This window comes from Mirounga angustirostris, unplaced genomic scaffold (genome assembly GCF_029215605.1).
Source record: "Mirounga angustirostris isolate CCGP_5_RB_7025 unplaced genomic scaffold, mMirAng1.0.hap1 SCAF_6, whole genome shotgun sequence".
Taxonomy (NCBI): domain Eukaryota; kingdom Metazoa; phylum Chordata; class Mammalia; order Carnivora; family Phocidae; genus Mirounga; species Mirounga angustirostris.
This window is the reverse complement of record NW_026991714.1, coordinates 35471925-35543767: the sequence shown is the minus strand read 5'-3', so window position 1 is coordinate 35543767 and position 71843 is coordinate 35471925. Positions and strand designations below refer to the sequence as shown.

The following is a 71843-nucleotide window of genomic DNA, read 5'->3' as shown; positions in this document are numbered from 1 at the left end:
CAGTCGCTTAACCAACTGAGCCACCCAGGTGCCCCAAGTATATCGGGTTAAAGCATAGAATTTATCATTATATCTGGGATTTAGTTGAGACTTTGTCCCAATAAGTCCTTCATTTTAAGTGATATTTTAAATATTCCTCATCCTAAATTTGGTCAGATAACCAAACTTCTTTTAGCCAGATATTTAGTTGCTATAAGCTTTTATCTCTCTGAAACAAAATGTAGTTATAATTTATAATGATATTTAAAATAAACTAGGGGCACCTGAGTGGCTCAGTCGGTTGAGTGTCTAATTCTTGGTTTTATCTTGGGTCACGGTCTCATGGGTCATGAGATCGAGCCCAGCATCAGGCTCTGTGTTCAGCGGGGAATCTGTTTGAAGATTCTCTCCCTCTGCCCATCCCCCTACACCTGTGCATGTGTTCTCTCTCTCTCTCTCTCTCTCGAATAAGGAAATAAATCTTTAAAAATAAATAAATAAAATAAAATAAAAATAGTCCATTCTCTTGGATGAAAAGTGTCCCAAGGAGGTTTTATTCATTGTTGAGCTATCGGCCATACTATTAATTGGAGAATTTTTTATCCTCTTTGCATAAATTTCCTTTCATTAAAAACTAATTGGATATCATTTCAAAACTGTAGGATACAATTTTAATGGCATTTATGAATGCTTACATTTATTTGCAGACTAAGAAAATCAGTCCATGAATAAGGCTTTGAAAAACTCAAGTAGCAACTTTCTAAAATACATAATGTAATGGGAGATGACTTTTTGTTCATTAGCATTTTCAGGGTTTTAATAATTTAAAATGATTCCTTCTCACCAGAAGTTAATGTTTTTCTATATAATGTGAACTGAAAATAAATTGCGATCTCATACATTGTTTTCCCTTTTATTTATAGAACTATCAGCAGTGGAAAAGAAAAATAAGATGCACTGCTTTGCTGTGCCAATTTGGCATGTGCATTCTGGACTGGCCTCAGGGAAGCGAGGCAATTTGACTTCTTAAAGCTGAAAAGTAGGTGAAAATGCAGGACAAAAGAAATACCCCCAGTGCTGGAGCGTGAGACCACCCACACCCTCCATGCACTGGGTATTTCTTAGGATTTGTAATCCTATACCCTCTTTTTGTCTCACTTTGGGTTTATGGCAATGCAGTTATGAACTGACCCTACAGCTTATAGTTTTTTTCTCAGTATTTGCCCTCCACCACTCCAAGCTCAACTGTGGTGCCCGCCTGAGTTCCTGCAGACCCTAGAGCCAGGCATCATTAATTTAGGTTGGCATATGGGGAATACCTGGAAGAAAAACCGAGATGGACAGTTGCCCCCAGGAGGTTTATTGGAAGTACTGTTGGGAGACATACCTTGAAGAAACTGAGGAAAGCAGGATGGAGTGGAGGGAGAAAGCATCCCACGATGAGGTAGCTCCAGAGGATTCAGCTGATCCTACAGGGAGGCAAGGAGGGCTGGCCTTTACATCCCCTCATTCAGCCAGTCATTGGTCATGAGCCACCTCTAGGAAGTGATGGAGCCTTGGGCATGCTAGTTCCCCGCAGCTGAAGGCACTTTCCCTGGGGCACACAGCTCTGAGACATCAGCAGCGGATATTCTTGGCCTCTGGAAGATGCTTGCTTTGGCCCTGAGGAGGGAATCTGGGAGGACCAACGCTCAGGTTTCAGCCTTGCACCACTCGGGTTCACTTGCTTCCTAGAGTAAGTTCTCCCCGGCCAGAGCTTCTCCAGAATTAAGAGGTGTAAAGTTGTTTACTAGGTACCTAAAAGAGTAAAGGAGAACTCTAAGGTATTATGGAGTTAGCCATAACAGGAATCGCTACCATCCTAGAGCTAATGAAGCAAATGCAAGGGGTTGGGGTCGTTAAATCTTAGAAACTGAAGAGGAGCCACTCTGAGAATCTAAAGCTCAGACTTTGAGGAGGGGACACTGCTTTGGGCCTCTGAGCTAGGAAGAGGGCCTCTGTGGGGCTGGGACCCAAACCTCACAAAAGGGGTGCTTGCTGGCTTATGTTGGAGTCTCTGAGGGGGATGTGACAAACTTTTTCTGTAAGTGTTGGGAAAACTGCCAAATGAATTTAGCTGCTGTTATGGGAAGGATCTGCTGCTGCTGGGCTGGAGAAGCACCAGGAGGCTGGTGTTCACAGGGACTTCCGGTGGGGAGGGAGAAAGTCCCTCCTCCCTCATCCAGCCTTGGGTTCTCCCTCTACTGCCCTATTGACAGAGCCCAACACAGGGCTAGCCGGCCAAGCTAGAATTCCTGGTTTGCAGAATTCCCAGCCCCAGCACCACACAGCAGAACATAAAAGGGTCGGTCTGGAACTCAGAAACGGTGACTTAGTAACAAGTACAGAAATGCATACAATGGGTTAAAGACTTCTGAGATAAGTGTCCCAATGTGGACACGGGGTTTGGAATCAAACTCAGGTTAAAACTTCTGCTCTTCTGGGGCGCCTGGGTGGCTCAGTCGGTTAAGCGTCTGCCTTCGGCTCAGGTCATATCCCAGGGTCCTGGGATCGAGCCCTGTGTTGGGCTCCTTGCTCAGCGGGGAGTCTCCTTCTCCCTCTCCCTCTGCGCTCTCACTCTTCCTCTGTGCTCTCACTCTCTCGATCTTGCTCTATCTCAAGTAAATAAATAAAATCTTAAGAATAAAAAAACTTCTGCTCTCCTGCTTAGTGGTTGTGAAGTGTGGTGATTATCTTAATTTTCTGTGTCTCAGTTTTCTTGTCTGTAAAGTGGAGTTAATCGCGTCTGCCTTATGGGGTTGCCTTGGGAGATAAAGTCTATAAAACTCCTAGCAGTCTAACTCATAGTAGCTGCTCAGTAATGAGTTATAATTTTTACCATGGGAAAGACTGGAGACCTGTGGGAGACACTTGTGGTAGCCCAGATTTTAAGTTTTAAAGACCTGAATTGTACTGATGGTAGCAGTAGGAATAAAAGAAAATGGGCTAGACAGGTGTAAAAGCCCTTTGAAATAAAGAATAAAAAGAACCCAACTTTTCCACTCTGGAAAACAGTATGGAAACTCCTCAAGAAGTTAAAAATAGAACTACCTGATGATCCAGAAATTGCACTACTAGGTATTTACCCAAAGAATATGAAAACATTAATTCGAAGGGTTACATGCACCTCAATGTTTACAGCAGCATTATCTACAATAGCCAAATTATGGAAACAGCCCAAATGTCCATCGACTGATGAATGGATAAAGATGTGAGATATATATATCCATATATAGATATATATATCACAATGGAATATTACTTAGCCATGAAAACAATGAAATCTTGCCATTTGCAACGACATGGACAGAGCTAGAGAGAATTTTGCTAAGTGAAATGAGTCAGTCAGAGAAAGACAAATACCATATGATTTCACTCATATGTGGAATTTAAGCAACAAAACAAACTATCATAGGGAAAAAAAAGAGAGAGGAGAACCAAGAAACAGACTCTTAACTACAGAGAACACACTGATGGTTACCAAAGGAAAGGGGGTCAGGGGGGTGGGTTAAACAGGTGATGGGGACTAAGGAGGGCACTGGCTGTGATGAGCACCAGCTGTTGTATGGAAGCGTTGAATCACTGAATTGTATACCTGACATGAATATTACACTATATGTTAACTAATTGGAATTAAAAAAAAAAGAACTCAGTGACTGGTTGTGTTGATTCCTTTGGAGGATGAAGGAGAGGGAGAAATCATGAAACAGGCACCCTATTCAAATGGAAATGCCTTTGTCTCCTCTTGAAAACCTGTTAGTGGCTTTGTGCCAGCCTAAAGAGATAACTCCATAATTAAAGAACTGTGTGTTGGGTTTTTTTTAAAGATTTTATTTATTTTTTGACAGAGAGACAGTGAGAGAGGGAACACAAGCAGGGGGTAGAGGCAGAGGGAGAAGCAGGCCTCCCACAGAGCAGGGAGCCCGATGCAGGGCTCGATCCCAGGACCCCGGGATCATGACCTGAGCTGAAGGCAGACGCCTAACGACAGAGCCACCCAGGCGCCCCTAAAGAATTGTGTTTTAAGGGGTGCCTGGGCAGCTCAGTTTGGTTTGAAGCTGACGTGGTGGGGAATTTGAGTGAGGGGCTCTTTATCCAGCAAGACTGTTACCTCAGCAGTGCGACTGAGAGACAGCTGCTTTGGAGAGAAAGGGAAAGAAGACAAAGAGCAAGTCTTTGGGACCAGATATGATGGTTGTAGGTATCTCTGTTGTACCTTGTGAGTGGCCTCTTTGTTCTTCTTGATCTCTTTTCTGCTTTCAGTGACTCAGCAAGGACATACCGAGTCCTAAAATCAACATTTATTCATTCAGTTTATGTTTACAGAGAGAGTGTCCAATATACACTCTTCACTGTTCAAGGTGTTGGAGACGAAGAAGAGGTGAACGAATCCCGTGAGTGAATGAATCCTGCTCTCATGGGACTTAGGTGCACGGTCCTACTGAGGGGGAAAAAATAGGAATAATTCCACACACTGGTATGTGCTGTAGAGAAAGTAAATCAGGGTAATAGGACAGGTTTGGAGGAGGCACTGTTTGAGCTGGTGGTCAGGGAAGGCCTCTCTGCAAAGACTATAGCTGAGCCAGTGTCTGAGACAAGAGGCTCCAGCATATGAAGACCTAAGGCAAGGCCCTTCTGGGCAAGGGGGACGAGTGCAGTGGCTCTGAGGTGGGAATGAAGCTGGAGAGCCAAGAGCCTACCCTTTAGTTGAGCTGTTCTCTTCCTTACAAACACAACATAACACTCTCTGCCCACCTCCCCAGGTCTGCTTATGTGCAACACCCTCCTTTCTCTTTTCTACCTGTTCCCATCTATTCTTTAAGCTACAGATTACACCCCACTTTGCTCATAAAGTTCTCCTTTGATCACCCATCTTCATTTAATCCAAGACAGTTTATTCCTCTTCATTTATGAGTAATCACCTGCTATTCATTGTTTTCCTTTGTACACATTTTAATCTTCCCAATGTGATTCTAACCTCTTAAAGGTGGTGTTATTAGCGTTCTCCGGAAAAATAGAACCAAGAGGATATATGTGTGTGTAAATACAGATATAGATATAGATATAGATATGGATATAGATATAGATACACAGAAAGAGATTTATTTTAAAGAATTGGCTCATGGAATTTGTGGGGCTAGCAAGTCTAAACTCTGCCAGGCAAACTCTGCAGAGTTGATATTGCAGTCTCTTTCTCTCTTTATGTTGTAGTCTTGAGTCTGAAGGCAGCCTGGCAACAGAACTTTGTCTTCCTTCTGGGACTTCAGTCTTTTCTCTTAAGGTCTTCAACTGATTAGATGAGACCCACCCACATCATGGAGAGTAATGGGCTTTCTCAATGTTTCCTGATTCAAATGTCAATCACATCTAAAAAAAATACTTTCACTTTCAGCAACCTTTTAGACCAGTGTTTGACCGAACAACTAGGCACTGAAGCTTGGGTAAGTTGACACATAAAATTAATCATCATAGGAGAAGATGGAGCTTTATGAGTCTTCATATTCTTCACTGAACTTAGCACAAATGTATTGTGTGCAGTAAGCATCTGATAAAGACTTAACTAAAGGGCTCTGATGAATGCTTTATATGCATTCATTCAGCAAACATTATATTTAATGAGGACCTACTTTGTACCAGATGCTATTGTAAGGGCTGGGGAAATAGCAGTGAGCTAAACTAATAATAATGAAATCTGATTCTTTTTCATTCGTATGTTTGGATATCTTGTAGACCCAATCTGAGAGAGTTTTTTGTTTGTTTGCAGTTTTTTGTTGTTGTTGTTTTCTTTTGTTTTTAATTGGCTGGTGCTATAAAGTTATAGTAAGTATAATTTCTTGGCAGGTCTAGTCATCAAAGCTATCAGAGTAGGATTCTAAAAAACCTCAGGTCAGTGGAGGTTAGGTAACTTGCTTAATTGTGTTAGAATATGTGGTAGACAAAATTCTAAAAAGGGCTCCTCAAGATTCTCGCCTCCTGGTTGTTCATTCAAACACTAGGTAGTGCTAAGAAAGAATTTTGCATATGTAATTAAAATCCCAAGTCAGCTGACCTTGACATATGAAGGTTATACAGGTGGGTCTGACCCAATAGATGAACCCTTTAAAAACAGAGAGTTTTCTCTAGCTAGCTGCAAAAGAAGAAATCAGAGATTCAGAACATAAAGAGGATTTGACACACCATTGCTGGCTTGAAGAAGGAAAGGTCCATGTGTCAAGGATGTGGACAACATTAAGGAACTAAGAGCTTCCCCTCACCAATAGCCAGCAAGGAAATTGGACCTCAGTCTTGCAATCATGAGAATCAAATTCTGCCAACAACCTAAACAAGCTTAGAAGCAGATTGTTCCCCAGGTCCCCCAGACAAAAGCCAACTGGTCAACCCTTGATTTTGGCCTTGTTGTATGGAAAACCCTGTAGAGCTCACACAGACTTCTGACCTACAGAATTAGGAGCTTATAACTGGATTGTTGCTTTGAGTGGCTGCTTGTGGTAGTGTGTTATGCAGCAAGGTTAGAAGACTAATACAGAGTATACAGCTAAATAGTGATATGGCCTGCTTTCAGATCTTGTTTTTTAAGGGGCTGAGAAAGTAAAACTCTTTCTCATTTCAATAATCTTTGACACACATTTGCATGAAAGAATTTTTTGGTTATGTGATCAGTGGTATTTATCTATGAAAATACTGCAAATCTGAGACATATCTGTTCTGTTTGGGGTGAAAAAAGGTCTATGGTAAAGTATTAAGCTAGTATGCTAAAAGCAAAAGAAATTAATGAGGATCCATAAGCCATATCCACTCTCATTTGTGTAAAATATTTAGTATTGTCTTTATCACATGTTATGAGGATAAGTGATAATATGGTCAAACCCCTGGTGTTAAATACCCCCAAGGACTAACAAACTTATGAAGGAAATGAATAATTTGTTAATGCTTTGGAAATGAGGGCTTTAGGCAAGCAGAGATGAGTTTCCTGTTCTTAATAAATGTAGATGGATGTGTTTCATGATAATTTAATATGCCTGGAATAAACTCCCACTTTGCATCTGGCAAGTTTCTCCCTTTTTATTTATTAGATTTTTCCTCTAGACTCACTCCTTCCCCAAAACCTCTCAGAACCCACAATACACCCTGAAGGCAACCCAGGCCCAAATACTAACTTCTGACTATAAGTAGAATGTGGGAGAAGGAAGGGTGTCAGAAATGGTCTGGATCGGAATACCCACTATTCAGATGAGGAAATTGAGGCCCAGAAGAAGACTTTGTCCGAGTTGCAGGACTTTGGTGGTGAGGCTGAGGCTAAAACATTATTTTTAAGATGGTTAAGTAGAAATATAAGGAAAGCTGCCTAGACGGACTTTTGTCAGAATTAACTTGGTTAATGTGTATGAGCTATTTCTGAAAAATTAGAATAAGCAGTTTTTAGTTTTGAATTCTGAGCCCTTAAGCAAATATTACCATCTCTTAATCTTTGTCAACTGTAAAGTGAATAAGTTTCCAGTGACAGGGCTTCTTTTGCAGGTTGTTTGACAGTATTTGTGTATATGGCTTAAAATCACTGAAGAGTCCTGCAGGTTAGCTGAGCTATGAAAATAAGGTTAGCTTTGATGTAGAACAAAGAAGCAGAAAGCGATGCAGAAAGCCCCTGACCTAGTAATGGAGCCAGTGGTTCCACCCCTAAAATGACCCTCTTTCTCCTTATGGATTCTGACCGTTAGATTATATATATATATATGAACCACTAGGCAAAAGGAAACAAAAACAGTGACTTTATTAGCAGCTTGGCAAGGGTACAGATCTATGGTACAACTTAGAAAAGGGAAATCTGCTGAGAACTGATGTCAAAGTGGGGGCCTCTCACTTCCACGCTGGAATCTGGGCCTTGGGACAAGCCGTCCCTGGGGGTGGGGTGGGGGCTTGGGTCTGAAGGGCACCCCTCAACAAACTGCTACAGGGTTGAACACTGGAGATCACACACACCATGATGAGCCGGGTAAACCCAGTTCTCTGTATCGCGTGGACAAGGGAAATGCAATGGGCTCTCCTTCACCCAGGAGGAAGAAAGATGTGGAAGCCTACGCCAGATGACCTGCTGGGTCTATTCCTGTTTTTGAGGCCAATAACCCTGCCCTATGAAAAGTCAGGAATTAATCATTTTTTCCTCACTGGGGAGGAACTAGCAGATAGTAAAGACTTGAACAGGTGGCAGACGTCACCTCCTCCAAGAGCAGATGAGAACGTAGGGAGAGTAATATGAACTCTCCCTCCGAAAAAAAGGTTCTTTTCTCTTTAGACAGGATTTGAGACCAACGTTGTTTCAAAATTTCTGAGAACCCAGAAGGAGTAATGATAGAACTTCTGGAAAATTGATAGTGCCAATCATGGTTCCTCACCCTGGCCTAGTATTTAGGACACCTCACCAGCAGAACCCTGAGCAGTAGGAAAGTGTGGTATTTGGAGGAGGACCCCCCCTATTCACAGGCTGTGTGCCCCTTCAAAGCTACTACCCTCTCTGTTTCTTCACTCATAAAATGCAAATCAGCTGTCTTCCTTAGAGAGTTGTTGGGAGACTGATAGCAAATAGGGGCACCTGAGTGACTCAGTTGGCTAAGCTCCTGACTCTTAATGGTGAGCTCAGGTCTTGATCTCAGGGTTGTGAGTTCAAGCCCTGTGTTGCGTTCCAAGTTGGGTGTGGAGCCTACTTAAAAAAAAAAATGATATCAAATAGTAGGCACTCGACAAATGGCATTACTAATGGCTCTTGATTTTTCTATAGGTATGGATACTAAGAGAATAAAGTGGAAAAAACATATTCAAACTAACGGGGGAAGAAAAAATTCTCGCTAAAGAATGAAACTGTACATCCCTCTGCCCAGATTTTAAAACAAAGATTCTTAGTTGGGACCTATAGCTTTCTCTATCCCTATGCACACGTATATGCAAGAGTGTAGCTCTAATACTTCTCTAATTGCTCTAATGTGAAATACTAAACATACTAAAACATTTAATGTGCCAGGCCCGCTGGCAAATATGTGGATATTATTTTGTTTCTCCCAGGATCTGGCAAGTAGTACAGACTCAGTAAAATGCTTGTTGATGAAATGAATAAATGATCCTCTTAATAACATTATAAAGTATGTTCAATCTCTATTTTGCAATGAAGTTAGATATGCAAGATCTAACTTCAAGATCTAACATCAAGAAATGAAGTTAGATATGCAAAATAAGTTGTCCAAGGCCAGATAGCTATCAAGTGTTAGCGCTAGGGTTGGAAAGCAGTCCTGTATGCTTTCAAAGCCCTACCATGCACGCATGCGCGTGCACACACACACCCATGCCCACACACACGTGCAACTATTCATATGACACACTCCTGATTTACACGTGCTTCTTTTATGAATCTCTCTTGTCATAGGGACTCTCTTCACTGCAATGCTGCTCTGGTATGCTAGGTTTTTTTTAACCACTGTCAAATTTAGTTTGATAAATAAATAGAGATCCTACAAAGGATAAATAAGTACACAGTTAATGTCATTTATGTGGCCTATAAATGCCAGATAAATATTTATTGTACTAGACCCCATGGAAGATACAATGATAAATCAATCTGTGCATATTGGGTCTTTAAGGAGCCTCCAGTTTCCTGGGGGAAATAAATTAAGTACATAGATATTTATGATGCAAGGTGGAAAGATATAAATGCCCTACATAGATGTAAATAAAGTGCTATAGGAGTTCAGAGAAGAGAGAGAGAGATTGAATACACATTAACCAAGAAGATGAGATTTGATTTCATGAAGGAAATTAGACGAAACAGGTCTTGAAGGATAGGTAGAAATAGGATGTGTGCAGATTTAGGAAGGGAATCCCAGGGAGATGAGTAGCTGCAGCAAAGGGCAGAGAGGGGAAAACACAGGGTGTAGACAAGAAACTGCATTTTAGTTTGAAAAGGGACAAGAAGCAAAATGTAGAATGAAGATTAGGAAGATAGGCAGGGGAGGAGGGTAGCTAGGTAGTGGGGAGGAGGGAGAGAGGGTGACATTTAGTGGTAGGCCAAGAAGTTTAGACTTTGTGATAGGGAATGGTGAGGGATTTAAGAGTGACTTGATCTGTGTCGAGTGCTGTTAGGACAGGAATTTGACATTGGTGTGTACAATGATGGGCCTGGGAAGAGCCTAGAGCCAGCTAGTCCAAGGAGAAGGCCCTCCCAGCATACTAGGTGGGCAGTGCTGAGGGCTGGCCGGGAATGGGGCAGTAGCAGGAGGGTCAGGGTGGTGGGCTCAAATGGACAGGAACACTGGGTGCAGGTGAGGGACAGCACCATGATCCAGGAGGCAGTGTGGCGAAGGAGGAAGAGCGCTGGGTCCCCGCCCCATAACTGAGACATGAGACAAGGGGAACACGGTGAGAGGTCAGCTCACATTAGATGAATGGAATATGTGACTCCTTCACCCCCAGAGAGCTAACAGACATAGAATCAGCAAACCTGAGAACCAATCCAGTGTTGGAGAAGGGGGAGGGCTGGTAGGAGGCATCCTTTCAAGAGGACACACATTTCTGGGCGCCTGGGTGGCTCAGATGGTTAAGCGTCTGCCTTCGGCTCAGGTCATGATCCCGGGGTCCTGGGATCGAGCCCCACATCAGGCTCCTGACTCAGCAGGGAGCCTGCTTCTCCCTCTCCCTCTGCCTCTCTCCCTGCTCATGCTTCCTCTCTCTCTCTCTGTATCTCTGTGTCTCAAATGAATAAATAAAATATTAAAAAAAAAATAGGACACACATTTCTAGACTGGGCTGATGGGGTAGATGGTGAGGTCACTAACAGAAACTAGAACAACAAAGAAGGCACATGTCTGGGGGGAGACCTGCTGAGTTCAGATTTGAACATGTTGAGTTTGAGGGGCTGGCAGGACATGCAGATGTAGATGCCCTAGTGGGAGATTCCGCAGACACACACCTGTCCAGCCATCCCTTCATTTTCTGAGTCCTGCCCTTTCTTCTTTTCTTTGTGCTCTGTGTTTCCCCTCCCTCCCTTCCCCCTCCTTCCTTCCCTCCCTTCTCCCTCCTTCCTTCCTTCTTTCCCTCCCTCCTTCCCTCCTTCTTTCCCTCCCTCCTTCCTTCCCTCCTTTCCTTCCCTCCCTCCTTCCTTCCCTCGCTCCCTTCCCTCGCTTCCTTCCCTCCCTCCTTCCTTCCTTCCCTCCTTCCTTCCTTCCCTCCTTCTTTCCCTCCCTCCTTCCTTCCTTCCCTCACTTCCTTCCCTCCCTCCTTCCTTCCTTCCCTCCCTTCCATCACTTCCTTTCCTCCTTCCTTCCTTCCTCCTTCCTTCTCTGCCCTCCCTCCCTAATTCCTTCCTCCCTCCCTTCCTTCCTACCTCTCTCCTAATCTTTTCATCTTTTCCATCTTTTTCTTTTTCACAACTGAGTTAAAAACATTTTAAAATAAAAAGCTATAAAAATATACAGAACTATTATGCTTTTTAAAGATTTTATTTATTTGAGAGAGAGAGTGCACATAAGCAGGGGGAGGGGCAGAAGGAGAGAGTCTCAAGCGGACTCCCCGCTGAGCCTAGAGCCTGACTTGGGGCTCCATCCCACAACCCTGAGATCATGACCAGAACCGAAATCAAGAGTTGGACCCTTAACCCACTGAGCCACCCAGGCGCCCCTCTACAGGACTATTATTAATATTCTTTTTCCTTTGTACCAGTGGTTCTCAGATGGGGGCAATTTTTCCTCCCAGGGGACATTTGGCAATGGCTGAAGACATTTTTGGTTGTCACAACCGGAAGGAGGGGACATGGGCATCTAATGGGGCGAGGCCAGGATGCTGCTAGCCTACAGCACACACAAGAGCCCCCATATGTCAGTAGCGCCACAGTAGAGAAACCCCACTCTGTGCCTTAAGTTTGGCAGTGATCACTGCAGCACTGTTGGGTTCTACCAGGAGCTTTAGTTTAAGGCCAGGAGGATTGACTTGTTCAGTCCGAAGTCAGGCCATTGTAGATTGAGGCATTCAGAGAGTCCAAAGTTTTTTCAGTGGATTGTTTTTCAAAACCAAAAATAATAGCTAATATTTATTGAGCACTTACTAGGTGCTAAGTATTTCTCTAAGTACTTTATATATATTAACACAGTTATTCCTCCCAACCATTTAGGTAAGAACTAAGAAGTTTACACAGCAAGTACATAGGCAAGCCAGGAAAAAAACACAGGCAGCCTCGCTCCTAAGCCTACTCTTAAACACTTCACCGTATTGCTCAATATAGCAAAGATGACACTCCTAAGATGTTTGGCCTATTTCTTTAACAGTTTTCCCAACAGAGGTCTAGATTATAAAACTCCATACTTTCTCATTAAGACTGGCTTTTCTTAAGCTACTAATGATTTACCAGGACTAGATGGGCTATACTTCTATGGTCCTAAAATAGAGATGTTTCTGTTGCAAAGCTAATTGACTGCTAAAGGATCTCATTTGGCCTCATTAGTAAGATAACTGCTTTGTGCCTCAGTTTCCTAATCTGCAGAATGGTGGCATTAACTGCATCATAGGATTTTTTCTGAGGGCTAAATGAGGTAATACAACTCCTCAATATCTGATCTGTAGATGGGTGCCAGGCTGTGAAGGTAGGTCCATGGGAAGACAAGTAAAACAATTAAGAATAAGCATTTAGGGGGCGCCTGGGTGGCTCAGTCATTAAGCATTGGCCTTCAGCTCAGGTCATGATCCCAGGGTCCTGGGATCGAGCCCCGCATCGGGCTCCCTGCTCGGCGGCAAGCCTGCCTCTCCCTCTCCCACTCCCCCTGCTTGTGTTCCTTCTCTTGCTGTGTCTCTCTCTGTCAAATAAATAAATAAAATCTTAAAAAAAAAAAGAATAAGCATTTAGAAGCTTTCATAGCCATTTGCTAGAGTCGTTTTAAATCTGTTAAGCCTAACAGTAAAAACAAAACAAAACAAAAAACAAACCAAAAACAAAAAAACCAAACAAACACCTGACCTTGAATTTTGCTTTTTTTTTAAAGTTTAACTTTTCTAGTAATTAATTTTTATTGACTTTTACAAAAGCATTTGTCCATGACAGATAGGATATTAAAAAACATACTGACTCATCATCACCGTCGGTATGGGAAGTATTGAGTTAACATGTATAAAACACTTAAAGTACCTGGCACTTAGTAAATGCTTAATAAATGTTAGCTAATAGCAATAACAGCACTATAATCTAACAAAATGAGCTATCTATCCCAAAGATGTATGGTCCTGAGATTTATCTTCCATGTCATTTTAAAGTTCATCCTCAATTCTACTAAATTTCTTTCCTACAGTGTGAGCCATTAAGGGAAGTGCTACTATACTCCTTGCTCATTCATCATATATTATCCAATGCTAAATATTTTAACAGCCAGTGTCTGCCATTGGTCCCAATGGGAGTATAACCAGCAAAGTCCGTGGCCATTCTGGTCGTGATTCTGCCACAAAATGTGACATCGTCTTGCATCGGCCCCGGCTGCCGAGGGACCACTCATCATCAGCCATCGAAGAAAACCAGAGCTGAACAGTAGTTAAAGTGGTCCAGACACAGTTTATTCAGGATCGTTACAAAAAGGGAAAAAGAGACCTCAGTATAGAACCAGGCTCAATTCCAAATATAGCAGAGGCAAGTGGGAATTTAGGAACAGGGTTGGGGTGGGTGGATGGAAAATTACTAACAGAAACATCAGGGGCTGGGGGATTCTGGCCAAACAACCTAACAGGATTCCTGCTGAAGAAAGTCCATGGACATCACCTGGGGGGATGCTGGGGGATGAGGAACCCGATCAGCTATCAAGGGTCAGGGGTTCTTGCTAAAACGGAATGTTACCAGGAAGTGCACAGATGGGCCAAGGGAGAAGGTCCAGGAGCCTGACTAAAGGTTGATCAGAAAAGAATCTTTGTGAGAGGAAGACCACCTACTTACCCTTTCTTCACCATCCTTCTATGTGCCAGTGGCCCTTTCCTAAGGAATGGCACTATTTAATAGTCCAGGCATCATTCCATTGCTCTGTCTGTTCCTCAGTTTCCTTCAGGATCCGTGATCCCTCTCCCTGATACTCCTGACTGCCTGTAAGTTTCATTTAGTGGATAAATGAAGTAAAAAGAAAGTAAGAAGTAAAAAAGAAAAATCCACTCCATGCAAGTGGTCCAGTGCATCTGAGCAGAGCGCGCTGACTTCCCAGAATTGCACTTTTTCCTCCCTCTCTCTGACCTACTCTGTGCAGCCTCTTTTCTCTTTCCTCTCTTGAACCACGAGACTCACAGCGCCTTCTCTTCTGAAACCCCCGTGGTTCTACAAGGTCCGACCCTAGCCTGCCTCATTGTTCTTCCAAATGAATGTTCTATTCCCTCTGACTTACGAAGCTCTGGAGAATGTCATGATGCCATTGAGGAGAACCAAAGGCACAGTGAAGTATTGGAATCGCAACACACAGGCCTAGAACACCTTTCCTAAAAGGATTTGCTTGGCTCACTGGGCTGGGCACCAAACTGAAACTTCCTGTGGAACAGTATGTCGTGTGGGTCCTTTGCTCCAAGAGCTTATCATTTGGAGCGGGAGTCAGAGCCCTCAGAGAGCTAAGACACAGGGCTCACACATTCCCTCCTTCTGGAAGCTCTGAGGAGGGCCCCTCACCCACTTCATCATTCACATCATAATAAAATCTCTTTGCCCCAGAGGAACGTGGCTAGATTTCTTTTGTTAAAATCTCATTAAAGACTGCCTCAGCTGATAATAATTTGCTAATAGATGGCAGTACTATTTGGCTGCTATTGGGTTTTCCTTCATTTCTTCTCGGGTCTCATCATTGTTGCTTGATCTCCAAGGCATTCGGTTGTCACTGAAGTGTGAAAGATGCTGTCTAGCCACTGCAGACCACTCGGTGAGCAGCCCACGTTATCCGTGAGCAAAGAGATGTCTCATTAGCTGCCTTCCTTCCTTTTTCTACTTGTCATGATTCTTTCTATTCCACGGAAAACTATGGCTTTTCTTATAAAGCCAGGCCAAATTCCCAGGTATGTTCCCTGCCACTGGTTTGAGTTAAGCCTCTCTGCCCGTGGTCTCTTCCTCCAGTTGCGTCTACACAAAATCACCAAAGCAATTATTTTCCATTAAAAAAAGCTGTTTAATGAGTGTCCATCCAAATGGCAATGAAATGCCTTTCCAGAGGTGTGCGACAGAGTCTGTCTGCGCGTGGGGATGGGTCACTGTGAGAAGCACATGAGATCGTGGAGGTGGGAGAGCTCTAGAAACTGTGGCCCCCAGGGGCGCCTGGGTGGCTCAGTTGGTTGAGCGTCCAACTCTTGATTTTGGCTCAAGTGGTGATCTCAGGGTGATGGGATCGAGCCCCTTGTTGGGCTTCATGCTCAGTGCAGAGTCTGCTTGAGGTTCTCTCTCCCTCTCCCTCTGCTCCCCTTGCCAGAATAAATAAATAAATCAGAAAGAAAGAAAGAAAGAAAGAAAGAAAGAAAGAAAAGAAAGAAAGAAAGAAAAAGAAAGAAAGAAAAAGAAAGAAAAGAAAGAAAGAAAGAAAGAAAGAAAGGAAGGAAGGAAGGAAGAGAGAGAAAGAAAGAAAAAGAAAGAAAGAAAGAAAAAGAAAGAAAGAAAGAAAAAGAAAGAACGAAAGAACGAAAGAATGAAAGAACGAAAGAAAGGAAAGAAAGAAAGAAAGAAAGAAAGAAAGGAAAGAAAGAAAGAAAGGAAGGAAGGAAGGAAGGAAGGAAGGAAGGAAGGAAGAGAGAGAGAAAGAAAGAAAAAGAAAGAAAGAAAGAAAAAGAAAGAAAAAGAAAGAAAAAGAAAGAAAGAAAGAAAGAAGGAAGGAAAGAACGAAAGAACAAAAGAAAGAAAGAAAGAAAGAAAGGAAAGAAAGAAAGAAAGAAAGAAAGAAAGAAAGGAAAGAAAGAAAGAAAGAAAGAAAGGAAGGAAGGAAGGAAGAGAGAGAGAGAAAGAAAGAAAGAAAAAGAAAGAAAAAGAAAGAAAGAACGAAAGAACGAAAGAAAGGAAAGAAAGAAAGAAAGAAAGAAAGAAAGAAAGAAAAAGAAAGAAAAAGAAAGAAAAGAAAGAAAGAAAGGAAGGAAGGAAGGAAGGAAGGAAGAGAGAGAGAAAGAAAGAAAAAGAAAGAAAGAAAGAAAAAGAAAGAAAGAAAGAAAAAGAAAGAAAAAGAAAGAAAGAAAGAAAGAAAGAACGAAAGAACGAAAGAAAGAAAGAAAGAAAGAAAGAAAGGAAAGAAAGAAAGAAAGAAAGAAAGAAAGAAAGAAAGAAAGAAAAGAAAGAAAGAAAGAAAGAAAGAAAGAAAGAAAGAAAGGAAGGAAGGAAGGAAGGAAGAGAGAGAGAGAAAGAAAGAAAGAAAAAGAAAGAAAGAAAGAAAAAGAAAGAAAGAAAGAAAAAGAAAGAAAAGAACGAAAGAACGAAAGAACGAAAGAAAGGAAAGAAAGAAAGAAAGAAAGAAAGAAAGAAAGAAAGAAAAGAAAGAAAGAAAGAAAGAAAGAAAGAAAGGAAGGAAGGAAGGAAGGAAGGAAGAGAGAGAGAGAAAGAAAGAAAGAAAAAGAAAGAAAGAAAGAAAAGAACGAAAGAACGAAAGAACGAAAGAAAGGAAAGAAAGAAAGAAAGAAAGAAAGAAAGAAAGAAAGAAAGAAAGAAAGAAAGAAAGAAAAGAAAGAAAGAAAGAAAGAAAGAATCTATAGCCCACAGGGATGCAGGGCCATGGAGTGACTGGCAGTACCATGGATTCTGGCCGAATTGTGGAAGGCTCTGGTGGCTTAAGCCTAAAGAGAGGCAAGAAGTGCTTTTACCCAGTATCAGGTTTACCAGGCCAGGATTTCCCTTTATCAAATATAAAGCAGGGTGCGGTGAGGAGGACTGGGTTGTGTGTTTTCACTGGCACTGTAGTACCTGTCAGTCAGTTTCTGCCACCAGTGGGAAAGCAAACGTAACTGCTGAGTCACACAGTCTTCCCACACCCTTTGCAAAGGTGATGGCGGTAAAATCCTTCTGATGATTTGATAAGGAACATGGAATTCTATAAATAATACTACTGCTGCTGCTAGTAACAACATCAACAGCTAAGATTTAGCAAGCACTTACTCTCTGCCAGGCACTGTTCTAAGATCTAAGATCTTTACTTGTATTAATTTCTTTACTCTCACAGCAAGCTTCTGAGATAAGTATTATTACTGTTCCCATTTTCAAGATGAGGAAACTAAGGGTTAAGTGATGAGCATTAGAACCCAAGCATTTTGACTCCAGAGATTGCTTCCTTATCTACTTAAGCTCTTCATATTAGCTCAGTTAAAGTGTATTTCCATTTATACTAGAAATATAGGGTCAGTCCACTGTCATGATGTCAAGCCACCGTAATGGACCTTAGATGGAGAAGGTAGTTGAATTGCCCTGAGTTCTTGGCCAGCTACATCACAATTATTGTTCTGCCCTAACTTCAGACCTACCTGCTAGAGAGGGAGGTCCTCTTGTAAAAAGAATGACTTAGTAACAATGGGGTCAATGAGTGGCAGAGGGCACACCATGAATAAGGCAGAAAAAGCATGAAGAAGCATGGTTGGCCTGGAACATGGCAAAAGGGGGAAGTGGGATGAGGCAAGGAGGTGTCTTTAGCAGAGATAAAGTTGCAGTGTTAAGCAGAGACACTTTGTTGCCTACCTCACAGGCCATCCTAAGAAGCTTGGATTGTGTGCTGAGGATTTTATTTTTAAGTTTGTTTATTTGTTTATGTAACCTCTATAACCAATGTGGGGCTTGTACTCACGACTCCAAGATCAAGAGTTGCATGCTCTTCCAACTGAGCCAGGCAGGCGACCCTGTATGCTGAGGATTTTATTCAGGAGGATAACATGATCATATCTGCCTCCTGGGAACCATTCTGTGGTAACACTGCCCAAAAAAAAGGATCAAGGACAACTCTTCCTATTGGAGAATGAGAGAGAAAAATGATGAGGGCCTAACTGGGGTGGGAATGGGGAGCAATAGTAGAGAAGAAGGGAGAAGTTGGGAACAGAGATGGTAAGAAGGTGTGAGATTTTGTGGGTAGATATGGGGGTACGGGGAAGAAGGAGAGGAAGCTGTCTGAGAAGTTTCCCAGGTTTGGGGGTTAAGTGATAGGGTGGCTGCTGAAGCCAATACAAAATAATTCAGGTAGAAGAGCAGACTCTGGGGGAAGTCTTAAGGAATTCTGTTTGGGACATGCTGAGTGGTCCCGGATGGGGAACACTGAAGTGAGACTGCTGATCTTGCAGTTGGATGTGGGGATTTCACGCTCAGAGAAAGAGTTGATTCCAGAGACGGAGACTTGGAAAGTCCAGCTAAAGATGGCCCATGAAGTGGCATCGTGTGATTGTCCAGATCTAAGAAGAAAAGAGGGCCAAGGGCTGAGCAGTAACAGGGAGGATAAGCTGGGGACTGGGGTGTGGGACTGTGACCAGAAGCATGGAGTAAAATTCTGGGGCTTTGGTGTTCACCCCACGTTTGTAACATCCTTGCATCCTGGCTGTTTCTTCCTGGTGGCAACTGGTTAAACAAACAAAAGGCCTCTGGGTTTGTCTTTGAGGATAGCAAAGGAGAGTGTAGCTGATGAGCTACTAACCAACTCAGAACTTAGTCTTGAGGAGAAAAGAGGTATGAGAAGTTGAATAAGCACAAGGGACATCTGTGAAGGCGAAGGAGGGCAAGCTGGTCTCTGAAGGAGCATCTGGGAAATGACAGAAGGGGACTAGGGCCACTGGAGCTGGGCTGAGGGAAGTGCTTGCCTGGCCTTTGTTTTCTGAGCTGAAGGAATTGCCTTATTGTCTTCCAGGGAATTTGGATAATTTCATGAGATCACACAAAACTGACTGCTTCAAACGCCCAGTTGCTGCCAAGGGGGCTTCCTCCTGTGGTAGACACGGCTCGATAGGCTCATGGAGGAACAGGGAATCATTCATGTCCCCTCCCCCAGGACCGCCTCAGGACCTCTGTGTTGGGAAAGAAGAGGTGGGTTTGTCTCACCTGATAATCTTCTCTTCACTTCTCCTTTTTCCTTCCCAGCTGGAGAAAAATATACCATGAAGACCCTTTGAAGCCTAGCACATTGGCTCTGTGGAGACCTGATGTCTAGGCTACATGAGATGTATCTTACAAAGTGTCCTAGACTTGTAAGCTCCCTAACGACAGAGATTGAGGCTTCTACTTACTAAATTTTCTTTTGCAAACCTCAGAATAGGCAAAACTTGTCTTCAAATCCACTTTTTCTTACCTTTCTAGAACTACTACTATTTATCCTCTCTCTACCTCGCCTATAATCTCTTTCCTCTCCACCAGGTCCTCCCATAGCCTACCAGTTTTGCAGTGGTATTTCCTAGTGATATCTTTGGGCAAGGACAAAGCTCAAGCCAAGGAATGAACCTGAAATGGCGGGATTTTAGTCATCAGTGAAGCAAAAGAGAGATGTCTGAGGAGGACTGAAGGAAACTTCCCCCGGTCCCTGCAATCCAGTAGGCAGCTACTTCTCCCAATGGCCTAGATGGCTCTTCTTGCTCCAAGTGTAACCTTACAGGCAATTAAAGTCGACTCTAGGTCACCGTTAAAAAAAGCCAATTGGCATTATGTTGAAAGACAGCATGTCAGCCATTTGCCCTGGGTTGCCCTCTCCGCAGACCTATAGCTTTTCCCCTCGACTAAGGTTAACTTTCCCATAGAGATTTTTATATAAGGCAGAGTCACTTTTGCTCATTGTGCTTGTGGGATTTTTCTACTTCTCAAGTAAATACTTCTGGAGAAATAGGTCCAGCTCTTTGGAATACAAATCCTTAGCTCGAGGTTGCTTGAGTGGAAATTTTTAACAAGCAGCTCCCTCAGCTACAGAGCAATGCAAAATGTGATTTCCTTAATGTGTGTGTTCTCACAGAAGCTAATAAATGGACATTACTCTGGTATGGACACATCCTATTACTCAGCTTGATCCTAATATCACTGGCAAAAAACCCATTTGCTGCTCTAGCAAACAGCTGAATTCATTATGTCCAGCTACATGAATAATCCCCAGACAAATTCTTGTTGACACAGACAGAGCACCGGTCTCTGAGGGACGACAGGACTGCCCGGCTGGGCAGCCAGTGTTGTTGCCATGGTCCCTCCCGCTGCTCCTGCAGTATCCACTAATCAGAAGTCACCACTCGCTACTGATACGGTGATGTATGGCAGACTCACGACATCTCGTTATTTTTCAGACAAAGAAAAAGAAAAGACACCGGGAAGGAAGGAATAATCTCTAGGTTTAGGTGGTGGAGAGGGGGGGAGGTGATACACAGCAGAAGATGAAAGACTGCTGCATTAACCACACCTGCCATCACTGAGGGAGCGGAAAAATAGGTCATCATTATGCAGCCACTTGCCTTTGATAATCCAGGATTCTCAGGCTAAATGGGCTCCCTGAAGGACATTTGGTCTCCTCCCTGCCTTGGGGCTAAATCATCCCCACCCACACCTATGCCCTCCTGGGTTGGGAAGACCTTCCTGAAAGAAGAACTGCATGGCCACCCTGTCCCTCATTCTGGGTAGGCACAACCCCATAGAACAAATTTAGGGAGGGTTCCTGGGTTCAAGGAATGACAGCCTTCAGAAAGATAGTACCTGTCATCCTCTGTGAGAGTTCCAGTGACCAATGGAGACTTCAGTGAGCGGCTTTGTCCTGTGGAGCATGATGGGACCTACCAGGCAGGGGTCCTGGCAGGGCCCTTCTTGCCCTGAAGCCACCTCCATTTTCCTGACAATTCCCAGACTGGTCAGAAATTAGGTAAAATCATCCTACCAACCCACATATGCACAGATCTGACTGTACTTTCCACTGTGTTCAAGAAAGGGTTAACTGTGAGAGTGTTCATTCTCACCAAGTGTTATTGTTCCAGCTGGTTATGTTCCCTATCGTTCTCAGCGAAGTTATTTTCCTCCCCAGTTGTCCTTGAGCTCCAGGCAAACAGTCCACTAACTCTTTGTTGAAACCCTCTCCACAAAGCTCTTTCTAAACCAAATCTTTCAACCTGATGTTATTTTCTCCTCCTTTGTACCCCTATAGCATTGGTATCCTCCTGTCACTCCATTCATTCATTCATTCATTCATTCAATAAGTATCTATTGAGCACCTACTATATGTAGACTAGGCATTGTTTTGGGCAGTGAGGACAGTTAGGGATAAGACAGGTAGTGTCCTAATCTCGTGGAGCCTACAGGCTAGCTGGAGAAGCTGGCCAGTAAATAAGTTCCACTATCGTTGCTCAGAGTAGGCTCAAGGATTTTTATAGCAGAAGAAATAAAAATTATAATCCCTCCAAATTCTCTGATTTGGCCTTGGCCTAAATTATAACCATGGGTCACAGAGACGTCTGACAAACCTTGGGTGAAAAGAATCTCTACCTTGATGAACGGTATCCTTATGCTTTTCTTTTCTTTTCTTTTCTTTTTAAAGATTTTATTTATTTTTTTGAGAGAGCGAGAATGAGAAAGAGTACATGAGAAGGGGGAGGGTCAGAGGGAGAAGCAGGCTCCCTGCTGAGCAGGGAGTCCGATGCGGGACTCGATCCCGGGACTCCAGGATCATGACCTGAGCCGAAGGCAGTCGCTTAACCAACTGAGCCACCCAGGCGCCCTCCTTATGCTTTTCAAAGTGCTTTCCTGAAGCTGCCAACCTCCAAAATTGTTTTTATGATCCCAAATTCCCTACTTCTACTTTTCCAACCAGAATCTTTATTCTTTTAGGGCAGCTGCTTAACAGCTGCTTAATGTAGGAGCAAGAAAGCAATTCTATTGAGTTAATTCATACTAAGTGTGAACCATTAAACCACACACAACCCTCACAGTGTTTTTGACTTCTTGTAAGAGAATCTTTACTAACCCTAAATAATACCTAGATTTTTCAGTCCTCAATATAAATTGGAAAAAGGGCAATACAGGAAGTTTCTACTAGGTTGTGAGCTGTAGGTTCCTTGAGGGCAGAGACCATCTCATTTTGGGTACCCAGTTACTTAGGCTGATCAATTGGGTACCTAATCAACATGTATTTTAATTGAGAAGAGTTCAACACAGAGAGAGAGGGTAGGAGGAGGGTAGTCAGGTGGAGGAAGGCTAGGAGGAGGGAGGTGGGAGGGAGAAGATAAGAGAGCAAGGGAAGTGAAGGGACAGGAAAGATAAGAGGGAAAGGAGGAAAGAGAGGAGGGAAGAAGAGAGCAAGGAAATCAGAATGAGAGAGAAAGAGAACTAAACACAGCCCAAACTGTGGTACAGTTTCCGATTTCTCTTTCAGTCAAGGCCCTCAGAGAAACAGTGGCAAGGAGGAATTTATTCCAGTAGAAAGGGAAAAAATGGAGCCAGGAGATGCTGAGCCCTAAGGAAAGAAATTGATCAAAGCCATACATTTCTATTTTCCAGCATGACAGAAATGACTCATGACAGATGACTGGCCTCCATCAGTTAGCCTCCCTGAGGGACCCCTGTACCCAGAGGAATGGGGCCATGATCATCTAACAATCACAGGAACTCAGGGACTAACCCTGTTAGAGTTATAAAAATTGATCTCTGTAGAATCAATATAATTAACAAGGCTGCATTCATCCATAGAAGGCTGCAGTGGAATTTTCCACTGAAACCAAACTAAAATGGAAACTTGAGAGAGAAGTGGAAGTCAGAAGGCAGGGAGCCAGGACCACCAATTTTCTTTTGGGTCTCAGGAAATAGAGAAGAATCTTTTTTAGATGCTAAAGTAGCAGGAGGCTGGCTACAGGAAACCCAAGAGACAAATGTTCCAGAATTCAGAGAGAAAGGGACTCAGACACTCTGAGCAATGGAATCCTTGAACAAGATCGGCCCAAGAACCAAAGGGAATTGGCATAATTTTTGCCAAGATATACCTTAGGGAGTATAATCTGTATACTCTGTGATTGGCCTGTCCTAGACAAGTATATCAGAAATGGTTTTGCTCAGTCCACAGCCAATAAAATTGTATGCATTCTTTTTTTTTTTTTTTTTTTAAGATTTTACTTATTTATTTGACAGAGAGAGAGAGAGCACAAGCAGGGGGAGCAGCAAGCAGAGGGAGAGGCAAAAGCAGGCTCCCTGCTGGGCAGAGAGCCTGATGTGGGGCTCCATCCCAGGACCCTGGGATCATGATCTGAGCCGAAGGCAGACGCTTAACCGACTGAGCCACCCAGGTACCCCCGCATTTATTTTTTTTTTAAGATTTATTTATATATTTGAGAAAGAGAGCATGGGCGTGACAGCAATGGGAGGGGCAGAGAGAGAGGGAGAGCCAAGAATCTCAAGCAGACTCCCTGCTGAGCGCAGAGCCTGAAATGGGACTCGACCCCAAGGCCCCGAGACCAGGACCCCAGCTGAAATCAAGGGTCGGATGCTTAACCGACTGAGCCACCCAGGTGCCCCAAAATTATATGCATTTAAATGCTTGCTTCCATCTGTACCAACAATGGAACTGTGTTGCTGGATTTAGGGTCAAAGAGACTCCTGACCTTACCATTCACTGGTTTGATGACCTTGGTCAGGCTACTTAATCTCTCCAATCTTCTGTTTCCTCATCTATAAAGTAGAAAACACTTTCTCTCTCTCTCTACTGTTTCATGAGTGTTTTCTATTGCCAGACACTATGTACTCTACACATACGATCTTCTTTACTCTTCACCAGCACCCCAAGAGGTAGGTATTATTATTGTCTTTTGACAGATGAGAAAAATGAGGCTTAGACATATTGCCACAGTTTGTCCAAGATCACTCAGCTGTGGGAGGTGTTTGAGCCGGAACGGACACTTGGTCTACTTTCAGAGCCCACAGTCTCAAATTGGGCGGCATTGCCCCTCCAACTGTCCTAAACTATGGAGCTGAATGAAGGTGGAGAAATTCCATGCTTCTGACTAAATAGGATGGAAGGAGCACCCTCCTTCCCCATCAGAGCCAGATCTGCAAAAAGGAAGCCCTCTCCTGCTTATTTTTCAGTTACCAAATGGCAAAGGAGATTTTTCTGTTTTTTGTTTTTGTTTTGTCCTGGTGGCACCGAATGATCCTGAACCTACAGACTGGGAGACACAAATCTCAGCCCCCAGGTCTCCAGTGAGCAACCTTTTTATGAGGAACTGTCATTTATCAGTTTGCCTCGGTACCCTCCCCAGGGTGAGGGCATTGCCAAAACATGGTCCCTGTTTCTGTGGACTATCAACCACTGCAACCTTGGAATTCAACCTCTCTGGCTTATTAGAACAACAGATTACCCAACATGAGCACTGCAGAGTGCATTCAGATGGAAAACAGTCTTTTTTTAATGAAGTGATTTAATCAGGAGCCATTTTCCTATCTGCTCAGTTGTCAGAGCATGGCTGGGGCAGCCACTGAGAAGAGCATTTGGCCTCTGCCTTCCTGGCTCCCTTCTTTCTGCGCCTGCCTCTTGGAAAAGGAGGAAACTGAAACCGCACTAGGAAAGAACTGTTGAAGCAGGGAGAGGAGACAGATCAGGCCTGAGGGCCATTTTTTAAGGTCTTCTGTGAGTCCACCCACAGTCTCAGGCTGTGATTCTTCACTTTGTAGCCTGAGTCTTCAGTACAAGGATTTTTAAAACCTTTCGCTTCTTGTGCTCTCCCTTCTGCTCCTTGCCCCTAGCCATGACCTCCTGCAGCCCCAGCAGCTGAGAAAACAAAATGAATTTCAAAGGTATCCTTGCTGGGAGTGTAGAACTCTGAAGGGTATTTGTGGTGAAGGGTTAGTGGGAGGCTGAATCCAGCCAGGGCTGTGCTGTTCAGAGGCTGAAAAGTTTCTAAAATTGCACTGGAAATCTAATTATGTATATTTTTTAAAAGCCTGGGTCCCATTCTGGAGCAGCTTGATTTTGTACTTGCATTCCTATTTTTAGCACTCAGATAGACAGAATTTTGATCTGTATGGATGACATGTCATTCTACACCATACATATGAGCTTCCATCCCCACTCCTAGATTCGGGACTATCATGGCAAGAGTCCCCCAGGCACCAATGGGAATTTTTTCCCCAATTTTCCTAGAAGGAAAGGGGTAAGGATGAGGTTTAGGAATAGTGACAGAATATATTGCAAAAATGCATATCAGTGTTAAGAGGATCAGAGCTCAATGAGTTTAGACTGGAAATAATTCATGGAAAAAGTGAGTTTTGAACATGGTTTGAAAATATTTGACAGACTGGTGACTCCTTTGATACATATTTAAAAAAAATTTTTTTTTTTGCCCAAGAAAACCAAATAAATAGCTACAAATTCTTTCATGAAAAGTGGCACAGAAATGTAATCTTTCAAAGGGAAATATTTGTTCACACTGTTGTAAGAAAGCATTCCTTTCCATTTGGTGTACGGTTATGACGGCAGATGAGTAACACGGTCTCCTAAAGCAGTGTTTATCACAAACTGAGCTGAGCCGGAATCTTTTAGTGGGTTGTGAAGTCAACTGAGTGGGCCAGGACCAGCAAAGGATAGAATTGAATAGAAGAGCAAAGAACAGAAACCGCCAGTTTATAATTGTAGGTGCACTCTTGCACACACACTGAGTCACAGTGTAAAATGCAGTCCTTACTATGGTTCATAGAGTTTTAACTTTGGCATCAGAAGACCTGGGTTCTAATTTGGGTTCTCCCATGAACTCTGTAACCTTAAGTTTTTTTTTTTTTTTTTTTTAAAGATTTTATTTATTTATTTGACAGAGAGAGACACAGCGAGAGAGGGAACACAAGCAGGGGGAGTGAGAGAGGGAGAAGCAGGCTCCCCGCAGAGCAGGGAGCCCGATGTGGGACTCGATCCCAGGACCCTGGGATCATGACCTGAGCCGAAGGCAGTCGCCCAACCAACTGAGCCACCCAGGCGCCCTGTAACCTTAAGTTCTTAATGTCCCTTCTCTAAACTTTCCTTTCACAGCATCTGTAAAATGAAGGGGTCTGGTAAAATTCTAAGCGTCTGTGATTCCACAAAATACGAAAAATATAAATTTGCTCTTGCAAAACTGTACTATGTCCCCAAGTCAACTAGAAATGGGTTGAGAGTGTTTTGAATTAACTGCATTGCTGCTCCTCCCATCCATGTAGCTCTTCAAGATTTGACTGCGTTAAGCCTTTCGATCCATCTAGCCACATTGTGAAAGGAACTTCACGTTTACCGCGGGCTTTATGGAAAGGATATATCAAGTCGTGATGACATTTTAGAAATAAATATGTCAAAGACCAAAATCTAGGCACAATGACTTGCTGGTGGTCAAAGCATCTCCTCTACCCATCTCCTCATCTTCCTGAAAAAAAGAAATAGAACAAGAAATACAAAGCTTTGTGGAGCTGGGGGCCATGCCTTGTGAACGTTGCAGCATGGCTCTCCGTGGTGTTTCCTGTTCACGTGGAATGTCCCGTGCCACATTCCAGAACCAATGCTCTCTTCACCAGTTCTGCTCCACAAGCCACTCCTCACTTCTTTGCACTGGAACAAAGGTCTGACTTTACCACAAATGGCCACCCTCCTGTCCTCAAGGGCGGTCTGTCACGGCATCGCTCTGCGGACCAGTCCCAGTCTGAGTCAGAACTTCTCTAAGAGGTCACAGCCATCACTCCTCACAGAAATGCACCTTCAGATGGCTCACCCAGTGTTCTGTATCTCCTACACACGTTACCCTGCGATGTCCTTGACGCTGGTGCTCTCTTGCACCCAAAATGGGGGTGTAATGGAACTTAAGTCTTGATCATCGATTATAGCACGATTATAAGCAGTTATTGTAATGTTTTTGTAATTATGTATTTACTTGCATGCCTCTTTCATTACACTGCGAATAACTTGAGGTGTATGATTTAGTCATGTGTATTGTTAGATTCCCCAACAGTATGGGCACCACCTGGCACCTTCTAGGCTCTCAATAGATGCTGAAATTAAATGTATCCCTGGAGAAGAGAGAAGGGAAGGTGTTATCTAAAATAACGACTAAACTATTGGAGTTACTATATTTGGGATTTTATATTTAAATGTACTGTATGTGTGTTATCAAAGAAATTCACTTCTAACCTAAGGGAATTATTGGGACTTTACGGATTTTGGAGATCACCTAGACCTGGGGTTCACAAACTACGGTTTGTGGGTCAAATCCAGTCCACTGCCTGTTTTTATAAATCAAGCTTTATTGGAACAAAGTGGCGTATTTTATATGGCTGCTTTCACGCTACATCTGTAGAGTTGAGTAGTTGTGACACAGACCATGTGACCCACAGAGCCTAAAATATTTACTCTCTGGCCCTTGACAGAAGAGGTTTGCTGACCCCTGGTCTAACAGAGCACCACTCTGATTTTATATGTAAGGAAAGTGAGGCCAGGAAGAGGAAGTGACTTGCCCAGACTCATCAACGATATAGCTGAGATGGTATGCTAGGTCTCCATGGTCCTGCTTCTCTTCTTGAGTATCCCATTCTTTCTTCACCTGAATGACAAAAGCTCAGTCTAAAGATCTGATCCAGAAGAGCCAGGAAACCGTCCCCTGTGATCCTCTGCTTTGCCAAGCCCATATTCGTGAGCTTCCTGTCAGAGCTGATGGGTAACGTCCTGTTTTTCCATGCATATCCCTTTGAAGGAGTGACAGGGTCTCAGCCCCGGACCTAAGCTTTGTTCCCCTTGCATTCAGGCGTCCTGGGGCATGTTTGAAGAATCATGGCATGGGTCTCCTAAGGGGCCTTTCCTGTGAGCCTCCAGGAAGGAGTTCACTTAAGGAGCAAAGGGTAGAGTGGCACAGATCTGAGGTCATGGGAGAGGAGCGGAGAAATGCAGGCGGTCCTCCCCCCAGGCAGTAAGTGCCCGAGTCCTAGAGAGGAAGGGCTGCAATAGGGAAAGGATGAAGACTCAGTGAGTTCTGGCAGGGGCCTGGAGGGTATAAGACAGCACAGGGGACTTGGGGCCCTGGTGCTGGTGGCTTTGGCACAATGCGTGGTGGTCTGTGGTTGCTCCGGGGGGGCCGCATGGGCACATGGGACCTTTCTAATAGAACTCAGCCCGGCAAGCTGGGGCAGGGCTGGAGATAAAGGACCGATGCTAGTGATAAGCCAGAAGACTATTCTACATACCCATGTGAAATGCTCGTTGGGGTTCCCCGGAACTAGCAGAGAGGACTCTGGAGGGCTCATAGTAGCAAACGGGGCTCAACTATAGAAATGCTGTTTGCTTGTTTGTTTGTTTGCTATCCCCAGCTGGTACAGCAGGTAGCAATGACCTCTGCCAGTTTGACAGTGCCATTGAGGTGAGTCTGGGCTCACGCCCAGCCGTACCCTCAGAGTGGACGGGTAAGCCTCCAAAGCTCCATTGCTGAGTTTATTAACCCTGGTGCAATAGGGCAGGGATGTGATCCAAGTCATTCCCTCCCTGTCAGACACTGCTGGCCTATAAATACAGCCGCTGGAGTGGATGGCTTTGGCACGGCCAACCTGAACTTGAGTGGGGTCCAGAGAAATGGCTTTTGGTCTGTGAGGGACGACACAAAAAGAAAACAAACGCTTGCTTAACAACTGCGATTCGCATTCGTGCTAGGAAATACTGGCTTATAAATCGAGGGCTTAAAATGAGTCAGAGAGGTAAGTCTATTCATTCCACGTAGGTGGTTATTGCCGCACAACTCAAGTACATGGAGGAAGGTTAAAAATGGCAAAAGAGTGCAGGGAGGAAAAGCAAGTGGGGTGTGTGGTTTAGATGAGAGAACTTCTTCTGACAACCGTTTGGTGGGCTTACACGTGATCCTGCATGGTGACTTATTTACCGGCAAATGGTGTCTCACAAAGAGTGAAGCTGTGTCTTAAGAAAAATCATCCAAGGGGCGCCTGGGTGGCTCAGTCAGTTAAGCGTCTGCCTTCGGCTCGGGTCATGATCCCAGGGTCCTGGGATGGAGCCCACGTTGGGCTCCCTGCTCAGCGGGGAGCCTGCTTTGCCCTCTCCCTGCTGCTCGCCCTGCTTGTGCTGTCAAATAAATAAATGAAATCTTAAAAAAAAAAAAATCATCCAAAACTTGGAAATAAGACCAAAATTATTGTGTGTGCTGTTTGATGTCTTGCCATCCCACTGTCTCACGAACCCACCTGAGGATCACCCAAAGCTCCAGGGGAGGAACTGGGATTTACTAATTACTAATGCTGAGAGCCAGGACTCTGGGAACTTAGATGTTAACTTGAGAACACCTAAAGTTGCAGATGACATTTATTCAGTAGAAATGCAAATGAATTCCATCCAATAGCAAAGATAACCCCCAAAGGGTCTGATCTTATCACTGCAGAGGATGTTAACCAGTTTTATCTAACTTCATGAACCTCCTTTCACATCCTTTCTCTCAGCGATCATAGAAAACAGTCTCTTGTATTCTCCCTTGATTTGGCTTCGGCATCCTGCTGGTTCCCTCACTAATGAATTGAATAAATCTTTGACTCTATGTCTGTGTGAGAATCATGTTTCTAACGTTTTACAGAAAACCCTCTTATAAAATTCGCTGTGGGATTCCCTGTCTGCAGTTAGCCATCTTATTTTCCATGCACCATAACAAACTGGACTCATCTGGCTTTCATTTCTTGGCTGACAGATTAGACAAAGTCTCTGTTTTAAAAAATGAAAGTTCCTTTCATTTCTACTTCGAAGCCAATTCACTTGAGCAAGTTGCTTGGTGACCTTTTGGGCCCAGGGTTGTACTGGTTAGTCCATGAATGACAGGAGAAAGGTCACAGCCCCCGTCCTAACATATTTTCCAGGCCACCTGGGGAGATGAATCACATGCATTTTTTAATAATAGTCATCTGTGTTGAGACATTGCCATGGTATGGTCAGACCGGTTAGCTTACCTGGTTTTATTCTAGGATCTAGAAGGAAAGGTAGCAAGAAAGATGACTGTGGCTGTAACAAGTTTCTGCCTCTCTTGGCTCTCACCCAAACTAATCGGCCTGGGAGATTGATGCCCCCTCCAGCCAGCATCTTGTTCAGCATTTCTGCTCATCATGTTTCTGGCATTGCTTCCTCAGAGGACTGTCCATCATTCCTAAACTCTCGCTGCTCCTCTTGATAAATGAGCAGACAGATGTTGGGGATGCAGAATGGAAATTCAGAAAATATACCTGATACACAGACTCATTCCTTCCTTCTTGTTACCTTGTTTTCTCACATCAGAGTGAAGCATCAGGCACTATGGCCATGAACCAGGAGGGGGGGGGCGTGGGGAGGGCATGGGTGTTTGTGCACACACACGTGTGTTATGTGAGGGCATGTGTGCATGGGGGGAGCACGCAGAGTAAAAGGAAGAAGATTCCTGGGATGAGTTTGAGGGGAGAAAGCTCCTAAACAGGCCCATCTTTGAGGAATATTTGGGACAATGATGCTGATTTTACGGCCTCTTCAAGGTCAGAGGAAAAAGGCCAGGGGATATAGTATTAATAGAAAGAGAGAAGGAGGACCGACAGGGCTTTGGCACCCACGTGTTTGTTTGGATAAGAGGCTAAGAACTGAGTTGGGTAGAGCAGAAAGGAGGGGCAGAGAAGTCTGGCCACACTTCTGTGAAACTGCTTCACAGATGAAACCCAGCTGGGGTCTCCCAGCCCCTTTAGATCCAGATAAGGTTTGTTTGAACTGTCTGGATTATTCAAAAGCTAGATCCCTCTTCCAAATTTCTGTGAATTATTAGGGGATCAACATGATCTTGTTCTGCCCTGGCACCAACATTCTGCCCCTGCTGAGTTCTTGTTCTCTGCCCTATATCTTATGTCTGTTCCTTTCTTTTCATCCTGGCTTTAACCCAAGCATGGAAGAACTTGATCCCCTTTCCACAAAATAACCATTCAAACATGGAGATGAAAGAGATTTATATGCAGCAACATAAACAATTTAAAATTGAATAGTAGAAACGGTGTTGGGAAAACTGGACAGCTACATGCAAAAGAATGAAACTGGACCACTATCTTATACCATACACAAAAATAAACTCAAAATATATTAAAGACCTAAATGTGAGACCTGAAATCATAAAACTCCTAGACGAGAGCACAGACAGTAACTTCTTTGACATCAACCGTAGCAACTTCTTTCTAGATATGTCTCCTGAGGCAAGAGAAACAAAAGCAAAAATAAACTATTGGGACTACATCAAAATAAAAAAACTTCTGCACAGCAAAGGAAACAATCAACAAAACTAAAAGAAAACCGACAGAATGGGAGAAGATATTTGCAAATGACATATCCCATAAAGGGTTAGTATCCAAAATATATAAAGAACTTTTAAAACTCAACACCCAAAAAACAAATAATCCCACTAAAAAATAGGCAGAAGACATGAATAGACATTTCTCCAAAGAAGACATACAGATGTCCAACAGACACATGAAAAGATGCTCATCATCACTTACCATCAGGGAAATGCAAATCAAAACTACAATGAGATATCACTTCACACCTGTCAGAATGGTTAAAACCAACAACACAAGAAACACCAGGTGTTGACGAGGATGTGGAGAAAAAGGAACCCTCATTCACTGTTGGTACGAATGCAAACAGATGCAGCCACCGTGGAAAACATTACAGAGGTTCTTCAAAAGGTCAAAAATAGAAGTACCTTATGATCTAGCAATTGTGCTACTGGGTATTTGACCAAAGAATACAAGAATTCTAATTCGAAGAGATACATGAACCCCAATGTTTATAGCAGCATTATTTACAATAGCCAAGATATGGAAGAAGCCCAAGAGCCCAAGTGTCCATCACTGATGAATGGATAAGGAAGATGTGGTGTGTGTATATATATATATTATTCAGCCATAAAAAAGAATGACTCTTGCCATTTGCCACAATATGGATGTACCTGGAGGGTATAAAGATAAGCGAAGTAAGTCAGTCAGAGAAAGACAAATACCATATGATTTTATCCATATGTGGAATTTAAGAAACAAAACAAACAAGCAACGGGGAAAGAATAAGACAGGGAGAGACAAACCAAGAAACAGACTTTTTTTTTTTTAAGATTTTATCTATTTATTTGACAGAGAGAGACACAGTGAGAGAGGGAACACAAGCAGGGGGAGTAGGAGAAGCAGGCTTCCCGCCAAGCAGGGAGCCCGATGTGGGGCTCAATCCCAGGACCCTGGGATCATGACCCAAGTCAAAGACAGATGCTTTAATGACTGAGCCGCCCAGGCGCCCCCAGACTCTTAACTACAGAGAACACACTGATGGTTACCAGAGGGGAGGTGGGCGGGGGGATGGGTGAACTAGGTGACAGGGATTAAGGAGCACACTCGTGATGAGTAGCAGGTAATATATGGAAGTGAGTTCCTATATTGTACACCTGAAACAATGTGACAGTGTATGTTAATTAACTGGAATTAAAATAAAAACCTAAAATTTAAAAAATAATAAAAGTGAGTAGAAAATATTCCTTCTCTTAAAAGTCCTTTGACCACTCTGCCTCATTGCTCTGCTAGCCCCCAAATCCTCTTGTTTTATGCAAAGGCAGGTGGTACAGCACTTAGGAGCACGGAAGCCAACCCTAGAGTTCATGTTCTCGCTTAACCCTCCTCGGCTGTAAACCTTAGGTAAGCCACTGCACCTCTCTGTGTCTTAGTCTTCTCATCTGTAAAATGGAGGTAACAACCCACCCAGGTCACGGAGTAACTGTGAGCATAAAAGAAAATATACAAGCCAAGAGGCGCATTGAAAGATGTTTGCCACCATTAGTCATGAAGGAAATGCAAATCCGAACCAGGATGAGATACCCCTTCACACCCGCTAGGATGGCTAGCATGAAAAATTCAGATAATAACAAGTGTTGGTGAGGATGTAAAGAAATCAGAACCCTCCAGTTACATTACAGCAGAAATGCCAAATGGTGCAGCTGTTTTGCCAGTTCCTCAAATGCCTAAATATAGTTTCCCAATGACTCAGCAGTTCCACTCCAGGAGAAAGGAAAACATATGTCCACACAAAAACTTATACCTAAATATTCACAGCAGCACTATTCGTAACAGCCAAAAAGTAGAATGGATCAACTGAGGAATGTATAAGTAAAAGGCTGTATACCCATGTCATAGAATATTATTTAGCCACAAAAAGGAATGAAGTACTGATAATTGCCAGTCGCAAAAGACCACGTGCTACATGAATTTGTCCATGTGCAATGCCCAGAATAAGGCAATCTATAGGAAATACATTAGTGGTGGTTAGGGCTGAGGGGCACGGTGAGGGTAGGGTGTTGATAGCCAAAGGAAATGGGGTTTCTTTTTGAAGTGATGAAAATGTTCTAAAATTGACGGTGGTGACATTTGCACATATCTGTGAATATTCTAAAAACAATTGAATTGGGGCACCTGAGTGGCTCAGTCAGTTAAGCATTTGCCTTGATGATCAAGGTCATGATTCCAGGGTCCTGGGATCCAGTCCCTGCATCCGGCTCCCTGCTCAGTGGGGAGCCTGCTTCTCCCTCTCCCTCTGCCGCTCCCCCCGCTTGTGCTCTCTCTCTCTCAAGTAAATAAAATCTTAAAAAAAAAAATTGAATTGTATACTTTAAGTGAGTGAATTGTATGATAGATACATTATATCTTAGTAAGCTGTGTTTAAAAAAAAAAAAAAAAAAAAAAACAGAAGATTTATAACCATGCCTAGCACGTAGGAAAGTTCAAGGTCCAGAGAGGAACAGATGGCAGGTTTAAATGAGTTGTTAAAGAGAGAGTAATTAAAGGTGTCTATTCACAAACGTGTAGGCAGGGTTAGGCGTAACTAACAGGGTGGAATGCCCCATGGGCAAGGGAAGGGAATCCAGAGAGTGGGGTGCAATAGGAGAGGGTGCCCGAGAGAAAGCAGCCACTGCCTACCAACCCCGAGCAGGGAGAAATCAGGAGAATGAATGCCTCCTGGTGATCGCTCCTCATCTACTGGGACTCCCCATCATTGGAACCCAAGGGGAAGCCTGAGCCGCCCGCTGAGGAGCCATAGATGTCGTCCATACATTTGAGCCCCCTGGGCAGAGACCATTATTATTATGTGGGCCAGCAACCCCACCCTATGGCCAATCTTCTAGGGCCAGCTTTTCCTACTCAATGGTCTAACGTAGTTTCTTAAAGATTATTTGCTTGCTGAGATTTGGGTGTTTTTATGTAGCAAAATATTTGCAGCCTTTGGCAAAGATGCCCCACAAACATTTAGGAAAACTAAAACATCAGAATGTTTCTCCCAGGCTCTCCACAGACAGTGGGAATGGTAGAGACCAACAGGGCTAACTTATGGGGTGGCACCCTTGTCTTACAGCCCAGTGCCGGAAGTAACAACAGTGAATGTTGAAAAGAGATGGATTCCCAGTTTCCTTTCTAGTAAGCATACCTGCAGCAGCCTGTATTTATTCCTCCAGAAGTTAGTTCCTCCTGGAGGTGTAGCTCCCTCCTAATAAACTGGTGAATCCATATTTGGATTAAGGTCTGAGCAGAAAGGGAGTATGGCTACCTGCTATGGGCTGAATTGTAGCTTCCCCACCCCCAAATCCATATGGTGAAGTCCTAACCCCCAGTACTTCAGAATGTAATTAATTCGGAGATAGGGCCTTTAAAGAAGTAATTAAAGTAAAATGAGGTCATTAGGGCAGGCCCTAACCCATTATGATTTATGTCTTTGTGAGAAGAGATAAGGACACAGACAGACACAGAGGAAAGACCATGTGAGGACACAGAGGGAAGGATGCCATCTGCAAGCCAAGGAGAGAGGCCTCAGAAGAAACCAACTCTGCTGACACCATCTTGGACTTTCAGCTTCCGGAATTGAAAATAAATTTCTGTTTAAGTGACCTAGTCTATGATGCTTTGTAATGGCAGCCCTAGCAAACTAATACACTCCCCATTCCAGAATGTTGTCCCACTTTCTCCTCCAACTCATGCCCTCCTTCCCTTTAGAAAGCTGAGAATAAAGCTACTCAAGTCCTGCTTGGGGTTTTGCTTCCCAGTTCTGCCCTATTTTTACTCCTAGGATGAGTGTGTGGGGTGCTGTACCAATATTCTAATTCCAATATACATCCTGTTCCATAAAATTTAGTATAAGCAACATCATATTTCATTTTATTTCTCTACAACAGATTTAATCTGCTCTGAACCTCATCCTTCCTTAGTTGACTAGAAACTCAATCTCAGTCACAGGTAGGGCACCCCTTTCCAGATTTGTGCAAAGATCCTGGGGGTCTTATAGAGTCTACAATATTTAGGGGAAGGCCTTCTGATCTGGTCTTCAGTTACTCTGGTCTGTTGACCTGCTCATTTCCCAGACTTGTGTGAACTGTTAAAGGGGGCAGTTGCATTGCTTTCATACTAGGCTTGGCATGGGGGTAGTTGTGGGAGGTGGGGGGTGGGGAGTGGTGGGGGTGTCTTTGTAATACCCTTTCCAGTCTGGAAGAAACAAGCCCTCAGAATTCTTCCCCTTTGACTGCCTCTGCCTCTTCTCCTCCAACCCTGGCCTCAATAACCCTCCACCTCCAGGAATAGTCATCAACGTTCTCTTCCTGGAAAAGGTTGCTTCACCCTCCCTCAAAAGCTCCCCAAGGAAGGGGAACATAAAGGACTGGTTAACTTGGTGGGAATTTGCAGGAACATCTATAGCAATAAAAACAGAACATAAATTAGCATCGCCCGGCTTTGTTTTGATGAGCATAAGGAAACTACCACACTCCCTTCACTCACAGAGCCATATTTTAATCATGGTACAGCAGGAATCCTGTCATGGAAGGAGCTAGCATAGGATTCAGCCGGCATTTCCTCTAAGTTCAGATTCCTGTGGGGGACAAAAGGCAACTATGAAGGTGAAGGACTGCTGCTGGGTGACATTCCTTTCCACACCCAAGAGCCTCAAGCTCCCCACCCCCACCCCCCACCCCCACCCCCGACCAGGGGAGCTAAGTCAGCACAACTAGATTTAGTCTTTGCCTCAGGTTTCATAACAGATAGAGCAAAACTGAGAACTCTCTCTGCCCTCCCACAGTGACTGGGAACAACCCTGTGACAGCTTCTACACATCCATCCCCCCTCCTGCCAACACCTCTGCATGCTGTGTGGAGATGGATAGCAGGAAAAGTCAGAAACTCCAGTTCCGGGTGCAGAGTGGCTACTTTCTGAGAAATGATTAGGATCCCAGAGAGAAGCTGCATTCAGACTCTGAGTATCTAATTAAAAAGTGTGAGCCTGCCATCGTGGTGCCGGAGCAGGGAGTGATGCAGATGGCAGTGGGACGCACCAGGAGCAGGGAGGGCCCGCAGACTCGCTCAGCCCCCGCGTGCCTTTGATGGACAATGCCTTCATTTCAGTGGCTTCTAGAAATCTGGCCTCCTGCAGGAAGCCTTCTGGGCCTGCTAGAAAATGTAGGTTTTCCCTCCTACCCGCCTTCATTGCTACCTGTAAGATACACACACACACACACACACACACACACACACACACACACGGTGTGATGTTTCATTCTGTTATTTGTTTGGAAGCTTGCTCCTTTGGCCCCCTGCAGAGGTTCCAGGATGCCTGCCCCCTGTCCCCTCACTCTCTCAGTGCTCACCCTGAGGATTTGCCACTTGGGAACTGGCACATCAGGTACTTGCTTGGGGTGATGGTGTCAGTTTTCCTCTTCAGAGTATCCAAGAAGCTTTCTTGATGGACAATGGTTTGGAAAATGCAACAATGAGCAAGAGAAAGTGGTTGTCCTCAGCCTCACCGATAGATTTAGACCACTGGTGGGAAAGTCTACAGGAAGGCATGATTAAGTGTGATAGCAAACTGTGATTTCACAAAGATGATCATTTAAAGAGGGCCTTGAAAGATGAGCAAGAGTTCTACAGGGGTAGAAGTGGGGATTGGGCATTCCAGGCAAAGGAAACAGGTTGGTCAAAGATCTCTACCCTTGCTTTATTTTCTTCCAGCATTTAGTACCATCTGCAATTATATTCTTATGTAGCTTCTAATTGTTTATTTCCTGCCTTCCCCATGAATCTAACTCTCTGAGTACAGGAAGCATGTCTGTCCCACTTGTTGCTGTGTCCTAAGCGCCCAGAAGCATTCCTGGCATGTCGTGGGTGCGCGTGCGTATTTGTAGAACGAATGAATCCATGCACAGTCCAAGTGAAACGGGGAAGGGGACTTCTACAAGCTCCACAAATATGTATGTGGTTTCATTTCATCCTTAACAATATCACTCCCCGAGAAAGACATCATTATCTGCACTTTGCAAATAAGGAAATGGAGCTCAGACAAACGTTAAGCATCTTTCCAAAGATCCTACCCCCAGAAAAAAGCAAGGCTTGGATTAAAGCTTAGGCCATCAGGTTCCAAAGTCTGGACTATACCAGGAAAAGGGTAATAAATGAAGTAAAACTGTGGGAAGGGAAGTAGAGGAGAGAACTCATGCTCAGGAGGCACTGCACTGATAAACCAGACCAGAGCTGGCCAGACGGAAAGGGAGAAATCCCTGTGCAGATTCCTCTCCATCCCAGCGGTTGGTCCTGACTTCTCTCCTGCCTGGAGCCAATCACATGGGGATGACAGAAAAAACACGTGGCTTTGGCTGTTTTAATTACTGTTTAACTTTGGGAGAACTACCTGAATTGTCTGAGCATCTGTTCCTCCCCTCAAAACGGTGATAGATACTAGCTTTAAGTTTGTCATGAGATGGTGTAGGAAAGGCACCCAGGACAGTTCCTGGCCCAAAGTAGGTGTTCAGTCAATATAAATTCACTTAGCTTTTCCCATGACCTCCTGATGTCATTTGACCTGGGCAATACTGTTCCCAAGAAGACCAAAGAAAGAGGAGGAAGTGTTAAGAAGACATCTGCCCTGGTGCAGGTGCTGTAATGGACAGTGTCAGGAAGGAAGTGAGGGACAAGCTGGGCCTGGGAGAGGCAGATGGCAAACAGGCCAGGGAGGTACGCAGCAGGGAAAACCTCCCTCTCTGTGACGCACACTCTGGCCCCTCTTAGATGAGGGTTCAGACAAGCACCCAGAATTCTGAATCTATGGCCAGTCTCTTCACTGCTGAAAAGGCATTGCCAGAGCGTGGTAAAGGGGAGCCATGGTCCTGGGATCGAGCCCTGCATTGGGATCCCTGCTCAGCCCAGAGCCCGCTTCTCCCTCTCCCTCTGCCTGCCGCTCCCCCTGCTTGTGTTCCCTCTCTCTGTCAAATAAATAAATAAAATCTTTAAGAAAGAAGAAGAAAGAGAGTAAGACAGACCGACAGTCAGGCCTGGGTCCCTGGGTCTCTCCAGCTCACAGCACAGGACAGCAGCAGCTTAGAGGCAGCCAGAGGGAGGAGGAAGAGCTGCTACTGCCCTTGTTTACAGCGCCCCCTGGTGGTCAGAACTCCTAAAAATTCAAGTTGCTTCTTCCTTAGGAGCTGAAAAGTAGAGTAAAATCCCCACAGGTATCTTCTGAAGCATTCTCTCTCAAAATCTCTTCTTCATTTACTTGAAAAGAATGAGTCTCATAAGCAAGAATAATCTAAAATAACAGTTGATGCCTCACGATTTTCCTTTGTTTTCGTTTAGCTTTGTAATGTGGAAGGGAAGGTCTGTAATACAAGACCGAGCACCACGTGCCAGGCAGTGTTCTAAGTGCCCAGCATGGCTTAAGTAACTTAGCTATTTTAACAACTCTAGAGAAAGGTATTACTATTATCATGCCCATTTTACAGACTGGCAACTGAGGCACAAAGAATTTAAAGAATCTGCCCAAAATCACACAGCCATAAAGTAGCAAAACAGGGGTGCCTGGGTGGCTCAGTCCGTTAAGCGTCCAACTCTTGATATCAGCTCAGGTCTTGATCTCAGGGTTGTGAGTTCAAGCCCCACGTTGGACTCCATGCCCAGTGTGGAGCCTATTTAAAAAAAAAAAAAAAGAAGAAGAAGTAGCAGAGCGAAGATTTAAACCCAGGCAGCTTTGCTACCGTGCCCATGATTTTAACCACTGTTACGCCACTTTTCCATACAGGTGTATGTTTCAAGAAAATATATCTTACTTTTTATTTGGCCTGATATTAAAAATTTAATTTCTCTGTGTGAAGCTTGGTGGACCAAGAAGAAACAGAGCAGCAAAGAAGTTAAAAATACGCCTTCAATAATCCTCTGCTATATGAGACATTGAGCTTTCCAGAAGCATGGACTCCCTTTTAGAATGCCATGCGATGCAGAAGGATGGCATACAAAACAATTAGTGTTTGTTTATAATAACCTCCCCCCAAGAAAATATTATAATCCTCTCAGTCCTTTTAAGAACTCAACAATCCACCAGATCTCTCCTTTTTTTTTTTTTTAAAGATTTTATTTATTTATTCATGAGAGACAGAGAGACAGAGGCAGAGGGAGAAGCAGGCTCCCCGCTGAGCAGGGAGCCCGATGCGGGACTCGATCCCAGGACCCTGAGATCATGACCTGAGCCGAAGGCAGACGCTTAACCATCTGAGCCACCCAGGCGCCCTTTTTTTTTTTTTTTAAAGATTTTATTTATTTATTCATGAGAGACAGAGAGAGAGAGAGACAGAGGGAGAAGCAGGCTCCCAAGGAGCAGGGAGCCCGATGCGGGACTCGATCCCAGGACCCTGGGATCATGACCTGAGCCGAAGGCAGACGCTTAACCATCTGAGCCACCCAGGCGCCCCCACCAGATCTCTCCTTTAAGAAGAGTAATAATAATTATGGCTACTATTTATTGAGTGCTTGTTTTTCATTTTAGAGAAGCAATTATCTACGGATGGTCCCTGAACTACAGTGGCCTGACTTACAATTTTTCAGTTACTATGGGTGTGAAAGCCATACACGTTCAGTAAAAACCATACTTCAAATTTTGAATTTCGATCTTTTCCTGAGCTACTGATTGATGGTAGGATACCCAGTCGTGACGCTGGGTGGTGGCAGCCACACAATCAGGAGGGTAAACAACCCATACACTTACAGACCGTTCTGTACCCACACAACCATGCTGCTCTTCGGTGCAGTATTCAGTTACATGAGACATCCAGCACTTTATTATAAAATAGGCTTTCTGTCAGGTGATTTTGCCAACTGTAGGCTAATATAAGTGTCTTGAGCATATTTAAGATAGGCTAGGCTATGATATTTGGTAGGTTAGGTGTATTAAATGCATTTTCGATTTACAGTATTTTCAACTTATGATAGGTTTTTACCAGGATACAATCCCATTCTAAGTCAGGGAAGATCTGTAGTGAAAAACAGTGTAAGTTTTGGGATCACACTACCTGGGTTCAGATCCTACCTGTGTTACTAAGCAAGTCACTTCACATCTCCAAACTCCAAATTCCTTCACAAAACAACAGGGAAGGGACGCCTGGGTGGCTCAGTCGGTTAAGCGTCTGCCTTCGGCTCGGGTCATGATCCCAGGGTCCTGGGATCGAGTCCCACGTCATGCTCTCTGCTCAGCGGGAGTCTGCTTCTGCCTCTCCCTCTGCCTGCCGCTCCCCCCGCTTGTACTCTCTCTCTCTCGCTGTCAAATAAATAAAATCTTTAAAAAACAACAACAGGGAAAATAATGGTGCCTACACTTCAAACAGGTGTATGAGAATTAACTGATTTAATACACAAGAAGAGCTTAGAAGAGTTTTGGCACATAATAAGTGCTCCCAAAAAAATGTCACCTTGTAGTATAATGTGGCCAGGCACCGAGCTAAGCAGATTACAAACAAAACCCCCTTTTAATGCAAGTGTCCCTTTACAGAAACTGCTGGTTATGATTATTCACGCAGAAAACAATCTAGGAGGAAACATACCAAGGTATTAATAAGCTATCACCAAGTAGGTATAGTTTTGATTTTGTATTGTTTTTCACCGTTTTACCTATTTTTGCTGAATGCACATGGGTTGTTTTTTAGTAAGACCAAAAGTACTACACTTTTCAGGAAAAAAAGAAAAGAAAAATTATTGAAGGAACAAAGAATGATTTGGAACTATGAAGTCTCAGAGAGGACATGGTAGATGTCTTCAAATAAGAGGATTAACAAGTGGAAGAAAGGCTTGTACTGTGTAACACGGAAACTGAACGAGGACTGACAGTTGGAAGCTTCACAAACTCTTGTGTTTTTTCATTGGAGCTGATTAGAAAAGCCACAGTGAGAAGTACCTCTTCCTTGAAAGCATTCACACAGAGGCTGGAGACTGCCTCTCAGAGAAGATCGAGAGATGACACATGGGTCAAGTGGCAGACTGGGTCACAAGACCTCTGAGTTCCCAACCAACTGGGGATCCGGATTCATCACCTAATTGTACCTTGAAACACAGCAGAACAGATAAAAGGCAGGTGGTCACCAGCTTTCAGAGAGTTGAAGTCTGTTTTCTTGCCAATTATTTTTCTGCTACAGTTTCCATAAAATGGTATGAGAAGACCCTTGTCCTCCCTCCTTCTTATGGATCCAGTGTGGACTGCAGGGGATGGTACGTCAGTGCTCACTCCCCACTGTCATCAATGGCCAGGCATCAACCCTCAAGTACAGCCCCTACGCTGGATCCTGCAGAGAACAGAAGAAAGAAGGGGCAAAGTCTCTGGACTTCAGGACTCTGTGATCCCATTTTTGTCCTCCGTATCGGTTAGGAATTGCTAATAATAGAGGCCTGGCCTCAGAAGCTTAAACAAATTAGGGATTTAGGTTTTCACCTAAAAGAGCAAAGCGAGGCCACACAGAACTGGTATGGCACCTCCAGAATGTGACCAGAGAACTAGGCCACTCTCTTTCTGCTCCACCATCTTTGGGGCAAAATGCCACCCTCCAGAGCTTCAGCCATCACTTCTGTGTTCCAGGTAGGAAAAAGGGAAGAGTAAGAGGCAAAGGGGTGTTCCTCTCACTCTTAAAGAGCTCTCCTCACGGGGGGCCTGGGTGGCTCAGTCGGTTAAGCATCTGCTTTTGGCTCAGGTCATGATCCCAGGGTCTTGGCATCGAGCCCCCCAATCCCTCCGTGGGCTTTCCTGCTCAGCAGGGAGCCTGCTTCTCCCTCTCCCTCTGCCCCTCCCCCTGCTCATGCTCTAATAAATAAATAAACATCTTTTTTTTTAAAGATTTTATTTATTTATTTGACAGAGCAAGACACAGCGAGAGCGCGCACACAAGCAGGGGGAGTGGGAAAGGGAGAAGCAGGCTTCCCGTGGAGCAGGGAGCCTGACGTGCGGCTCCATCCCAGGACCCTGGGATCATGACCTGAGCTGAAGACAGACGCTTAACGAATGAGCCACCCAGGCGCCCCAAATAAATAAAAATCTTAAAAAAAAAAAAAAAAAAAAAGCTTTTCTCAAATGAGCAATGGTGAGTGCTCGTTTCCCTGGCCACACCTGCAAGGGGGACTGGGAAATGGTTTTAGCTGGGCACTGTCACCCCAATAAAATTCAGGGTCCTGTTACTAGGAAGGAGGAGGGGACTATAGGGCAAACAGCAGCCTCTTCCACTTCCTCTCATGCCCCTCTGTCAGGACAGCGGGATTGTTACCTATTTTATGAAGAGGAGAAGGCTGAAAAGGGGTAGGGGGACCCATGCAGAGCCCCAGTAGGTCGGTGGTGACATCAGTCTCAGCACCCCACTCAGGGCCGGCTTTGAAAAATGGAGAACGCAAAAAGCAGAAGCATTCTGTGGGCAAACACCAGCGGTGGGCCCAGGGCCATCTCTCTGCAGGGAGTCCCACTGGAGACTGCAGAGGGCAGGCAGGACGAGGGCTGCAGGACACACTGGTCTACATGTCATTCCCTGGGTTGGCAAGAGGTAGACAGCATTGGCCCTGGCTCAGTTGGGAGAACAGATGGGCAGGAATTCAGGGCAGCTTCCAAGTCAGCCAAGCGGCAAACTGCCTTCCTTCCCTCTCTGTCAACCGCAGCTAGGTCCCACCTGGTCACAGCCAGCTGCAGGGGCCCAAGACTGAAGACCACACCCGCGTGGCCAGGAGCAGCCCTGGAATGTGTCATCCCTCGCCTGATGCGAGGGGCTGTCATGAGGACAAGCAAGTGCAGCTGTCTGTCCCAGCCGCGGGCGGGTTTCTCCGTGTGGAGCCAACAAGCCCGGACTCCTTCGTGGAGCACGGGACCCTCGCTTTTGAGAGGGCCAGCCCGGGGCTCTGTTCTTTCTTGTGCCCTCGCCTCCCACAGAAATAATGGCGTTGTGGCCAGAGAGGTAAGGGGAACCCAAGAAGTACATTGAAATACGTGCAAGGCGAGCAGAGGCGACTCCTTCCCACATCTGAAGAAAGCAGAGTCCTCACAGAAGGGAAACAGAAACAAAGCAAACTTGATGAGGGGACAGAACCACGTGTTCAGTTTCAGAAACAGGACAGAAAATGCTGAGAATTTTATTGCAACTCTGACTAGAGCATATGGTATAGGAGGAAGAACGGTTAAGCTTTTAGACAGAAACACACTTTCCTCTGTCAGCCGAACATGGTGGGGTTCACCAGGGAGGGAGTGGAAGGGCCCAGAGGAAAGGAGAGCTCTCCTCTCTTCCGCCTTCCAAAGATTACATCAACTTTGGATTATCTGTGTATGTACTCCCAATTCACTGACTCTAATGAAAAACTGACTGAAATTTGTTTAGAATTCTATTTAGCTAGGCTTCCAGAAAAGTTTTCAATGAGAAGTTTGGAGTAGAAAATTGATAATGAACATCACTACCGTAAGTCTTTAAAGACAGAGAAATTGGGGAAGAGACTGGAAGGACGGGGGTGGAAGGAGGGGCAGGCTAGCTGTGAAGGCTGCGCCCCCTCGGAGGATGCTCCCTGAAAGGTGAAGTCGATGCACTGCCATCCCTCTCCTCTTCGGCAAGGGGCTGGCACCTCACAGCCACCTGCAGGTTCCACAGTGAAGCTCTTCAGATGATTATAAAGAACTTCCAACTCTGGCTCTCTCACTCCAGGCCTTCTCTCATCTTGAGGCCGACTCATCAAATCTAAACTCTGCGACCCAGATGTGCTCATGTGGCCTTGGGAAGGCTGGGCAGAAGGCAGCCAGCAGGCTCCCACACCACTTGCCTTCCCCCTCCACCCTCAGCAGCCTGGCTCCTTGTTCCCACGAGGGCACAATCAGGGCCAAGACCCTTCATGAGTCCCCTCTGGCCCTCTGGGGTGCAAGGAGTCAGCAGGGACACACTCCCCATCCCGCCAGGGCCATCTGCACCAATTATAAGCCCTTTGGGAGCCAGCAGAGGGCTGTTTAGCTGCTGGTTCTCTATGATTAGCTAGTTCTTTTTTTTTGAATATTGCACATGGTGCAACCAGCTGTATAAAGCATTCATGATTCAAAGCTTTTTTTCCCCTCAAAAAAAAAAAAAAGTGCTAAGCTAGTTGTTATTACCATGGGGAAGGAAAACTTTAAGTCTTATTTTCTGGGTAAGTTCCTTTCCCAACCTTGTAAGTCCACCTCTTCCCAGGATTAAGATCATTCTTTTATCAATTTTCTTTTTTTTTTTAAAGATTTTTATTTACTTATTTGAGAGAGAGAGAGAGCACAAGTGGGGGAGGGGGGAGGGGCAGAGGGAGAAGCAGACTCCCCACGGAGCAGGGAGTCCTATGTGGAGCTCGATCCCAGGACCCCAAGATCATGACCCAAGCCAAAGGCAGCCACTTAACGGATTGAGCCACCCAGGTGCCCCTCTTTTATCAATTTGCTATAGACACCAGATAGGCACTTGCTTGCTGCAAATGAGCCTTGCTAAGAAACATCAAGATAGGGACACCTGGGTGGCTCAGTCGGTTAAGCCTTAGGCTCAGGACATAATCCCAGGGTCCTGGGATTGAGTCCCACATCGGGCTCCTTGCTCAGCAGGAAGCCTGCTTCTCCCTCTGCCTGCTCCCCCTGCTTGTGTTCGTTTGCTCTCTCTCTGACAAATAAATAAATAAAATCTTTAAAAAAAATAATCAAGATACTATGTAATTCCAGCTCAGGCATTATTATCCATAGTCCAATAGACTCTCTTCTCTCCCTTATTTTGTGTATGTGAGAGACCCAATGTTAAGGCATCCTTTTAATGAAACCATTCCAGAGAATCAACTCTTTGCAATCAACTCAGGAGCCAGGGCCAACTGCTGAGGCTTACCTTCTTTTGCAGGTGCTGAGCCAGGAACAAAAGCGTACTTTGTTCACACACTTGAAATCCTCATTGTTCTTACAGGCGAAAAGCAGTTGGCTGGCTATATGCCAGCACTAAAATCACTAGAGATGCTAAATACAATGTAGATTCCATCATGGACTTGAAATCCAGGTTCACACATGTGTAGAGATCCAGAGAAGTTGGAGATCTGGGAGTCTTGTGAACAGTGATAATGCAAGCGATGAAATCAGCTACAATGCACAGGGTAATGAACATGGAAACAGAAGAGGGGGTCCCCTTCTTCCTCCTATCTCTGAACTAGGCAAGTGAACTCATTTTTCTCATCATCTACAGGCTCTATGGTAAACAAGAGCACAAGCAGGCCAATAACCACAGGACACTCTATGAATATAAAAAGTCCTTTGTAGCATGGGTTTGGCCAGCTTGACTGTCACCTCAATTTTCGGAACTTTAGGAACCCAGCTGTATATGGAATGAACAGTTCCACGTTGAGTAAAGAGAGAAATAAAAATGCCTATTTAAATATTCAGCAGGAAGATTACCCCAAAAATGATTTTACTTTTTTTTTGATAAGCAATTTTAAGTGTGTCCAAGTAAAAGAAAATCTGTACCAATTATGGGTTGTTCCACTGAGGATAATGGGAGCCACATGTCTCACTATCTGAGGAGTTACAACTACAGAGAGGGAGAAATCTAGAAGGTATCCTGTGGTGTCAGACTGGCATCAGAGGTGTGGTGTGAATTCATGGTTTTCAGTACATGGATCCAGAAATAAAATTTAGATGCTGTGTGTGTATACATGTCCACACCGATTGTAATGGATTATAACCCACTAAATAGAAGGTGAAACTACAAGTCCATACTGACATAAATTAATAAAGAGGAAAAGAGGAACTCCATACGGGAAAAGCCTGGCAAAACACTGCCTCAAACAAGTGGCTGGCTCGGTCGGTAGAGCATGCGCCTCTTGATATTGGGGTTGTGAGTTCGAGTCCCACACTGGATATAGAGATTACTTAAAAATAAAACCTTAAAAAAAAATTAAGCAAAAACAAAAGAAAAACCAGTGGTCAGTTAGCATCATCAGTGTTGGGGCAAGGGGACAGTGTGTGCCACCTGAGGAGATGCAGTGAGGAGGACACAGCAGTACATCAGTGTTCCCGCCAACGATGCATAAACTAAACCTATCAAAGGGAAACATTATCCAAAAATAAATAGCCTGTTATCTTCAAAAGTGTCAAGGTCAAGAAAGCCAGTGAAAAGCTGGGGTACTTTTCCAGAATAAAGGACACTACAGAGATGTGACAATTAAAGGCAGTATGTAATTCTAACCTGTAGCCTTTTGCTACAGAGGACGTTATTGGGACATGTGGCAAATAGGGTATGAGGATTAGATGGCAATAGGTATTAATGGCAATGTCTAGATTTGATATTTGTTTTTTTGGTTACACAGAAATAGGTCCTTGTTTATAGGCAATACACACTAAATTCAGGGGTAACTTTTATGAGTGATAAGGCCCATCACGTTAGCAACTTATTCTCAAATGGCTTAGGTTCGGTACTTTTATGGGAATTTTTATGGGAATATTTCAAGATAAAAATGTTTTTAAAAGTCCAACTTCCCTGTCATTTTAGCTGTTATACGACTTACAAAATGACTACAGTAATAATGAAGACAGTGATATTAAAGATGGCTATTTCAACACCAAGAGTTTCACAAAATTCTTGAAACAGAGTAGAGATTAATGTTATTTTAAATAATGTGATTTTAAGTGTATATTTTAAATAAAACATTTACTATTATGAATTAAAGAAAGATCAGTGAATGTACTCTTCTAGGTTGAATAAAAATAGAAAGATCAGTGAATGTACTCTTCTAGATTGAATAAAAATAGAATGTTTAAGGTTTAAAAAAGTTTGGCTGGAGAAAAGTAATAGTTTTTGCAAAACCTGTGTGATCCAAAATTATGATATTCAGCAGCAAGAAGTATTCCAATTTCTCATAACCAGTTCTCAAGCAATGACACGTATGCCTTAGTTTAAGAAAGCGTCAAACAGAAAAAGGCAAATCTGAAAGAATTTACCAAGTGTAATAAATTAGAGAATAAAATAACAATAAAAGAATTTATGGCTTACAAAGAGTTTCAAGCAGAAGTTTTTCCCTCTATCAACCTCTCGGAGTTCTATCAGCTCCCTCCTGACCTCTGAAAGACATGACCAAAATCTGGTTTATATTTAACTTTTCAGGAACACACGACCTGAAAAGAATTATCCACCATGATGCTGCCTGGTGCTCCTTCCTTGTAGCAGTCCTTCTCTCATATAAGTGATCAGACCTGGGTCCAAGGGCACAGAAGCAAGCATTATGTATCCCGCCAACACCATTCCCTGCCCAACAAATTCTCATCTCTCTCCAGTGATGAAGAGGTGGACATTCTTCTTGGACTGGAGCATCTGGGCAGCCCGCTCCACACCAACCACAGCAGCCAGCCTCTGGGCATCATACTTGGAGTAGAGGACAGTGCAAGTCCAGGTGGCTTCCCCTCCTCTGCTGGTGGTGCTCAGCATGTTACAGACTTCACTGTAGAAGTGCGGGTACGTTGGCAGTTCATAGAAAATCAGGTTCCTGATCCCTTTAATGGTATACCTATTAGAAGGGGAAAGAGAGGCTGTATCTACTTGAGAAAATGTATGGAAAAGCTACCTAAGAGTTTGACAGGGGCAGAGCTCATTCCTGCCACTGCACGCCCAAGGAGGAGGGTAACGCAAACACAACCAACAGATGAAAGGTTATTTTAACTCGGGTTGGAAGGACTTACTTTGTGACAACACGTTTGAATTCCTAATGTTTGGCTTAAGATCATGATAAAATAAATTTTATCATTTCTTGAGTCTACTCTGGGTAGACTGAGGTAGACTAGGACTGAAGATCTGTCACAGAAAACTTAAAGAGCAAACACTTAACAACTTAACATTACCCTTAATATAATCAGGCAAAACAGAATGTTCTACAATGGAGAGGAGGTCAGACCCAGTACGTAAGATAAACTGCATAAACTGTAAATGCGTTCCCATCTATCTTTCCTTGTCACTCTATAGACATGTTAACTCCATGGCAGATGTCCCAAGTTCATCCATTTACAAAATCCTGCCTGAGGACCCATTAAGCATTATGGAAAAGCAATTAATTTCAACAGCGTATGCACTTCTTTCCCTGCTGCAGTGCGACACAGTGGTGGTGGGGGGTGGAGACCCTAGGGACTCACCGTATGGTTCGGGTCGAGGTCAATTATTCCCTCTGGGGCCCCATAACAAAAGATTTTATAGTTGACAAGGTTCTGATTTTTCCTATTAAAGCTCTCTCCTATACTGCTGATGTTAGACTCCACTGGGAATTTTATTTTATTCACAGAGGATAAGCTTTCCTTGTCTTCTTATCTCATGGATCATCCTGACCTCTGTAACAATCCTCGTCTTTCAAACTATAACTGCAATCCACTACTTGGTTCACCCTTAACCTTATCATAAAGAAGAAATTCTAACGGCTAATGACTTGAAGAAACTGTTCTACCTCACTAGTTATCAAAATAACAAAAAAAACCATAGAGTTCTTCTTCTGCAGTAAACTCAAGAGAATATTGCTTCCACACTACCAAGAAAAAGCCAGATAACTTACAAAAGCATTCCTTTTCTCGGGCCTAGACAGCTGATGTCACAAGGCAACCAAGTGAATTGATTCAATGGTGCGCTGGTGTATGTTTAATAACTGGTTCTCACTGAGGAAGAGTGGGTGCTAATTTGAAGCAATTTCCAATTTCTGTGGTGTAAATATTCCCACCATGGACAATTTCAAGCTACCAATGTCATGCTACTGAGCTCAGGAGTTGGGAAGAGACATACAACCAGATCTCAAGAGCCAGCCCACCACTGACTGAACTCTGAAGAGTGACAAAGCCCTCTGCAGAGAGACAGGAAACAAGAACTACTTCACTCTTGAAGGAGCACAGGAGGAAGACAGCAGCTGCCAAGAAAGTGGGTAGCAAGAAAACAGCTACACTTTTAACAAATTTTTAAAGGGCAAGTGTGGGCCTATGTGACAGTTCAGAATCCCTGAGATTTGTGGGCGCTCCTTTAGCTCACACTCACTCATGAATTCTTTTCCACAGGCCTCCATTGGGAGTCCTGGAGAAAGATGGGGGGCAAGGCAGAAGACCTGAGAGAGACGCCTTTGGTGAAACCACTCACTTCCCAGACCCCTATCTATATGAAGCAAAACTGTGAAATTGATGAGAGAGGGGCAAAGGTCAACTGTTGGGGGGTGGTAAATAAAGCAAGTCATCTGGAGCAGTAAAACCCCACCCCATCCTTCCCCATCACAAGACTTATACTGAGTAGAAAGCAACAGCAGACTGTCCCTGGGGAAAGAGCACGAAATCCACTCAGCCCAAGATCCTGCACTGACATAAGCAGAGGTCTGCCACCACCGTGGGAGAAGCAGGAAACTCTTTCCTGCCAAGACCCCTTACAGATACCAGGTAGAGTTTGGCTGCCATGGAGTGTGCTACAGGGATGCTGAGAAGGCCCCACCTCTACAGCCCAGAACGAACAGGGCTTGCCTAAAACCAAGCTGCACCGAGAGAACCCCAACCCTACCTCAAGCCTCACAGGGAGTAACAAGCAAGAACAGCCTGCTGCTGGGGGAGGGGCTAGAGTGGGGAGAGACCCCCCCTACTCCGGCACAGGAGAACAGGGCTTGGTGAAAGCAGAGAGACGATCAGGACACAGAAAAGTCCCTCTGGCACCCCAGGCCCCACACTAAGCCACTGTGTGCTAGGGAATTTAAAGTCTGTGAAGAGTGGAAGGTTAGCCACAGTAATAACCAAATCCCAACTAGATTCACAACTCTGATACAGTGGCCTGACAGAGTAATGTGATGTCTTGTGATGGGGAAGAGTAAGAGGTGTGCCTGGTTGTAAGTACTACTCATCTCAGCCTCTACATTCAATAGACACTTATAAAAAAAAACACAAAAATGCAAGAAAAAGACATTAAAACACTGAGGTATCATTTTGGCTATCAAGTGATTGGCAACAAGTGGGGTTTTGCAGAAACAGGCCAATGGAGTACAAATTATCAGCTGTGTGTATTTTGGGGAGGGGGAGACAAGATATAGGGAAGACAGGAGAGAGCAAATAAGCAGCAATATATAATAAATTTTTCATTGTGTACAGATTTTGAGCTAACAGGTTTTCCTCTCCACATTTATCCTAATGAAATAAGTAAGCAACTATGCCATCAACTATGCGTATGGATGTTCTTGGCACTGTCGCATATAATAGAACAATTTTTTAAAAAATCTATATATTAAAAGGAAACTGGGCTAATTATATATCCATACAACATGATACTATGTAGCCATTAAAAAAAGATGCAATACACACCTCATAGATTACTTATTAATTAAATAGAAAAGGTACCTTTACAATGGAGAGATCTAGAAGACCCACCTTTTTTCTTTTTTAAGATTTTAGTTATTTATTTGACAGAGAGACACAGCAAGAGAAGGAACACAAGCAGGGGGAGCAGGAGAGGGAGAAGCAGGCTTCCCGCCAAGCAGGGAGCCCGATGCAGGGCTCGATCCCAGGACCCTGGGATCATGACCTGAGCCGAAGGCAGACGCTTAGTGACTTGAGCCACCCAGGCACCCTAGCAGACCCACCTTGACCAAATGATTACATTTAGCATCTCCAAATATGATATAAACTGACATTATGTGCCAAGATGCAGTGGAAAGTATATAATATCCTCAATGTAGAGTTCTTACCGAAGATATTTAATTTAAATCAGTGATTCCCAACTTCGCTGTACTTTGAATCATCTGTTTGCGTGTATGAAGTATCCATGCTTCGTCCCCAGCCCCAGACACAGGGATTTAATTGGCATGGGGATATGACTTGGGTATTTGGATCTTTAAAAGCTCCCCAAGGGGATTCTAATGTATGGCAAAGTTTGGGAACCACTAATCTAAATAATAAAAAAAAATAATAATTAGACAATCCAGACTCTGGAACATTCTAAAGGAAACTGGATTGAACTCTTAAGAAGTCAAAGAGAAAAAAAAGCAAGAGAATTATTCTAGATCAAGGTTTCTTAACCTCGGCATTAATGACATATAGAGCCAGGTAATTCTCTGTTGTGGGACTATCCTGTGCACTCCAGGATATCTAGAAGCATCTTCACCTCAACCCATTAGAACCACCAGATCACTAGAATAACCCTTTAGTCTTGACAACCAAAAATGTCTCCAGGAAAACTGCCCCCAGCTGAGAACTACTAAGACAGACTAAAGAAACATTAACCAAATGTAATGTATGATTCTTAACTGAATCCTGGATTAGGGGATGAAACAGCTATAATGGTCAATGTAGGGACAACTAGGAAAATCTGAATACAGACTATATATCAGATGATATTACTGTAGTAATAACAAGTGGTATGATAATGGTATTGTGGTTAGATAAAAGTTAGGAACTACACGCTGAAAGAGTTAGGGGTTCAGTGTCATTAGGCCTCCTGCAGTTTATTTACAAATGGTTCACAGGAGGAAAAATAAGATGTGAATGGACAGAGAAGGAAAGAAAGAGAACAGGGGTGAGTACAAATGTGGCAAAATGCTAACAGCTGGTGAAGTCCAAGGAGTTATAGATGTTCACTATTAATCTTACAATTTCCTTTGAAATGAAATCTTTCCAGATAAAAAGTTGGGGGAAGGGAGGATGTGACAGAGCTATATATATCAACTTAAAAATGGACCCATGATATACACATATATATGCCAAAGTGTTAACATATTAAAATTGTTTTTCAATAAGCACTTAAAACATATAAAAGAAAAAAAATCCCGTTAAGTACGGTGTGATCCCAATTTAGTATCTTTCAAAAAAAAAAGCCTCTGTGTGTGTGTGTATGTGTGTACTGGATGTTCTTAAGCTAAGGACAAAGGACATGACAGAGGTCTAGCTCACCTGCCAACTGTGAAAGATAAAGGAGGCACCTACAGCTGATGTGAAAGGCTAGCTCCTCCACATTGTCTATAAAGATGGTCTACTACTTTCAGAACTGGGATTCTCAGGTAGGGCCGGGGGTACTCAGGAACACGCCAGCAGCCTTTCCCAACCCCATAAATCCCACCTCCAGAGTTTCTGACTCGCGCCCTGGTTGAGAATCCTCCTGCTGTGGCAACCCAGTGACATGCTCAGGGAAAGAGCTGTGAAGCGTCCCATCCTCAGGCAGGCCATCATGACCAAAGGCCTGTCCAATCCTAATTCTACTGGTTTCATCCCCCAAACCCACAAAACACGACTAATCTTCAGGTTGAAAATGTTTTGCTAGCTTGCAAATGAGCAGTGATATTTCTAACACTGCCTAATGCCACAGAGAATATAAATAATGAATTTCAGAGGTTGGATACTAAGGTTTAACATACATGTACCTCTCCCAAGGTCAAATCAAATCACAAAGGCACTGCAGATAAAAGCACCTCTCACCACCTTAGTGACCTCTCAAGCAAAAAAAATCTATAGTTGGAAACCTTGAGATAATTAGCAGTCACAGAACACTGAAGCACATTATTTCTATTCATCTGAAACACAGAATATACCGATTAACCTGGCCCAGGGTATAAAGTAAGTGATACATGCTAGGTTTGTCTTTATAGTGATTTGGGGGCAAAAGAGCTTGGTAAATACAGTGGTGTAAGACAGGGGACTGTCATGCCTACTTGAGACATCATGCCCTCTCCTTGAAAAGCTGCTCTTTGAGAGCAGTCTTCAACCCAGCCTAATTCATACTTGCTATAAACAATCACACTGGGACGTTTTCCAATCCATCCACTTCACTTAAAAGGCTTGCTTTCATGTGTCAAGCTCATGGAAAACGAAGGGCTCTTAAGACCTGCTGAGTGCAAACTCCCCTAAAATATCACTTTCCAACATGAATGAAAACAACAACTTACTGGAACAAAGCAAATAATGATGCCAACAAGCAGGCATTAATACTCTTTGGCCAAGCAGCCCCGTGTAGATGGCCAACAAGGGAGCCCAGGGAACACAAGTGCAGCCATTTCTCATCTCTCCACTCTCAGATCACCCAGTCAGCAGAATACCCAAAGACGGCATGTCATGTCAGCCTCCTCTGCTGTGGCAGGCTGCTGGATTCCTCCCTCCCCATCTTGGTAACAAGAGCATGTCTGGGGAGCACATCCTAACATCAGCATAAACTAAAGGCAAAGCAATGCCAACATGCATCATCGAATATGTTCCAAAGCCTGAAAGATTCTGGCTTCTGTGTTTGGGGTTCTCTGAGAAAATGTGCCCCTCAGTAGTATATATGACTGAGAGTTAAACAGTAAAGGCAAAACATCAATTCACTGAACATTATCGCACATCAGGAAGGAAAAGATAATAGGATGCAATTTCAATCTCTCTATAGATAAGGGTTTAAAAAGGGCTTTTTCATTTGACAGCAGAGACAGACTTGGCAAAACAATAAAATACCTGACTTCTGGGGGCACAAGTGGCTGCAAATAGTAACAGAAGGCTCAATATTACTAACGCTCTAATTAGAATTTTTTCTAAAAAGCAAATCCAATTTGTTTTGTCAAAAATCACATAATGGGGAAGCTAAGCAAATACTGAAATCACTAAATATTCAACTCTAAGCCCCTCCCCTTTTGCCCCCCACAAACAAGGGGCCCCTCGGTCCTGGTCTCCTTGTGAGGAAGTAGGTGTGCACCTCCTCAAAACACACCGTAACTCTCTGAACACTGACCGTGTGCTCAGCCTCCAATTCCACAGGCCACATAGCCTCTGCTATTTTGTCTGTGCTTCCATGACAGTTCCCTCTCCTTCCTAGATTCACTTCAGTTGTGCCTACCTCGAAGTGTTCAACTCAGTAATGTCTTTCTTGAGGTGTACAACCACAACTACAGGAAGTATTCCAAGTGTAGACCCACTCCAGATCTACACACAGATCACACTACAGTCACTCACTTGTCTTTACCTTTTCCAACAATACCCATTTTGGGAAGAGACCGACCAACCAAGAAGAGTTCTAAAACCCTCTGGCTTCTCCACAGAAAGTAGAGTGAAAGAGGACCTGATAGCACCACAAAGACTGCCACACACTCAGAAGCAGGCCATAATTTGCACTGCGTCTTCCCCTCCTGAGAGGACACTCCAAACCCAGCACCACTTTACCTTTTGTAGAAGTGGAAGCGTTCTGTGAGGAGCAAGAACTGTTTCTCTCCTTGAAGGAAGAAGTGTCTGGCCCTGGAGATACCAGACTTCTGGGTGTACTCGCAGATGTGGGTGAAATTCAGTTCTTCCTTCTTGAAGTAATTCCGGAGGCGCACAAAGTCAAAGTAGGAGGGGACATAGATGAGCGTGTGAGACATGATGGCGTCACGATACTGAGGCAAAATCTTGTTCACAAAAAAGTTAAACCTGATTTGGAAAAGCAAAGGGCAAAGTCAATGATTTAGAAATTAGCCCACAATGTCACCACTAACTGGGTTACCCTGGGCAAGTCACAATCTCCTTCTACCTCCCCCAAAGAGGCCAATCTGGTTTACATCATCACAAAGAGATTATGTAAGGATAAAAAAAAAAAAAAAAGTGCTAACTCAATTCACTGTAAAAAAACAGACGTGATGTCAGTGTATCCCAGGGAATTATTCTAGAAGTAGATAAGCACACCATTCATTCATTCATTCATTCATTCATTCTGTGGTCAATTAATCAACAAATAATTACTGAACACCCCTCATACGGAAAGCATCTTCCTCCTACCATGGGTCCCCCGATGAAACACAATGAAGAGACAGGGAAAATACAGAGAGAATTAGAAATACTGGAACCTTTGTATTTGCAGCAAGCAAAGGTGAAGAGCTTATAGTTGAATATTTAAAGGTTGCAGTGTTTGCTTCTGGGCATTAGTTCTTGCCCTGAAGGGCTTACAATTAAGTTGTGGACATGGAACGCTTAGCAGCATTAAGCAGTGTAATGTAATTAAGAAATGCTACAATTTCGTGGGAAGAATCCCTGATTTACAGTACTAATGCTGCCACTAACTAGCTAGGAGAACTAGGACCTCTCTGGGCTTCAGTTTCCTCCTCTGTCAGTGACGACCGGGTTCAATGATCTCTTATCATTTGGTAAACGGTAGTCAGTAAAATCAACACAGAATCCAATCCTAAATCTGTATGCTGAAACTAAATCCCTCTCTGTGACCCCCAGGGACTAGGGACTAGGGAGGGATAGGTACCTGGCATCAATCACTGAAGCTAGGTTTTCAGCTTCCATCCTCTGGAAGACATGTGGAAGCTGCACCAGGACATGGCTGATGGAGCCTGTCGTTGGGACGCTCCTCACAGCCACCTGCCAGGAGTCAATGAGAGCATTAGGAAGTGAGCCATCCTGACCTTAAGCCTCATGACCCAAACAGTACACAATGCTTCATGAAGATCCACAGAAACGAGGAGGAGCCCACCTGGCCTTGCAGATTGACGCAGTACTTGTTGAACACGGAGTTGATCTGGGCATCCTGTAGGGCTCCAAAAAGCAGGGTCTGGCGATAGTACTTGGACCAATTATTGAGGTTCCACATCCTCACTCGAGAGAAGTCCACCCCATGAGAATCCAAGGGCAGTAGGTTCATATGGTTCATCAAATGCTTTGAGCAGAAATAACACTAGTATTAATTTTTATTGAGGATGTACCTGTTGGGCATTACTAAGCATTTTACAAGTCTGTCTTCTTACTAACCCCATGGAGTATATACAGCCAAATTCCAAATTCCACCAGAAAATCAAGGCTCAGATGGGTGTGAATTGCCCACTTAGGTGAACACCCCCGACAGTAAGGTAACCTAAAACTGGCTACCTCTTGGACCTTTCAAAAAGAATCAAAATGGTACCTCCAGGAATATTCCTTTGAAAGGAACTTCTGAAATGCCACCCCAGTCACTCTAGGGGTTCCTCAGTCTCAGACTTGGATAAGAAAGGAAATGACATGGAAAACAGAGCTGTTATTCTTCAGTGACCTGGTTCTCAAAACATGAGGATATCCCCAGAGCCACTATACACATGCCTTTCCCTCAAATTACAGAATATGATTCAACCATCAACATGCCTTTCTATCTTAATAATATTTTCACTTTGAAATATATATTAAAGGATAATGAGTACTACAAATGTATTCCATACTTTATAAATTGAAGTATCCCCTTTATTTGCCCCAATCTTCCTGGGCCCTACAAGCCCTGGAACTGTAGAAGTGAGTTCTCAAATGCCTTAAAAAAACAAATCTATGGTTCTGTGATAAGGACTGTTCCAAAGCACAGTTGTCCAATCCTAAAATGGACAAGACTGCAGAGTATGTGGGGAAGGAGGAAAAATTTAGAGCCACAAGCTACAGTAGGAGGATAAGGACATCCTACATTTCTCTGTAAGACAAGATCACACATTAAGAAATCTTGAGCAATGTTTTCCCATTTCCACTGAAGGCCAAACAAAAGAAAATGAGCATAAATTGTAGGAGGAATTATATTAGGTAAAGACATTCCTGGTCAGGAGGAACCAATCTACCAACCAGCCACACTAAAGTGGTCTATTAGCAGAGGTGACCTTAAGGGGGAAGAAATCTCTTCTGGAGATTTGAAAATACTGGTAAAAATTTTTACTTCTCTGCAGAATTATTGCCGACCTGTGGGTAGAAGAGGGGATAAAAGGCTTTTTCAAATTGGAAAATGTGAAATATTTCCATCCCCAAACTGAGTACTCATTTGGACTTAAATAACCCTTTAAGACTTAAATTACTGAGCTTCTTCTCTCTCTAAATGTGAATGTTGTCATTCTAAATGTGAATGACCACCATTACCAGGACATGCTCCCAATTCTGCATCAGGTAAATGTCGGCTTGATCAATGATGAGAAGCTCAATGGAAGACAAAAAGTCAAAATCTCTCTTCTTCTCTCCTTCTGCACCAATGATGGTCCTCAAGCCCAGCGGGGAGGCAATGAGGATGTCGGAGGAGTAAAAGGGGGCATAGAGTCGGATGCTTCTCTGAAGTATTGCCACTCCTACACAAAACAGCCAAGTACACAGCCGTTCATTAGTTCCCACCAAGCCATTAGCTTCCACCCGCTCACCGTGCATGCTGTACCTTCACATCTTTCCCCTGAGGACGTGACCATGCTCCAGTTGTTTTCCTTCCTAAAATAATCATCCCCCCCCTTGCCTCTATGGTCCTGTCTAGCTCTCATTCTCTTCCTTTTGGCTCAAACTTCTCCAGAGTGGTCTCTGCTTAGAAATCTCCCACTCATTCCTCAGTGCATTGCAATCTGGCCTGAATCTCAGGACTCCTGCCAAGGTCACCAATTCAAGGACACTCATAAACACATAAAGCAGTATACTGAGCACATCCTCCTCAAAATGTTCTTTTCCTCACTGGTGGTTTCCATTTCTTTAACACTCATTTCTGTTTCTATCCCTGACCTGGCCAGCCCATATCTACCTTTCCAGATCCAAACAGCTCTTCCACAAGTCCCTGGTTCAGCTCTAAGTTCTACTCACACCCTATATAAGTTTATGGGTAATAAATGGGTAAATTTATTCACTAACCATGGCTATAACACCACCCCCACAAAGATCTGTATTTCCAGTCCACATCTCTTTCCTGAGCCCCAAACTAACATGTATCAGCAGCTTGCAGGACACCTGCACAATGTTTAAAACTAAACATCTACTCTAGTCCCCTCACACCTGACACTCCAGCCATGCTGAAGCCTACGTACACCTTATCATGCTCAACGTATTCACCCTGATGCCTCTGCATGTGCAGTTCCCTGTGTGAACCCTTTTCCTCCACTCTGACCACCCCTCTTTGTAACAGACTAAATCGTAATCAGGTCTCAACTTTCTATAAATGGCACCTCCACTAGGATGCGTTCCCTAACTATCGTATCCCCGTTTTGAGTACAGAAATTGCTTTAAACGCTCCTGGAACATCCACTGCATCCTCTGATCAGCACTTATCATTCTGTAGTGTTTTCCCATTAGGCCGGATTTCCTTAACAGCAGGAAGCATAACTTTTATTTCTATATCTTCAGCTTCTTAGCAGTACCTGGCACACAATAGATCTTTAGTAAATGTTTTTCAAATGAGCTTAAGTGACTAAAAGACATTTTCCCAAGAACTTTACTCTATCAATATACAACCAACCAAGTATACAGGAGTTGAATGAGAGACAAGCAAAGATGTGACAAGTTGGGTGGCAGCCGGTAAGTTGTGAGTGGAGATAATTTTGGGGTAGGCACTCTACATGGCCAGTGGGAGGGAGGTCCACCATTATGCATAGACACTCAGTTTATTCAGCCTCCCCAGAGTGACCCACTCAGCCCGTCACTTCCAACTCCCCCTGTAGCAGCAACTACTAGCTATGGGTGTGCCAAGACATTTCTGCCATAAATGTGCATGTGTCTTTACATACAGCTTCAGAGGTGCTCCACCCTGAGCCAAGTATCCACCCCGTTAGCCAAGCAAGACTCTCTCCCCTGGCAGACACAATGTCTCAAATGCACCCCAGTCCTGGTAGGAGGACATTTTACCCCACTGAGAGAATGCCTAATTCCAGGCTTCTAGCCTCCTGCCATGTGAACCTCACACCGTAGGTCCCTCAGGGTTTGAGTTCTGACGAGAGGGAATTACCTATCCGAAAGTGGTCATCGATGTTGCCGACAAACACGGCTTCGTAATCCTCAGGCCTCTTCAGGTTGGGTGGTCTTTCCTCAGGATCTGAGCCATACTCTCCCTTAAACCTCTTTTTGTTGCTCACAATTATTTTCTTCTTACTGTCACCCTCAAGGAGGCTGATGAAGAGCTGCACGACTCGCAGAGCAGCTTCCCGGAAGGGCACCACTATCAGCACCTGTGGAGGAAGCCATGGCAGCCTTGGTGGGACCAGGGGAAGGACTGGCCATTGCAGGGCAGCCTGCTGAGGACATGGAACTTAAGAACCTCTGTAGAGCGGCAGGCCCTGGAAGGGCTCATATCTCGGTCACCCCCTTTGCACAGGACCTGGCTCAGTACTAGAAGCTGAGCACCTCTCATACCTACAGCACCGTGTCCTATGAACTTTAATCTCATGGCCCTACGGGAGGCAATTCTCAACCAGAATGTGGAAATATCTTTCAGGATTAGGTCAATGACTTTAACAGGTGTCCACTAGCAAAAATCCAACATAAACATACAAGGAATGTTACTCTCATTTCTGTCTCCCACAGAACTTAGGACAGTATTTTTATGCATAAGCCCCAAGGAATAAATATGTGCTGAAAAAAATAAATGAATTAGGAAAAAATTTTAAAAATAAAACAAAAAAGGGCGCCTGGGTGGCTCAGTTGGTTAAGCGACTGCCTTCGGCTCAGGTCATGATCCTGAAGTCCCAGGATCGCGTCCCGCATCGGGCTCCCTGCTCAGCGGGGAGTCTGCTTCTCCCTCTGACCCTCCTCCCTCTCATGCTCTCTGTCTCTCATTCTCTCTCTCTCAAATAAATAAATAAAATCTTTAAAAAAAATAAAAAATAAAAAATAAAAAAAATAATAAAATAAATGAATTAGGTATAATAAGTAGAGAACAAATAAAGCTGGTAAGGAAAAGAAAGCATTAATGCATCACTACTTTTCTATTATGTTGCCTAGTACATTTTTCAGAAATGATGAGAAAGCATTTCTGAAATAAGATCATATCTCAATGGGAAATGCAGGACTCAGTTTTCCAAACATTTCCAAAAATGCTTAAAGTTACAACTGGTGAAAATGAAAATAGAATATGCTTAACAATGATAAATTTCTAACTACCCTTCTGTAAATATCAACAATGTAAAAAACCTCTGTCAGATTCCACAATTCATCAAATTCTAAATGTGCTTCATGGGTAATCTGACGCATTCTCTTCTATAATTCTAAATGGAAACAGATAACTTACAATCCTTATGTTCAAGACTCTGAGACAGTTTTCCAGAAAGGGGACCAGCACAGCTGGAGGGGTGCAGTTAGTCAGCCTAGTAGAGTGCGGCACTGAGTGCCCAAGACTGAAGAGGGCCAAGTTACTGTCCCAGCTGCAACACGAAGTATGTAGGCTTCAGGTTCCCCAGCTATCATATAGGGGGCTGGACCAAGAAATGTCTAAGAGCCACATCAGTACTAAACCCTAGAATCCTATGAAACTCAGTGAAACAATCTAAAAAGATAAGACTTCTTCAATATGGAGGGATACAGGCTACGGGGGAATGGGAAATGGACGACACAAGATGTAGCCACATAACATGAATAACGTGGGCCCAATTAAAAGACATTTTCTACCAAAGCTCTAAACCCACTGGAACTTAGGCTTACGAGCCCAAATAAATGTAATCATCACTTTAAGCAATAGTAACTGTACAATGGAAAAATAGGAATTTCTGTTTTCCAAGGTTTACTTATGGTGTGGCTCAGTAAAGAGAATCCTTAGCTCTAATTCCATCTCTGCTACTCCTTCCCTGGGGCTCTTTAGCAAGGCCCTCTACAAATCTGGGTCTCTGTCCATAGCTATAATATTTAGGGATTGGATAAAAGGCTTCCTAAGGTTCCATTCATTTCTGAGAATCAAAAAAAAAAGAGATTTACAATGAAGTTGTCATTTATGTATGCTCAGGGTTATCTTTAAAGAGAATTATCACAGAGGTACCTCTGATTCATGAGTTTCCAATTAAATCCACGGTTAGAAACAGTCCACTGAGTTGTCTGCGGCACTGCTCTGGCACTACCTGGCCCATCTAACATGCTCATTCATTATTCCAGTATTCGTATCATTAAAATACCTGAGCACGGCCAAGTGCCAGGCACCTATATGGCAGGGACTTGCAGCCTCCTACTAGAGGACAAAGCTCTCCTGCTGCCACTCACCTTGGGCCTTGTTAGCCCTTGGTCTCTGAAGTCATCATCGTCACCCACCCCAAGTTTCTGGCTGCGGCGTCTGCTATTGTTACCAAGCACCTGCGCATTGGCTTTGAGGACATGATTTATTACATGTAGGCAGTACACGTGGCGGATCTCCTCCCCATTCTTCAGGGCAGTCCTTTCTGGGTAGAAGAGGTCCCGGTAAGAATTCATAATTAAGAAGAGCTCTTTCTGGAGGGATGTGAAGGGGCCACTTGATTTTGGGAGACCAGAGAGGAACTGGCTGTTGGTCTTGGTCCAGGTGGATTCCAGAGGCTTCTGGAGATGAAGTGACTTTAAATCAATGTCCTTTGAGGGTTTAAATGTGTCCAACTTCTGAAACTTGGATGAAAAGACAAGCTGGCCCAATATGGGCCACTAGGGAAAAGACAGATCAAGACCTAAGTTAGAAATTCATTATAATACATTGCGTTCACACAGTAATTTCTAATTTACCAAGCTCTCTCTGATTTGCCAGATCACCTCATTTAATTCTCATCAACAACCTGCAAGGCGGACACTATAATGCTCATCTTACAGTTTAGGAAAGCAGAGGTTCTGAGAGATTATAGGATTCACACAAATTTGACCCAGGAGAGAACAGAGCTGAGAGCTAGAACCCAAGGTTTCTGACTACAACCTGAGCTCTTCACTATGTCAGTGTGTCCCAAATTATTCTGTGGAATGTGTTCTAGGAAGTCAAAATTCATTCTAGAAAAAAAAGGGCTCCACGGTCAAATAACTTTGGTAAACGTCACAAAAGCTAATCCCCCTCAGGGAGAGTCACAATGTATATTAGATACAAAAGGTTTTGATGAGTCCAATGACAAGAGCTCTATTCTACGGTATTTAACCTCAAGTTTTCCAAATTTACTTCGGCATGGAATACATTTTTTTGAGATATAGCTATTAAAATCATACAGTGTATTTTTGTGAAATACCAAGTTGGGAATTTTTGCATTGTAACAAAATTGCTGATCTCAAGGGGGTAAAAAGGATGATCTCAGCAATAAAAAGAAATGGATTATTGATATGCCCCCAAGAACTGGGGGTGGATCTCCAGGGAATTATGACTTTGGGGTGGATAAAGGGAACCTCCACCTGATAAAACAGTACAGAACTAAACACACACACAAAAGAGTAGGAGCAAAACTAATGAAAGCTGAGTAAGACAGAAGGGTGTGTCAATGTCAATTTCCTGGCCCCGATACTGTAGCATGGTTTCGCCAAGATGCTACCACTGGGGGAAACTGGGCAAAGGGCATAAGGGATGTCTTTGTGTTACTTCTTAAAAATGCAGCTATAATTATTATATTAATGAAAATCTCAATTAAAAAAGGATGACCAACTCTTAAAAACAGCATCCACTGGTAAAAAACAAAAAACACAAAGAAGCAAAAAACTGTTCCACATCTGAGTAACTTAGTTGTGAACCTACCTCAGATTTTTCAAACAAACCAACAGCAGTAGCTGCTGTTTTACCCAAAACTTTCTATGTATCAGCTGGGTTGAAGAAGGGCAATGAGGCCAAAAACAGCAATCAGAATACAGAATGAGACCAACCTGACTTGGCCTTCATTACTTCATTTTGAGGTAAGCATTACTGCCCCCCTCTAAGAGATGAGAATAAGATTAAAAAAAAAAAAAAAAGGTAGATTAACTTGCCTTGGGTCATGTAACAGCACCTCTCAGATGCTGCTCTAAACCCTGGTGTACCTGTCTTTGAAGCCATTCTTCCCTGGCTCCCACACTCCAGCTTCCCAGAGCCTCTCCTGGCTACACCTGTGCCCCACTGGGCTCTTCCAGCCTTCCTATGCTATCTCCCCTATCAACTCTTCTACCACTGGTGTCTATCATACATTCAAGGAGACTGCCGAAACCCAAGACCATTGCTTTACTTGGAGCTTCCCTTCGTTTGTGACGGGGATGACCAAGCAATACTTACTTTTAGCTGATGAGAAGTTTTGGGATTTGTGACAACAGCCTGAATTTCTTTTTCCTTCAGTTCTTTGTTCACATGTTGTAGAAATGGATCTAATTCAGAAATCAAGAATGTCAGATAACTTGGGAGGAAACAGCAGGCATTTTTTGGTCTTCCCTCTAAATGGCACACTCTTTTTCACAATGTTAACTCATCTTTTCTCCCATTTACTTTCCCCATCCTCTCTCCCAGCTCAAAAGTTTCTAACAGGTTCTTTTTCCTAAAGCATTTCTCTAATCACATTACTTCTGAGCTCAAAACCCTTGAAGAAACTTCTCAGTCTGAAATTTGGGGCACTCTAGGATGTATACCTCCAATCTACCTCTCCAATGTAGTTTTTGAATTACATGGCCCTCAAATTCTTCTGCCTCTGTGGATTTCCTTCCTTCAATTAAAAATTCTATCCTTCTCTTCACCTCATTTTTGTATGTCCAAATACTATCAGTTTAATGTTATCTCCTGACTCACAATAAATATTTCTCTAGAGCCTACTCTGCCAGGTGCAGTGCTGGTTCCACTAAGAGGCTATCCTCGGATCCTCCACAGTCCCCCACCCTGCCCCCACCCACCCCCCACAACACTGTAAGATCCCAGAGAGCAGGTTCCATGCCTGATTTCTCTTGTATTGCAGGACACACAGAAATGCTCAATACTCAACTGGGGTGAGCAAATGATCCAAATGGTAGTACCTACACTCGGGGTTATCTTCAGTCCTCTGAGCTGGCCACCCAACCCTCCCTTCCAGTCCCATCATTAAGAAGCAGAGAAAAGTTAAATGGCCTATGCAATGATCCAAATGGTAAAACTTCAAATGCAGTGCACTTTGTACTAAACACCTAAGAGTGAACAATGGACATAAGAATTCTAGGTGCTGATATATCTGTACAGGCAAAACCACCAGAGGAATTTTAGGATAATCAAGTAATGTCTCCTTCATGGTTTTTATTTTTTATTTTTTTTAGAGAGGGAGGGAGGGAAGAGAGAGAGCATGAGGGGTGGGGAGGGGCAGAGGAAGAGGGAGAGAATCTTAAGCAGGCTCCACGCCCAGCAGCAGAGCCCACAACAGGCTCACACAACCTGAGATCATGACCTAAGCAGAAATCAACAATCAGGCGCTTAACCAACTGAGCCACCCAGGCGCCCCTCCTCCAAGGTTATTAAAGTTTTGATGGTCTGGAATGGCGTTAGTACCCAAATTCTACCTGCTACTTCTCTTTCTCCAGCACAGTAGCCAACAGAACCAAATGAGTCAAGTAAGAATCAAAATCTCAGCTTCATTAATGGTGCCTGGGTGGCTCAGTTGTTAAGCATCTGCCTTCGGCTCAAGTCATGGTCCCAGGATCCTGGGATTGAGCCCCGCGTCAGGCTCCCTGCTCAACGGGAGGCCTGCTTCTCCCTCTCCCACTCCCCCTGCTTGTGTTCCCTCTCTCGCTGTCTCTGTCAAATAAATAAATAAAATCTTAAAAAAAAAAAAATGGTAGAGCTGGGTTGAAGAAGGGCAATGAGGCCAAAAACAGCAATCAGAATACAGAATGAGACCAACCTGACTTGGCCTCCAGGTACAGGCTGAGAAAGTGGACCTGAGGGAGCAGAGACCTGCCTACACCTACCATACAGAAACAGGCCTTGTCCAAGTCACTGCCACTGGGACAGAGGCATGACCAAGAAGCTGAGAGAGACTGGAGAGACAGAATGGAGCTTTTTGGCTTCGAAGGTGCTCCGTGGTAATGAGGACCAATGAAATTAGCCAGTCCCGAGTCTTACAAATCTGGAAATTCCTACTCTAATAACAAAGAGCAAGTGAAGGGTAGAAAGAAAAATACAAAATATTTTCCTCCTTTCTCTTCCTTCCCTGCTTGGGGAGAAAATCAGAAGTCTTCTCCTGACCCCAACTGTGGAAATATGAAGTCTGTGGAACTGGCCTTCCCTACTATCACTCTTAGGCCATCTGTCTTACTAAATAGCCTCCTGACTCCCAGCACAGCCTAACCACTGAAAGCCACAAAATAGTTCTGAGAAGTATTTCTGCCCAGTTCTAGATATAGGTTCTAAACTGTTTCTATTGCTGCTCATTCCAGTAATAGGAGATTTAACACGTATTAGTGCACAAGCCCCCATACTAAGCACCTGGTGAATGCGAACACACACTGCTCTGACCTTGTGATACTTTCAGAGAACGTGTGCTTCCACTTTCCTCTTCAAGAAAATTGGTTTCCAGGCTGAAGAGTGACTCGTGTTTTGCATCTGTAAACTCCTCAAGGGATTCTTGTGATGTGCCAAGCAGCCCATCCCCACCTTTTCCTTCAGGGTCAGCAGGTAAAACCGTACCTGTGATTTTGAGAAACATTTTGTAAAATTCTTTATGCATAAATGTAATTATACTTCTGTGGACAAATAAAATTTAATTCCTTAGCCTAAATCAACACTGATGTTTATTGCTATTATTTACTTTTAACCAAATTCAGGTGGAAGACTTAAGTTTCAAAATTAAGCCTGATAGTTGACCCAGTTCCACTTCTAGAAACTTATTTTAAGATGATAACTAGACAAAGTACACTAAGATGTACATGTAAGGATGTTCAAAGCAGCACTAATGATTAGGACAAGGAATAACTGGAAAAATTGATTTCATCCTTTTCTATCAATGGAGTACTAATTAAATTACCACATATCATTTACAATGAAATACCATGTAATTAAGAAGCTAATATGAGGGGCACCTGGGTGGCTCAGTCATTAAATGTCTGCCTTTGGCTCAGGTCATGATCCCAGGGTCCTTGGATCGAGCCCCACATCGGGCTCCCTGCTCCGCGGGAAGCCTGCTTCTCCCTCTCCCACTACCCCTGCTTGTGTTCCCTCTCTCGCTGTGTCTCTCTGTCAAATAAACAAATAAAATCTTTAAAAAAAGAAAAAAAAGAAACTAATATGAATCCATGATTACTTACATGGAAAAGATCTGTGGTATACTATTAAAGAAAAAAGTTACAGAAGTGTATGAGCCCATTATGCACACAAACACACACACACACTTTTACTCACACATGTATCCACAAAAAGTAATGGAAGGTTATATAAAATGTTAAAGGTGGGGCGCCTGGGTGGCTCAGTTGGTTAAGCGACTGCCTTCAGCTCAGGTCATGATCCTGGAGTCCCGGGATCGAGTCCCGCATCGGGCTCCCTGCTCGGCGGGGAGTCTGCTTCGTCCTCTGACCCTATCCCCTCTCATGTGTTCTCTCTCTCTCATTCTCTCTCTCAAATAAATAAATAAAATCTTTAAAAAAATAAATAAATAAATAAAAATAAAAATAAAATGTTAAAGGTGTTCATCCCAAGGTGGTGGAGATACAGGTTAACTACACTACCCTCTTAAATTTTTATGGTAAGTATATATTACTTTTATAATAAAAAAAAAGCACAAACTTTTCACTTCTAAAAATCCAAAACAGGAAATAAAAAACAAACAAAACAAACCTTAAGTCTGAGGCAATGAACTTTTATCCCTGTAAAACTGATGAATTAAAATACTGAGAATGATGTATGACACCTTAAAGTATAGAGAAAAAATACAGCTGCAAGGAAAACAGGCATTACAATAGTATGATGTAAAAAGTTACTCAGACATATTGACAATGAGATACGACTCCAGCAATACAAAGTCATGAATTACTAATACATGAACAACATGGATCAGTCACAAAAAAAGTGAGGAGCCAAAGAAGCCAGACACAAAAGGGTACATACTGTATGCTTCCATTTATATGAATTTCTAGAACAGACAAAACTAATCTTTAGTGAAAGAAAGCAGGTCAGTGGTTGCCTCATGCCAGAGAAAGGAAACTACAGAAGGACAAGAAGACACCTTCTGGCAGTATTGGAAATGTTCTCAATCTTGATTTCAGTGATAATAACATAGATGTATGTGTCAAACTCATTTCATTGTATACTTAAAACAGGTACACTTTATTGCATGTAAATCATACCTCCATAAAGTTAGTTTTAAAGTTAAAAATTAAGTCACCTAGAAGTCCAAGTGAGATATAATTCCTTTAAACTTTCAATCTCAGCTGTTCTCTGAAGCCCCCCTCATTTACTCTGACAATGTGCAACCAGCTGGAATCTCTTCAACGCCTTATAACTAGCTATTCCATACAAATCTGCTGTTGAAAATTTTTGTGTATTTTGTCTGTCTTCCATTAAACTTGGTTTCTCTAAGGAAAGGCCAGTGATCTCTTTAACTGAGACTGTCAAAAACAGCATTATGTTCTCTTTCCTCTGAATCAAGGGATCTTTACCTAGGATTGATGAAGTCCTGGAAATCAAGCAAAAATATTACTTCTGCATTTTTCTGGCCATAGGGTCCTGTGTTTTCACAGATTCTCAAAGATATCACTGAATCAACAAGGTTAAGAGTCTCTGCTTTGGATCCATGTGCTTTCATCCAACTCACACAGTACAAGGCACTGTGCTCATGAGGCATCCTGTCCTGACAAAGATGATGAGCCCACACCAAAGACACTTACTCTCCTGCACTCTGGTAGACTCTCCTGTTGTCTCTTTCTCCACACTGACATCACTATCACCATCTTCACTGTTCATTTCCGCTTCATCTACAGCACTGTCTTCTTCCTCTTCTTCATCTTCCTCCTCCTCCTCCTCCTCTTCTTCTGGAGCATTCCTTAATGTGGCAAGTAGTTTGTGGTACCCAGAAACTTGTTCTGGTTCACTCTCTGCTTCACTTTCAGAACTTGAAGTATCTGAACTCTCTGACTAAAAGGAAAATGGGAAATTTTATTTTATTTCTTTTTAAAGATTTTATTTACTTATTTGAGAGAGAAAGAGAGAGCATGTGTGGTGGGAGGGGGAGAGGGAGAAGCAGGCTCCCCACTGGGCAGGGAGCCCTACATGGGGCTTGATTCCAGGACCCCGGGATCATGACCTGAGCCAAAGACAGACACTTAACTGACTGAGACACCCAGGCACCCTGGAAAATGGGAAATTTTAAAACAAACATATTATTCTTGTTTCTACCTTATGATTATCATTAGGCCAAAAATATAACTGGTTCAGACTTTCATAAATAAAAATTAGCTTTTCTGTAAATATGCAATCTTATCTATTCAATGATGCACAGCAACAAAGTTATTTTAAAAAGCTAGTCTAGTGGGATGCTTGAGTGGCTCAGTCAGTTAAGTGTCTGACTCTTGATTTTGGCTCAGCTCATGATCTCAGGGTCATGGGATCCAGCCCCAGGTTGGGCTCTGTGCTCGGTGTGGAGCCTGCTTAAAATTCGCTCTCCCCCTCCCTACCCCATGCATGCGTGTGCTTTCTCTCGCTCTCAAAAAAACAAAACAAAACCCAAAACCCAAAAAAGCTAGTCTAGCTATGATTTTAGAATCTTTTCATCTTCTTTGAACTGCTTATGTTCTATATGGGAAGAAAGTGGACTAAAAACAGAGCTTGAGGTTATAAGGAGATCTAATCTATGTGTCAGATATTTGGCATGCTGAAAGGAGCAATAGGAAAACTGCAATACAACAAAAGAATGTAGGGGTTTTTTTAGTTTGTTGTAATGAGTTAGGACCTTTGTTCAGTTTGCACTGTTTGTGGCTCCTTTTATGTTAAGTAAACAAGATACTCCTTTAGGATTCACCAAGAGCCCTCTGGTAAGCCTCCTTGACAGGTTCTAATAGGCTAATCTCTCAGGAGAGTTTCAAACTCTGGCTACTATATTAGTTATCCCAATGGCATTATAACAGACATCTGCATTCAACACTAAGCAATATTACTAAAATAATAGCTTACATCTAAAATCGAAAGGAGTGGAAATGTAGCCAGGCTTTACTATCATTATATATAATCTTAAACAACCAAGAACCATCTATTATAAAAAAAAAAAAAGGCATAAAGCATTACCAGTTGATAAATCTGTGGTTTTCCCTCCTTTCCAGAAACCCTGAGAAGAAACAGGTAATGTTAAACTCTTACTACTAGCATGTAGCAATTAGTAAAAAGTCTAATGATAACTTTAAAGGAAAAAAGCAGAGTATACTATTATAAATACATTATAAGTACAGTCATGTAAAAGCCACATATGCACTTGGACAGGGATTTTAAGAATCTAACAAACTGATAATAACTGACAAATGAAAAGTTTAACAAAGTCACATGACAGAGTTAACTGGCTCTCATCGTAAAGAGGTATCACTTTAGCAAATAAAAGACCTTTTCTAGCACATTTCTTAATTATAATGCCCCTAATTGCTGATGAAGCGGCCCAAAGTGGAGTGGCGGGTGAGCACTAAGACCCTAACTGAGAGTCTGGACACTTCGAGAGGAGCCCACAATTACCGATACACCGGTTTCCTCATTGTAACTGGATAGAACAGCGATGTCTGAGGGCCGAGACAATTCTTTAAAAACACACACAAAAACAAAAACAATCTTAGACAACCTCTGACGGTGCAAAACCCAGCACCCCACCCCCACAGGGGGCGTGCGGTCTAGCTTAAAGCTAAGGGCTCAACAAAAGCAGGAGAACCCACGAAGAACCCCATCTCGGGCGGGATGCCACCGGCACCCCCCAAGCCGAACGCGCTGGGAAGGCGCGGGAAGAGTGGGGAGCAGCCCTGCCCCGATCCCCAGGGAGACCGGCGGGTCCAAGCTGGGAAAAGCCATGGGCACCGCTGGCCCCGGCACTGCCCCTCCATACTTGTCATAGAAGGGATGCTCCTCGCCGAAATCCCGAAGATGCTTCTTCTGCTTCTTAGTCAGGGTGGTGAGCAGCTGGCTCTGGCTCCGGCTCCCGCGTTTGCCCATAGGAAAAACGTCAAGGTCGCCCACCCGCAAGAGACGCGTTTCCCACCAGGAAGTTGTCTCGTCAACTCACACACGCGGGCTCGCCCACGGTGCTTTACGGCGGAAGCAGGTTGCCATAAAGCAGAGCCGTTTTACGTCGTAGCTGTACCACAGGCTTTAGAACTTCCTGGTCTCGATGCTGCCCTCTAGTGAAGCTCTTTTTTTTTTTTTTTTTTTAAGATTTTTAAAATTTATTTATTTGACAGAGAGAGACAGACACAGAGAAAATACAAGCAGGGGGAACAGCAGAGGGAGAAGCAGACTCCCCGCTGAGCAGGGAGCCCGATCCCAGAAGCCTGGGATCACAACCTGAGCCGAAGGCAGACGCTTCACTGACTGAGCCACCCAGGCGCCCATGTAGTGAAGCTCTTTGGAAGCTCATGCACGCGTGCCTTTTGGTTCTCTGAGGTCGAGAACGTGGGCGGGCAGGCTTGGGGCTGCCTGGGTGCTTAGACGGGTGGGCTTACTTTGTGCTTCGGTTTGGGTCTATGGGAATCCTCCCGCTTAAACGGGTGGTAGTGAAGTTGAACGCCCTGACTTTATGTTGTGCTATAATAAAAATACCAACCAACATTTAAGGGTATCAGCACATCTCACTTCATTGTCACAGCAGTACACATACAAAGAGGTCCTGTTCATATGCGCAATATTGCAGAGGAGAAAACTGATGCTTAGAAAACATTGCACACTAAAAAAAGAAAAGGAAAAAGGAAAGAAAGAGAAAAGGAAAACCTTACACACTAGCAAGAGAGGATGGGAACTTTTGTCTGATGCGACCATAAGCTTTTACCCACAAGGGTCGGCCACCTGTGTGTGCTGTATCAAGAATGGGGACACAGGCTGAGATACCCGCCCTCACCCCACCCCCTCATTTCCTGAAAGTAATGGAGGAGCCCCTAGAAATAAATCTACTCCTACATTCGTCATGTTACAAGAGCCGAAACTCATCCAGAGAAGGAAAGTGACTTTGCCCAAAACACCCAGAGTCAATGTTAGAGAATGCCATAATACTGAATTAAGTGTCTCAAAACTGCACTTGGACAAAGGGGGATGGAAAAACTTTTTAACGTGGTGTGATCGTTCCAGATCTTGATGGTGGCAGTGGTTACATCTTATATACAATTACCAAAATTAAACTGTACATTTAAAATTGGTGAATTTGGGGCACCTGGGTGGCTCAGTCGGTTAAGTGTCTGCCTTCGGCTCAGGTCATGATCCCAGGGTCCTGGGATGGAGCCCCACCTCGGGCTCTCTGCTCGGCAGAGAGCCTGGTTCTCCCTCACCCTCTGCTGCTCCACCTGCTTGTGTTCTTTATCTCTTTCTGTCAAATAAATAAATTAAATATTTTAAAGATTTTTTTTTTTTAAATTCATGAGAGACAGAGCGAGAGAGAAAGGCAGAGGGAGAAGCAGGCTCCCCGCGGAGCAGGGAGCCTGATGCGGGACTCGATCCCAGGACCCTGAGATCATGACCTGAGCCAAAGGCAGACACTTAACCATCTGAGCCACCCAGGTGCCCATAAATTAAATATTTTAAAAAATAAAAATAAAATTGGTGAATTTTAATGTACCAAAATAATAACCTCAACACATAAAGAGGAGAAAGCACAAAACAAAACTAGACTCAGTATTTCAGGGACATGCACAGGTGTGTAGGTCTTCTTGAGTCCACGGGATAAACACAGCAACTTTTTTCCCCTAATAACTTAATATCATGTTCTATAAAAACAAAGTGATAATCATAGATTGCAGAATTCATCTGAACATTTAAGGTAAAACAGGAGCCTTCAAAGAGAGTGTTCCCTTGGCTCGGCTATTAGGGGTGCTTCTGTGGGAAAATTTGAGCTTTGAC

The 71843-nt window shown here is 43.6% G+C and overlaps 1 protein-coding gene across 3 annotated transcripts; it reads right to left on the bottom strand.

Annotated features, from left to right (window-relative positions):
• Positions 1–47190: 47190 nt before the first annotated feature.
• UTP25 (UTP25 small subunit processome component) lies at positions 47191–70070 on the bottom strand. 3 transcript variants are annotated; one of them, XM_045877156.3, is made up of 13 exons: positions 69847–70031; positions 69486–69547; positions 69051–69090; positions 67658–67904; positions 65295–65465; positions 63102–63190; positions 61124–61534; positions 58887–59106; positions 57056–57258; positions 55668–55850; positions 55443–55555; positions 54377–54622; positions 47191–47766 (listed from the first exon to the last, which is right to left on the bottom strand). In XM_045877156.3, exons 2-13 carry the CDS (start codon positions 69503–69505, stop codon positions 47523–47525), a joined length of 2187 nt encoding a protein of 728 aa, XP_045733112.1. In that variant the 5' UTR covers positions 69506–69547; positions 69847–70031; the 3' UTR covers positions 47191–47522. The 3 variants fall into 3 exon arrangements, with proteins under 3 accessions (XP_045733112.1, XP_045733111.1, XP_064450190.1); XM_045877155.3 differs by lacking the exon at positions 69486–69547 and having other exon boundaries at positions 69847–70069; XM_064594120.1 differs by lacking the exons at positions 65295–65465; positions 69486–69547 and having other exon boundaries at positions 69847–70070.
• Between the last annotated feature and the right edge of the window lie 1773 nt (positions 70071–71843).

What these genes read in the sequence shown, in the direction of transcription:
- UTP25 (XM_045877155.3), bottom strand. Translation starts at nt 69,953, where the DNA reads ATGGGCAAACGCGGGAGCCGGAGCCAGAGCCAGCTGCTCACCACCCTG. An exon ending in AAACTTCTCATCAGCTAAAA is followed by an intron (nt 61,535 to 63,101) that starts GTAAGTATTGCT and finishes TCTTTTCCCTAG; the next exon opens with TGGCCCATATTGGGCCAGCT. An exon ending in AAGGGCTAACAAGGCCCAAG is followed by an intron (nt 59,107 to 61,123) that starts GTGAGTGGCAGC and finishes CTTCCTCCACAG; the next exon opens with GTGCTGATAGTGGTGCCCTT.